The sequence below is a fragment of the Nelumbo nucifera genome, chromosome 8 (assembly GCF_055504915.1).
Source record: "Nelumbo nucifera cultivar China Antique chromosome 8, China Antique-T2T, whole genome shotgun sequence".
Classification (NCBI taxonomy): domain Eukaryota; kingdom Viridiplantae; phylum Streptophyta; class Magnoliopsida; order Proteales; family Nelumbonaceae; genus Nelumbo; species Nelumbo nucifera.
This window is the reverse complement of record NC_142656.1, coordinates 34,845,626-34,917,714: the sequence shown is the minus strand read 5'-3', so window position 1 is coordinate 34,917,714 and position 72,089 is coordinate 34,845,626. Positions and strand designations below refer to the sequence as shown.

Here is a 72,089-nt window from a genome sequence, read left to right as displayed (position 1 = left end):
CCAACCTGTTTCAAGGGTGCATGGATAGCAAAGAATGAGAAAAATTCAGATATGAAATGCAGTTGATATGATGTGAGGACTGAACTGATATAGAGCATACTATGAATTCTGGGTGGACTGAATTCTTGGCTTTATCCATTTGTACCCAATCTAAATTAGCTGAGGATGTGTGTTTGGATTGAATAATTGTGATGCCTCAAATATTCAATAAAAAAGCAGCAGTGCATTCTACTAGCATTCAGATCTATAGCAGAGCTGCTACAGTACAACAGTTAGCAGACCTAATTTTAGGTCAGGTTTGTGCTATAGTACAACAGTTAGCAGCCGAAAAGATTTAGTTGTGTTTTAACCCTTTATTATTTTTTTTCTTTCATTACAAAAAGAAAAAAAAATATAGAAATGAAAAGAAAAAAAAAAGAATCATATAAACAAAAGAAGGGAAAGTGAGAACTCAATAGTTCAGATCTGAGTTCCTCTGAACTCAAACTTGAGCTGATGAAAATTTGAGGAGAATTAGGGGTCATCACCACCCCAATTCACCCTAGGATACATCTGCTATCCCCCAAGAATAATTGGTTAGCCATGGGTGATGAAATTCAGATCTGAACTGTGGTTGAGAACAGAGCAGGATGCAGGGTAGCAAGAAAACAAACCTGAATTCGAAAGTGTATGGAATGAATGTTTTGTCTTATATATTCTTGTAAGCTATAGATAATTTTGGCTTATGGGCATTTATATGGATTCATAAGAAGTCTGAACCAAGATATTGAATGGATTAATTGTGAACTGAACTGCTTTCAATAGCAGTAGCATATATAGGTCAATATCAGACCTGATTTCAGGTCATAAGAATTCTTCAAGATTTTGAAGCCATACACTTGCATAGCATACAAACTTGAACCCAAATCTGACTCAGGACTAGTTACAACTCATTTTAGGTTCTCTGAATATACCTTAAGAATTCAGCTCTGATAGCAACCTACAGTTTAGCAGATCTGAGTGGGATGTATGCAGCCGTGTGTACTACATTCCAATAAGTGTATATCAAGGGCTGCATTGATGGAGCCATGTTTCTTGTCTTGATATTTGATTGTTCCATCCTTAGTTTCAGTTTTAATGTAGCTTATGTAGATCTAATTTCTCTTATTCTTTTGGTTCTATTATCTCCAAAAAGAAAAAAAATTTATAAATCTCAGAATGAGTTGAGATCTGAATTGCATTCAGCAATCGGACCTACACTCATCCAAAAAAGATTTTGGTTGCCTTGCTGTTTTCTGTTTTAGCTTTTTTCCATTCTAAAAAGAATATATATATATATATATATATAGAAAAAGAAAAGAAAAAGAAAAAAATGAATGAAACAATGGCATTTGAAAATCTGAACTCAGACTTGGGTTCAAATCTAAATTCCGCTGATTGCAGGTTTCCATTCTGCTAGGTTCAGATTTGAGTTCATCTGAACTTTGACCTGAACCTACTCAATTCTGACTGATATTTTGATACATTAGACTTGTCTCATGGCTGAAAATGTAACAAAGAATGAAAGAAATTTTGATGTGAACTCAGACTTAGGGCTCAATTTTGATGTGAATTTGGCACCCAATTCACAATGTGATATATCAGATTTGCTTCAAGGATCAAAGGGAAGCAAGGAATGAAAAATATTTGAAAGACTGATATGAGAGCTTTTAGATCTGAAACTCATATTTGAATTCAGATAGGAGCTCAGCCAGTTGCAGGTCTGAATACATTTGGGTTCAGAGATGAACTCGGACCTGAACCCACTCTATTCTGATGAACTCAGGTCTGAATACATCTGGTTACAGTTTATTTCAAGTCCTCTTAATATATTTTAAGATTTCAGCTCAAATCTGATATCAACCCTACAGTATAACAGATCTGATCCTAACCCTAAAGTTCTTGATTTCAGTTTTGTTTTAGATCTGTCTACAGTAGATTTCAGAATTGCTGATTGCTTGGCCTTTTGTATTCTTAGGTAATATATCAGTCTATACCTTGTAAATTTCTGCTAGATTAGGATTACAGATTGGTTAAATTATTTACATTGTTTTGAATTGTGTATAGTAGTCTTTTTATTGCTTGGCTTAGATTATTATTAGTTAGAATAAAGCTTCTGATCTCTTCTTCTAGTTTGCAAGTGATTTCTAGTAGAAGAAGCTTCCCACTGACAATATATTACAAAATTTAAGAACGATTTTCAGGGAAGTCCTCTGAACACCTCCTATTACTTGATGATGCTTTTGCTGGTTTTATTGTTACTCCCTAACACTAGGAACATTGAGAATAATGTTCATCTTAAGTGTGGGGGAGTGAGCCTGAGGCTAGGGTGTGGGGCTAAAACCATGCACCTCATTCACCCCAATACACATATGCAGGCAATGACATAACCAAGAAGACTGGTACCCCTTAAGATTCATTGCTATTTATTTGGTGAATTTTAAGAAGGAATTCAACGAGTTGAGGGAGACCGATGTATTTGTTAAGTTTTTATTCCTGTGAATGACCCTATTTAATATATGCATGAGAGGACCAAGCACATTGAAGTGGACAAATACTTCATAAGGGATAAATTAGAAAATAGGGAAATTTGCATCCCTTATGTCAACTCCAAGGAACAACTTGCTGATGTCTTTACAAAAGGATTTCCATACTCACGACACAATGAGTTGTGTGACAAGATGGGCATGATAGATATATACAACCCAACTTGAGGGGGAGTGTTGTGAAACTTATTTATTGGTTTGTTGTTAGTATGTTAGTATGTTTTCAGCCTAGTCAACATAGGTGCTGTCAGCTAGTTTTCTTTTTTTTTTTGTTATTTGTTCTTTATTATGAATTGCCACCAGGGGCGTTCTTATAATTATTGATCTTATTATTTTAAGAGAATATAAATAACAAGCTTGTAGTCGGCCAGCCCTTGTCTTTGGTTCTCAATTGAACCTCTTTCTCTCTTCTCTTCTCTTCTCCCTCTCATTTCTTTTTCTCTCTCTTAGGAAAGAACACATAGATCAACTTGAGACTTTCCAAAACCCGAAATACCCTCCTTTGACACAATCCACAAGACAAATAAGAACATTGAAATTAATATCAATGTTTGATCAGACATCATCCCAAACTTGGAAAAATATAACTAAACTACAAAGATCCACCATTCACCACACCAACTTCCTTTCTAACGGCCCCAATCTATATGATATTCAAATTCCAACTCCTCTAAAATCAAATCCAACATATCCATCACCTTAAAATCCTTAGGAAACAATAAAACAACAAATCCCAATATGAATTTTTGATAACCAACCGCAAAAACATCAAGATCCCATTCTGATGGCCCTGAATGATTACTAAGATCGACTGTATCTTTCTTAGACCAAAACCATCACTTGACTCCTCACCCTAATCCGTGACTACCTACCAAATTGTAGCTCAAAATTCTACTATTTGACCCCCCATCAATTTTAGATCCTATTTTAGCAAATCTTATTAATTAGAGCTTACCATTTGTCATCCCAACTTCATAACCAATTAAACCTTACTATTTTATTCGGAGACCAAAAAAACCCTAGCATGTCAAATTTCACGACCAAACACCTCCATTTGACCATTGAAAAAGTAGGATTCCATTGTGGGTCCTTCTTTGATAGAAAAACCATAAGCTAAAATCGTGAAAAATAAATAAGTCAATCTACACCTCTGATCAAAGATCTATCACTTCCATTAGATTCAAGATGTTCAAAAGTGATAATCCACTAAATCTCATTGATCTAAACTTGTCAGCCATAGATCTTAATCATCCTGACCCTATTTGACCAATTAGATATCGCCACTGTGTTCAGAACCCAAAAAACCTTAGCATGTCAAATTTCACATCCTTATTCATCCATTTGACCATTAAACTAGAAAGATACCATTTCGACATATCAGAATGAATCACTACATAGAAGTCCCAACCTAGGACCTCAAGAGGGTAAGGGTTGATGGCAACCCCTTACTTGACCCATTAGGACACCTGGACTAATGAAATTCAGTCTAATGGACCCAAACACCCCAAAACCCAAAGGTACCCCCACTTAAAGCTAGGAAAAGACAAAACCATATTTAAAAAAGTTCATCAAATTTACATTTTCTTCCACTAACAACCTTAAATATGAATTTCTGGGACAAGCACAAGTTCCAGAAGAAACAATTTTGAAGCTGTGCTCAATATCCCATTTGATTCTTGCTGAAGAATCACAAGTTCTTGGTGAAGAACTACCTGCTGATCTTGCCTCATTCTAAGTTGTGTCATCTTCAGTGGATGGAGGATTTGATACACTCTTTGGGCATGAACACCTACGTTAGGAGGAGCTTTTTGCGTGGATGCCTTATCAGGTACATTCCTCCCTTATCTTGGTTCCAGATTTGGTCCAATTTTGTTACAAGAACGAAACTTGAAAATGGAATTTTCTAAATTGGGAATAGGATTCTCGGATGGGAGTAAATAAATTTTTGAAAATTTGCCCAACCTTCCTGTAGGGTTCGGCCATCCATATGATGGATCTCCCTTCCCTTCGATAGGGCTGATTACATAATGGACTTTATCTCACATAAGTCTATTATCCTTGAGTTTTCATAGAGTGATTGAATCTAAGAATCATTTAGGTGTAAACCTTGGGCCCATATTGAGCCCATACTGATTGGCTTAGGGGTCCACTGTCCAAGGTAGTGAATTCATGCTAACCTCTTAAGAGGTGGGGCCAAACCTTCATGTACTTGTGTGAGACCTTTGTGGGGTCCCATGCCATACAACATTAGGCCCAAAGTAGCCATGCAACACCTATGGACATAAGCCTTTGAAAAAGTTGGGCAACAGACCCATTACTAAAAAGATTTGTTAAGTTGTTGTCATGTGATTTGGGATGAAACTGGGCATGGTTCTGGGTATGGAGCACTTATCCTCTTAAGAGGATGAAGCTTATCTCTTAAAAGAGTGTAGATTCAAATCTGATTTGGATAATCTCGTAATTAGATTATGAGAGTGTTTTATATAAAGGGTTAATAGGAAGAGGGAAAATAGAATTTGTCCTCTTCACTCTCTTGCTCTCTCCTTTTATCTCTTCTCTCCATAAACCCTATCATGACCTAACCATTGCAAGAATTGATTTTTATTAGTTTTTCCTCTGAGTTTTTGCAAGAAAAACATTGGGGAAATCAGGATCACATATCCCATTCGATCCAAGCAAGTTGGATATCTGTTATGCTAAAGACATTGTTGTTCAAGTGGCTTTTCCTGTACATTGTGCCATTTTTAGTTGGAGGCTGGTTTTGGGACTGACATTGGGCATGAATATTCACTTTGGGAGCTGCAATTTATGGTCTCCGTATCAAGTACAATCAACTTGATTGAAAATTTAGATTTCAAATCTGGTTCAGTTCAGTGCAAGATCTATCCAAAAATTTAGATTTCAAAGTTACTAGAAAATCGGTTTCCGAGTTGAGATAGAAAAAAATTGAAATTTCACCTAGCCATCTAGCATGGTTCGGCCATTTGTAAAATGGATTCTAACCCTTCCAACAATAACCTACCATTGATCTTCTACTATGAAGATCCATTGCAAAGTCATAATCAACATAACCAACGATGTCTGTCAAGGATTCTACTATGTTAAATACGATGGAATGATCCTTTGATATAGCTAGGTATTGTAAAATCCACTTATGGCACTCCAATGCTCTTTTCCTGGATTACTCATGAATCTTCTCACTATACTAATCACATAAGAGATGTCTAGCCTGGTACACATCATCGCATGCATCAAACATTCTATCATATTTGCATATGGTACACCTGCCATATAATCCACCTTTGCTTCAGTGCTTGGACCCAATTGCGAAGAGAGATTAAAACGAGCTACTAGTGGTGTCTTCATAGACTTCGCTTAAGACATACCAAACTTTTCTAGTATCCTCTCAATATATTTCTTTTGGTGTACCTACAACTTTCTAGCTCTCCTGTTTCTAACAATTTCCATGCCCGATATTTTCTTCACTAGTCTCAAGTCCTCCATATCAAAATCTCTACTTAATATTTTGACATTGTAACGTTCAAACTTATTCTTTACATCACTTAACATATCATCCACATATAAAGTTAAACTCACAAATGAACTATTAGAAAGTGATTTAAAATAAACACAAGTATCATATTTGCACTTGGCATAGCCATGCGTGATCATAAACCCAATCCATCAAATTGTTTGTACCATTGTCTAGGAGATTGCTTCAAGCCATACAATGATCTCTTCAACCTGCAAACATAATCTTCCTTTTTAGGTTCTTGAAACCCTTCTAGTTGTTGCATGTAAATCTCCTCTTCTAGCTCACCTTGCAAAAATTCTATCTTCATGTCCAAATTGTTCCAGCTCCATATCTAATAATGTTATAATACCAAACAGTGCTCTAATGGATATGTGCTTTATCACTTGCAAAAAAATCTCATTATAATCAACCCCTTCTTTCTATGAATATCCACCCGAGCCTTGACATATCTTTCTTTTTCTAATCTCCCACTTGCATCCAATCACCTTCTTGCCCTTTGACAACTTCACAAGTTCCCATGTCTGATTCCGGTGCAATGATAACATCTGCTTTGACATTGCCAATAGCCACTTGTCCTTGTCCTTATTGTGCATGGCATCCTTGATGGAGAATAGATCCCCACTACTAGTTACTAAAGCAAATGAATCCATGTCTTCAAAACCTTACCTTTGTGGTGCTTTGTAGGTTCTCTTCTCTCTTCCTTCGGCGATCCTATATGGCTCAGACTGGGGTTCTTCATGTCTATTAGCTTCATCTTCTGTTTCTTGTGAAGTATTGTCTAGCTACATCTAGACACTGTGCTTCTGCCTTGGATCTATAGTATGTTCATCTCTTTCATTGTCCTTTAGCACAGATTTCACATCAAATACCACATCTTTGCTGATGATCTTCTTCTTTGTGATAGGATCCCAAAGTACATAGCCTTTCACATGCCTCCCATATCCAAGGAAAATGCAACTCTTTGACTTGGCATCTAAATTGGATCTTTCATCACCTGACACATAAACATAACAGTGACAACTAAATATTTTTAGCATAGAATAATCAACTGATTTACTTGTCCAAACCTCTCCAGGTACTTGGTAGTCAATCCTAGAAGAAGAAGAGCGGTTGATCATGAAACAAGCAGTGTTAGTTGCCTCTGCCTAGAACTACTTTGGTAGGCCGACATTCAACCTCATGCATCAAGCTCTCTCTAATAGAGTCCTATTCATTCTTTTTGCAACACCATTCTATTTTGGTATCTTCTTTACTGTAAAGTGATGAACAACTCCATGATCCTCATAGTACTTCACAAATTCTGAATTTGTATACTCAGTACCTTATCAGATCTCAAATATTTTAGCCTTTTCCCGGTTTGGTTTTTAATCTCAGCTTTCCACCTTTTAAATATTCCAAATAACTCTAATTTTTGCTTCATAAAATAAACCCAAACTTTTCTATAACAATCATCAATAAAGCTAACAAAATACTTAGCACCTCCATTAGACTGAATTGATACTAGCCCCCAGACGTCAGTATGTACATAATCTAGCATGCATGTTCTTGCTTGTATGTGATGCTGCTTGGAAACTTACTCTTCTTTGTTTGCCAAAAACACAATATTTGCAGAACTCCATCTCACATGCTTCCACTCCACTCAACAAGTTTCTCCTGTGAAGTTCCTTCATCCCTTTCTGACCAAGGTGGCCTAATCTCATATGCCATAGCTTGGTGTTATCGCCCTGCAACTCTACTTCCTCTTATATTGCAATCCACTTTAAACTGTAGTTCCTTTTAGTTTATACAAATTTCCAAGTATTTCATCTTTCATGATTGTCATGGCCCCTTTGGATATTTTCAAAACCCCATCCTTGATGTGATAGTTGCAACCAACATTGTCGAGAGCAGCCAAGGATGTCAAATTCATTCTCAATTTTGCCACGTGTCTAACATTGCTCAAGGTTTTGATAGCTCCATAGGACATCTTGATTTTCACAAGCAACCTCATTTCCCATTAGAATGGTTCCAACATTACAAACCTTGTAGCTGTCAAAACATTTCTTTGCTTGGGCACATATGGTACGAACAACCGTAATCAAGTATCCAAGTATCTTTATCAGATAGAAGATCGCTATCATCATCATCATCACTATCTCTGGACCGATTTTTAGCAATGCTCATTGACTCTGTGGAAAGCTTTTGGTTCTTGGCATCTTCTAAATGTTGTTTTAATTCTTTGCAATACCTTCGGATGTGACCTTTCTGATGACAGTAGTGGCAGTCCACCTCTTTTCTGGATTTAGATTGCGGACGTCCTCTTTGCTTGTCCCCGTCTCGACCTCTTGATCTATTACGACCACGACCCTTTTTCTTTATGGACTTTTCTTCCTTTGCAACTCCTCCTTGATAGATTTCCCTGAAAGCAAAGCACCAGTAATTTCTTCAACATCAAGAGTGTCCTTACCACACACTAGGGTGGTCACGAGATTGTCATAAGAGGGAGGAAGATATGCTAGAAGTAAGATTGCCTTCTCTTCTTCATCAAACTTCACCCCGAGATTGTCATAAGAGGGAGGAAGATATGCTGGGTGATCAACATATTGAAGCTGTTAAAGTGCTCCGATAAATCTGAATCTTCCCTCAGTTGGAGACTATAGAGTTAGAGTTGTTTCTTCACGTACAACTTGTTTGTCAATTTTTTTGCCATATACAAACTTCGTAGCTTTTTCTAGATGTCATAGGTCTTCTCCTCATTGATGATGATGGTGCGCGATTTGGTTGCTCCTAGCTAAATGGTAGCTTGGACGTCGGTCGTTTAGTTGGCCGGTCGAATTGCAAGACAGGAAAGCTTAGAGAACCTGAGGTGGCTCACCCAGTGTGGTCGCTCCGATGCTTAAGTTAGGATCCGATTGTGCGAGCTGATAATTCTCGAATGCAAGAGTTCTAGTAAGTAGTAAATCGCGCGTACCTGGGTTACAGGGGTGGGTGCCCTTATATAAGTGAGCTGCCGTGGGTCTCACGAAACCACCTCTGAGATCCTCGACCCACACTGTTAGGAGTCCATTCTGCTCCAGGAGGTGGATATCATGCTAGCCGATAAGGCTTATCAAGTCCGTCCGATCCAGGCAGTAAGAGGATAAGGCCTACAGTCGTGTGGTGTGATCTCAGAGAGCTCGGAGACAGCTGGCATGCTTCTAGAAGTCTGCTATGTGTCACCTTAGTAGGTTGGCCGTTCCAAACTCCTCAGACTTCGGTCCTGGCCGAGGTCACCGAGGCGTCCGAGGTGGCCTGGCCTTTTGAGGTGGAAGGAAATGTTGAGTCACTTATCCATTCATCAGGTTGCATCCATGTGTCCGCTATTTACTAGGTCCTGCTAAATCACCCCTCATCAATTGCCCCCCACTCCTCGTGCCAGGGGTCCTGACCTAGTGTGGGGAGTTCATGACGAGGTAGGGTAGATTTGGCTCGGTATTTTGCTTGGTTCGATGTCCAATCCTGTGGTCAGACCATAATGGCCCAGTTGGCTCGACTGCTAAACCAGGTCGCATATTGGAGACACACGAATGCCACACAGACTACAAACTCTATAGACATAAAAGCGCACACTCAATTGATTACGGCCTCGATAGCTATGCAAATGGTTTTTACAAGAGCCATTGGATCACGTTGAGCTGAGTTGTCAAAGATCGACTACTATGGTTATAATAGGGGCCTTGGGGTCCCATTCGCCTCATCCTGTTTCGGATTTTGCGATTTGGAGCTTCCGTGCTAGATTCCAAGTCAGTGGCTTTTGTTTTGTTCTCGAAGTCATTTCTTCTTCTCCCTTAGGTAAGTTGCTTTTCCTTTTGTTTGAGTTTGCTTATTCACTTTCATTATGTCTAGCAGTAGCATGGGTAGCCTGCTCGACATGAGCAGTGAGTCCGGAGGGGCCGAGCCCGACCAAGGTGGCCATGTCCACCTGTAGCCCGAAATCTAGCCCAACCAAAGAGGGTACCTCGGTTCAGGAGTGAAAATCTTCTAGTAAAAAGGCTTCGACCTCTCACCGTGTTCATCCTTCTCAGGGGTCCAGATCACTTCAGTCCTATTAGTGAAGGGGTATTTCGGTCTTTGTACCTGTTGAGATTGCTGAGTTGTTCTATTATGTTAGTTCGAGTGCCTCTTACTTAAATAAGGGCACTGATGCCTTTTCCTATCACATTAATAATATAATAACAGGTCTGACCGAAAGTAGGGTTAAATTTTTCTCTAATTCGAACTAGACCTTTTCTCTCTTTCTTCCTCTTTCTTCCCTCTTCTTGCTTGCTTGCCTTACTTGACTGTTAATGGACAAACATACTTCTAGGGCAGGCTGAACTTAAACATGGTATCAGATCCAAATTAAACAAATCGGACTTGCCTAGAATTCTGTCTTCTGCGCATTCAACCTAGGTTTTTTTTCTTGATTTCTCAACCGTCGATTGGAGATTGGGAAAAGGGTTGAGAAGGAGTGATCTCCCTCTTCCCTTGAGGTGTCTATTCCTCCGGTTGTGTCATGTGTAGGGCTGGTACGTGTGGTTCTGTGGGTGTTTTCTTTCTTCGTGTGGTTGTCCTTCAGGCGATGAGGTAAGGAGTTTCTTTTATGCAAAATCTCTATTATGAAGCACATAAGAGGTATGGTACAGATCGTATGGAGGGGTTTCAGATTGTAGTGTGCTAGGGTTTATGCTGGTTTGTGTGTGATTCGAAGGGAAGTGGTGTTCACATAGTGGTGAAACTTCAGGTAGCTGTTGAGTAGGATATGTGGTGTTACAAGTGCAACTTTCCGCATTTATCATTGCTGAAATCTCTGTGCAGAATTTGGTGAAGTGTCTGTGTGCAGTGTGCAGTGTGCTGTGTGTAGTGTGCAGAATTCGGTGATAAAAGAATTCAGCAATGGGAGATAGCAGTGATAGTAAACCTAATGTGATGATATCTACTGACTACCTGAATGTCCAAATGACCTCCATTAAACTGAATGGGGAGAATTTTGTCCCTTGGGCTAAGTCTATAGAGGTTTTTCTAAAGGAAAAGAAGAAGGTGAAGCACATAAGAGAGGAGAAACCCCCCACTGATTCTCATGAGTACAAAGACTAGGAACAAGAAGATGTACAGATCATCACGTGGTTATGGAATAGTATGGAACCCAGAATTAGTGTGAACTTCATGTTTCTTGACACGACCAAAGAGGTGTGGGATCATGCTAAGAAATTGTATTTTGGCCAGGACAATACAACCAGGGTATATCAACTATATAAGGAATACTTCAATCTACAACAGGGCAATTAGAGTCTTGAGGAGTACTATGCCAGTATGAGAAACATCCGTAATGAGTTGAATGTCTATCACCCTCTCACTCCTGATGTCAAGATTCAACAACAATAGAGGGAGCATCTTGATGTGACACGGTTTCTGGTGGGGCTGAAATCCAAGTATGAACCAGTACGAGCCCTAATACTAGGAGGATCAGCCCTTCCATCTTTAGAGGAGGTGTTTGCTCGACTTCGGAGGACTTCCATTGGATATATGGAAAACCCTAATGTCTCGAATAGATCAGCATTTGTAGTGTTGATAGGTCGAGGTGTTAGAAGTGGGGCTCAAGGAGCCCAGTCTGGCCATGGTGGCAGTAGTGGCTCAGTATATGGTCGGAGTGGTAGTGGTGGATCTACACATACCCGTGGTGGTGGTCGTACTGGAGGCAGAGATTCAGGGGGAGCTCGTGGTAGAGGACGTGGCTCGGGTCCACGGAGGTGTAATCATTGTGGTTTGGATGGACATACTATTAATTACTACTATGACTTGCATGGTCCACTCTCGACCTGGGCCAATCATGCCATGACTAGTGACACTAGTTCCAGTTTTAGACAGGAGAACCGTTCAGCTGATCAGATGCCCCCTACCTCTTCAGATGGTCCAGGCAAGGAGATGGTGAGTGTTCCTCGTGATGAGTATGAAATGTTTGTTCATTCCACATCGCAGCAGAACACAACTACTTTTGCACACTCAGGTATAACTTGTTTGGCATCCACACCCAACCCCTGGATTATTGACTCTGGAGCCTCTGATCACATGACTGGAACTCCTGGTGTGTTTTCTTCTCTCACTCATTGCTCAACATCACAATCTGTTACACTTGCTAATGACTCCACATCATCTATTTGTGGTGTTGGTAATATTGAACTGGACCCTGTACCCTATCCCCAGTTTTGTATGTACCTAAGCTTCCATTTAATCTTATGTCTGTTAGTAAGCTGACCAAGTCACTTAATTGCTCCATTACATTTTATTCCTCTATGTGTGTTTTCCAGGATCTCAAGACGGGGATGAAGACTGGTGGAGGGCATGAAGCTGGTGGACTGTATTATCTTGATGGTGGTGGAAGAATGTCAACAACCCTTCAATCATCTATCTCTCCTCTCCAGTGGCATTGTAGATTTGGTCATCATTCGTTGATAGTGTTAAAGTCTTTGGTTGCTTTGTTGAGTCAACTTTCTATTCTAGATTGTGAGTTGTGTCAATTTGGGAAACACCATCGTGTTCCCTTTAGCTCTAGGGTTGATAATCGTACATTGAGTCTTTTTTCTTTTATTCACTCAGATGTTTGGGGTCCTTATAAAGTGATGTCATATAATGGATACAAATATTTTGTTGTTTTTGTTGATGACTTTTCAAGGATGACGTGGCTCTATTTAATGAAGGAAAGAAGTGAATTATTTACCATCTTATAGAAATTTTATGCTGAGATTCGCAATCAATTTGGCGTTCACATTAAAATTTTTCGTTATGATAATGGCCATGAATATTTGTCTTCATCTTTTCATGAATACTTGGACCAACATGGAATTATACACCAAACTTCATGTCCTTACACCCCACAACAAAATGGGGTGGCTGAGAGAAAGAACCTGCATCTTTTAGAAATGACACACTCCCTCATGCACCACATGAATGTTCCCAAACCCTTTTGGAGTGATGCGATGCTCACCTCTTGTTTCTTAATTAATCGGATGCCCACGTCTATCCTTGATTGTTGTTCTCCATTTAATGTCTTGTTTCCCACCATGTCTTCGTTTCCGCTTTCTCCTTGGGTATTTGGGTGTGTCTGCTTTGTCCATAATCTGGGTCCCGGGAACGACAAGTTAGATGCACGATCCCTTAAGTGCATATTCCTTGGCTATTCCCGAACTCAGAAAGGGTACAGGTGTTACCATCTCAGTTCTCGTCATTCCTTGGTATGTGCTGATGTTACCTTCTTTGATTCTACTTCATTCTTCGTGGGGTCCGGTGATGCTTCTTCCTCCACATCACCTCCTCCTCTTCCCCTTCCTGTGGCTGATCCTCTTCCTCTTGTTCCAGCCGTGCCTACGTTCTTGCCTCCGGTGCCATTGTCCATTGACCGTCCATCTATTCGTCACGTGTATACACATCGCCCACATGTACCGACTGCAACTCCTTCGGCTTCATCACCGTCGACAGATCTAGCTCTAGACCCACCACTAGCCTCTGACCTTGATCTTCCTATTGCCTTACGGAAAGGTAAATGCACTTCTATCCTTCATCCTATTTCCAATTATGTTTCACTTACTCACCTTTCCGCCTCCCATCGCCAGTTCATCTCTTTGTTATCCTCGGTGGTTGTCCCTAAGGATGTCCAGGAAGCCCTTACTTCTCTAGAGTGGTGCCGTGCTATGGAAGAAAAGCTCTCTACTCTCCATCATAATCACACTTGGGACCTCACCGCTCTTCCTCCTGGGAAACAGGCTGTCGGTTGTAAGTGGGTTTATACCATTAGGTACTTGCCTGATGGTCGTGTTGAGCGCCTGAAGGTGCAGTTGGTAGCAAAAGGGTACTTCCAAACCTATGGTATTGACTACGCAGAGACCTTCTTCCCAGTTGCTAAGATAGGGTTAGCTCGCATTATCATCTCTCTTGCAGCTATGTATGATTGGCCCCTATATCAGCTGGATATCGAAAATGTATTTTTGCATGGTGATTTGCTCGAGGAGGTCTACATGGAGCAACCACTAGGGTTTGTTGCTTAGGGGGAGGATGGTAAGGTATGCAGACTTAAGAAGGCTATATATGGACTTAAATAGTCCCCTCGAGCATGGTTTGGTAGGTTCAGTGAGGTGGTCAAGAAGTTTGGTATGAAATAGTGCCAAGTTAATCATTCTGTCTTCAGTCATGACTCTCCGATAGGAAAAATACTACTGGTGGTGTTTGTAGATGATATCGTTGTTATTGGGAATGATAAAATGGGCATTGACAGGTTGAAGGCCTTTCTATAGGAACACTTTCAGACAAAGGACCTTGGCAAATTGAAGTACTTCTTGGGCATAGAGGTAGCAAGATCTAAAAATGGTATTAATCTGTGTCAGAGGAAATATGTGCTTGATTTGCTGGAAGAAACAGGTTTGTTAGGTACAAAACCATTTGTGACACCTATGGAAACAAATACGAGGCTGAGCAATGATATGGGTGAAGTATTTGAAGACCCTAGCAGATACCGACGACTTGTAGGCAAACCAAACTATCTAATCATTACTCGGCCAGATATTTCATTTGCGGTTGGTGTGGTGAGTCAGTTCATGCAGAAACGTTTGGTCCCTCGTTGGAATGCAGTGCTAAGGATTGTGAGGTATTTGAAAGGAGCTCCTAGCCGTGGTTTTCTATATAAAAGTGGCGGAAAACTGGAAATAGAAGGATATACCGATGTTGACTGAGCCAGTTCTATGTCTGATAGGCGGTCTACCACAGGCTATTGCACTTTTCTAGGGGGTAACCTAGTGACGTGGAAAAGTAAGAAGCAAACAGTTTTGGCAAGAAGCAGTGCAGAAGCAGAATATAGGGCTATGGCACATACTGCTTGTGAATTAGTGTGGCTAAGGAACCTTCTACAGGAGATAGGGTATGACATTAGTACTCCAATGAAGCTCTATTGTGACAATTTGGCTGCAATTCATATCTCTTCTAATCCGGTGTTTCATGAAAGAACCAAGCACATTGAGGTTGACTGTTATTTTGTGAGAGAGAAGGTGCTGAATGGAGTGATAGAGACTGCATATGTTAATACGGGAAACCAGTGGGCAGACTTGTTTACAAAAGGTTTGAGTCGGGGGAGAGTGGACTACATAAGTAACAAGCTAGGATTATATGATATATATTCACCAGCTTGAGGGGGAGTGTTAGTGAAGGGGTATTTCGGTCTTTGTACCTGTTGAGATTGCTGAGTTGTTCTATTATGTTAGTTCGAGTGCCTCTTACTTAAATAAGGGCACTGATGTCTTTTCCTAATTCGAACTAGACCTTTTCTCTCTTTCTTCCTCTTTCTTCCTTCTTCTTGCTTGCTTGCTTGCTTTACTTGACTGCTAACGGACAAACAGACTTCTAGGGCAGGCCGAACTTAAACAAGTCCCTTTACCATGACGCTTGAGAGGGTTGAGACGTTGGTCACCCATTTTCAGCTCCTCGATCACCATGGCTACAATATCCCCTTAGAGAACTATCCCTGGGAGCATGATGATGATGAGATCACTGTCTTCGAGGAATAGTTGATCGTTGGGCTCTGGTTTCCTCTCCATCCCTTTGTTGTCAAGGTCCTACATTTCTTTGGTGTCAATATAGATCAGCTCCACACGAACTCAATTCGCACTATGGTTGGCACCATCTCCTTGTTCCATGACCGCAACCTCCCATTAGACATAGAAACTTTCACCTCACTCTGCTCAATCAAGAAAAACCCAATTGGCCTTCCAGGGGATGAGAGATTTAGTTATTATATCTCATACCGCCGTGGGTACAAATTGCTCCACAACTACCCTTCCAAAGTGCTGGCCTGGAAGACTAGATACTTTACTGTGATCGCTAAAGGGGGGTCACCCTTCCAAACTTAGTGGAGAACCGCCATTAGTGACCCTAGAGATCGCCTCAGTAGGAAGATGAAAAAGAGGATGCGGAACTTAGTCAAACTCAACTTGGACTTGGATAATTATCTAACTGAGGACAAGCTTGTTGCAGCCAGGCTGAGTCCTCCGGGTAGGTCACCAATTCGATGTGCACACACTTAGATTTTTTACCTTATCTTTTTATCACTTCGGCTGACTTGGTACTTGTTTTTCATAGGAATTATGTCGAGTATTCCTATTACCAACTTCTTTGCAGGCATGAAGAAGAGGAAGAAGAGAAAGACAACCCAAGGTGATTCTTCCCATGAGCCCGCCATTGAGCCCGCCTCTCCCACAACAACTGTAGACCCCCCTGTCATCGACTTGGTCGAGGAGGACCAAGGAAAGGAATCTCCGCCTCACCAACCTAAGGCAGTCCGAGAACTCGCACCTCAGGTTGCTACTCCCAGAGTTGGCTCTTCTAGTGAAGGCTCCGAGGTGGTCCCGAGTGTCGTCCTGAATGCCTAGACCAGTCTTCTCAAGAGTAGGAATGTGGTCTTCTCCAAGGAGGTCAGTAAGTATGTCGGGCTGCCTGTCACTCAACTTATGGCAAAAGTTGCTAGTAGCTACATGGTGGTATGTTTCCATCTCGTGTACTTCTCTTTAGCTTGTTTCTTCTTTCAGTACTTAGAAAAATTTATACTCTCTTTTTCAGGTGAACTCCATGATCCACTCACTTGCCCAACAATTCAAACATCATCTGAATAGGGCACTGGCTGCCGAGGTGAAGGTTGAACATCACGTGGCTCAAATTACAGAAACCCTAGGGCACTGGCTGCCGAGGTGAAGGTTGAACACCACGTGGCTCAAATTACAGAAACCCAGATGCGCATGATGAGGGCTGTTGATACTATTCATAAGCTCGAGGGTGAGGTGCACATGATGAAGGGGCTGAATGAGCAGTTGATGAAGGAAGCCGAGGACTTGAAGAGGGAAGTCAAGGAGTTGAAAACTGTTGCCGCTGAGCACGAGGCCATCCTCACCCAAGGTATTAAGGATGTCGGGGATGTTGTTGTTGCTGCCTACAAGAGCTCACTGGAGTACTTTCGGATGAGGGAGGACGTTGGCTTGAATGCCTATCAGAAGGGTTTCAAACTGTACAGGTGGTTGACCATGCACTAGTTCCCTGAGCTCAACCTTGGAGCCATCACAATAGTCAGAGTCACCATTAAAATGGCCTTAGACATTGATCAAGACCCAGACTTCGAGGAGGAGAATGATGATGACGTCAATGGGATAGCAGCGGAGAAGGACTCAGATGTTGTTGTTGATGAGGTTGCGAAGACCGATGAGGTTACTATAGCTAAAGACGCCCTGGAGACCAATCCGACCGGGGATTTTATTGGAAATGCTGATGGGGGCGAGGAGCCCCATGAAGATTGAACTTTTCTGCCTCTTTTCTTTGGACCCCCCTATATATAGTGTAGGCCAAGCCTTCGAGCTTGGTTCACTAGACTTTTCTCTTCTTCCTTTTCTTCTTCCTTTTTTGCTGAATATACAAGACATTTTTTTAGAAATGTAATGGAGAAGTTTATTGTTACTTCGTACAATAATTTAACTTGCAAAATTTTTCTATTTTTCTAAGCATGGGTTACCCCAAGGTGCCGAGCTAATAAACTAGGCACAATATGGAATGACCCGAAGTTAATGTGAGCCGAGGTAGACAAACATAGTAGGGTATGTGCCCGACCTGCCTGTGCACCGATGACGATGATGAGGCTTTAGTTGAACTTGCCTGTGTTGCCCATGCTTAGGAAGCGACTGAGTCTTATTTGTATTTGGCGTCGAGGTTGCTATTGGCTCGACACTGTGGCCCTTAGGCTTTAGGAGCAACTCATAGTCCACTCTTTATTGTATTATTTGATTGACGTGCGACTTGACCAAGAATCTTCTCTTCCCAGTTGCTGGTGGAAACGGATTGATGATATCTATTCCCCACTATGCAAACGACCACGAGCTAGTCAGATACTTCAGATCGATGGTAGGTTGATGAAGGATGTTGGTGTGCCTCTGGCAGTTGTCGCACTTCTAAACGAGCTCCAGTGCATCTGCTTTCATCGTAGGCTAGTAGTATCCTTGCCTTAGCGCTTTTTGGGCGAGCGCTCTGCCCCCTAGGTGTCCTCCACAAAGGCCTTCATGGATTTTGTGTAGTACCTGGCTTGCTTCTGAAGGTCATAAGCACCGCAAGTAAGGGAGCCTGAAGGAGCTCCTATACAACCACCCGTCGATGAGGACATACCGGTTTGACTGATGCTCTACCCTTCGAGCTGTGTTACGCTCTACCGGTAGGGTCCCGTGGAGTAGATAGTGAACAAGTGGGTCGACCCAACTCAGTTCTGCTTGCAACACAGGAGCAACCTCTTCTACCCCCCGAGAATGTTGGGTCAAGGTAGGTCTTCTATGTACATCATCCTCATGGTGTTGTCACTTGCACTTTCTAATTTTGAAAGTGTGTCAGCCTCGGTGTTCTCTAACCTCGGTACTTGCTGGATGAATCAAGAGTGGAAGCCGGGCAGAAGTTTCCTCACCTTGGCCAAGTAAGCCATCATGGCAGGTTCTTGAGCCTCGTACTCACCATTCACCTGGTTCACAACCAGCTAGGAATCGCTACACACCACGACATGCTTCGCTCCGACCTCTTTTTCCAAGTTCGGCTCAACTGTTAGCGCCTCATACTCCACTTCATTGTTTCAATGCCTTGAATCCAAACCGAAGAGCGTACTCCTATTTCACCTCGCTTTGCCTGTACAGTATGAGTCTAGCTCTGCTTCATCACTAATTAGACGAGCTGTCAATGTGGAGGATCCAGGTCTCCTCATCCCAGGTCGGGGTTTCCTTGATCGGAACTGGTGTCGCACTGGTTGATACCTCTGACGTGTTGGTGGGCTTAGCCGCTTCAGCAGTCGATGCGCTGAACGTGCATTCTGTGACGACATCTACCAAGACTGGAGCTTTAATGGCTAGACGTGGATCAAATCAGACGTCTTATTCGCTCAGCTCAATGGCCCACTTCATTAATCTGCTTGAGTCCTCGGGCTTCTGTAGGACGTGCCTCAATGGTCTGTTAGTGAGGATAACGATTGTATGAGCTTGGAAGTAGGGGCATAGCATCCGAGCTTCAATCAATAGGGCATAGGCCAACTTCTTGATGTCAGGGTACCTTGTCTCAATTACCTGCAAAAATTTACTTATATAGTAGATGGGGCTTTGGACCCGGTCTACTTCTCAGATTAGTACCGAGTTAACCATCTTGTCACTTGTAGAGAGGTATAGTCTAAGCTCGTCTTTAGGTTCAGGTTGGGTTAAAACCGGTGGCGTACTTAGGCATTTTTTCAACTCATCAAATACGAGTTGGCACTCTTTGGGCCATTCAAAGTCCTCATTCTTTTTAATTCCTTAAAGAAGGGTAGGCATTGACTTGCCGATTTAGACATAAACTGGTTTAAGGCGGCTACCCGACCAGTTAGTCTTTGTACTTCCTTTATGTTTCGGGCTGGTCTCATATCTAGTATGACCTTTATTTTTTTTAGGTTGGCCTCGATGGCACACCGGTTCACTATGTAGCTAAGGAACTTTGCTGACATGACCCCGAAGATGCACTTGTTCGGGTTGAGTTTCATGTTATAATTTCTTAAAATTTGAAAAACAGAGTCTAAATCATTAATTAAAGAAGGAGAAAACTAGGTCTTCACAACCATGTCGTTAACATAACACTCAATTTTATTTCCTATTAAAGGTTCAAAAATATTATTTACAAGGAGCTGGAAGGTTGCTCCAGCGTTTTGTTAGATAGTATATGCCCTTTGCTCCAATCAGATTGATGTACCTTTTGACATTTATTGTAAATGTATAAAGTACATATTTGATTCATGTTATATTGGTGTGTTTCTGTGTAATACCCTTAAACTGGACACTAATGAGACTTGTATTAGTTTAGAATCTTCATAGCCATTGGATAGACTTGGGGAGGTTTATCCTGCCAAGGCTGACACTAATGTGTTGCCAAGAATGTTGGGGTTGCTGATCTCAAGCTACCAGGGTAAGACCCAAAGCACATGTTGTGTGGGTTTCCTTGACACTTTGAACTGGACCAATTTCCAGTTATGCCCAGGACCTTGGAGACAGATGGGAAAAATTGGAGAGTTACACCCAACCCCTAGACTCGATTATGGTACTACTCTAGGTGTCGGATTAGGCTGTCTTTGATATGCCAATTAGTGAGATCCTTAACCCGATCAAAACACGGGTATGTTGGGGCAGTCCGAGAATTCATCTGAGTGGGTGATCATAGTGACAGAATCAACCCCTTTGTTAGATAAAGTGAATGATCGGAGAATGCACTCTCTTTGATGGAAACCTAAACTGCTGTCAGTTGATTTCAAACTTGTTGAGATTTGTTTTGCAAAATATATTTATATAGAGATATAATATATATTATGGTTTCACAAAAATGTTTGCAAAAGGTTTTAATTCCTAGGATCCATGTGAGTAGAGAGTGCAACATTATACCTTGTAGCCGAGGGAGAGGTCCTCTCTTATCGGGCAGTGTTTAATCATTATGTGTTGAGAAGTTAAGTGTAAGACCATTGAGGATTACACCTGATGGGATAATTTTGCATCTTCCAATAGTCCTTGGGCCTTCATAAGGTGACTAGACCTAAGGACCATTTAGTGTAAATGTTGGGCTCATTAAGAGCCCATACTGATGGATTAAGGGGTTCATTATGTTCTGCAGTGAATTTGGTTAGGCTTTGCGACAAAGGCTGGGTTGAACCCATGTGGCTGATGTGTAGATCAATGCTAGGGTCCCACACCATACAAAGAGAGCCAAACTAGCCAGCATTTAAAGGGTAAAGTGAGTAGTATGACTTAATAGGCCTAAGGCGCATTTTGAACTAGTCTTAAGTGATTTAATTAAATGGGCAAATTTAGGTTTATAACCTGATTAGGATTATCAATTGGATAAGATAAGTCCTATCCAACTTGAGAGTCTAGATCGAAATATTAGATTTGGATCAAGAAACTCATTCCTAATTGGATTTGGAAGCTGATCCAGAGAAGGCTATAAATAAGGGGGCAAATTCTACTGAGAGATCACTTCTTCTCTGCAATGTTTTTCTACCTCTGCTCTTGCTGCCCTGCCTAGTTCAACCTCCACCTCTTGGAGTGATCAAGAACTGTTATTGATATTGTTTCTTGGTGAGAAAACAATCTGAAGTCGTGCTCACACAACCCTACATGATTCTTGCTGAAGAACACTTCTTGCTGATCTTGCCTCAACATTCGCTGTGTCATCTTCAGTGGAGGCGGATTTGGTAACCTCATTAGGCGTGAACACCTATGTTGGGAGCTTTACATTGATTCCGTATCAGGTACTACCCTCTTGCTCTTTTTGTTTCAAATCTGGTCCGGTTTGTTCAAGAATGAACCTTGAAAAATGCAGTTTTTCTATTCCAGGGAATAGGATTCCCGAATGGGAGAAAGAAATTTTTGAAATTTCGCCCAGCCACCCTGCATGGTTCGGCTATCCATATGGTGGATCTCCCATTCCTTCACGTTTTTCAATCCAAAGGGCATTACTTTATAACAGTATAGCCTGAGTTCAATTACAAAGGTAGTCTTGTCCTGGTCAGCTAGGTCCATCCTAATCTGGTTGAAGCCAGAGTATGCGTCCATGAAGCTCAGCAACTTGTGCCCCTAGGTCATGTCTACCAGGCGATCTATTCTAGGAAGGGGGAAACTATATCATTCGGGTAGGTTCTATTGAGGTAGGTGTAGTTGACGAATGTGCGCCACTTGCCGTTGGCTTTCTTCATGAGCATAGGTTTGGCTACCCAGCTCGGGTACTGGACCTCTTTAACGAAGTCTGCTACGAGGAGCTTCCTAATCTCCTCATCTACTACCCTCCATTGCTCTGGGACGAGGTTCCTTTTCCTTTGTCTAACTGTCCTGATTAAAGGATCTACACTTAACTTGTGAGTTAAAATGCTAGGGTCAATGTCGAGCATTTTTGGTACCGACCGAGCAAAAACATCTAGATTACTTAATAAAAATCTTACCAGTTGCGACCGAAGTAGTTCATTTAGGCAAGCACCGATCTGGAGGGTCTTCAACATCAGAGACCGGGACTTGGACTGTCTCCTCCATTGGTGCAGCTCGCTCCTTGGTGTGCTCGGGGGCGGTTCTAGCATGATGTCATTCGCCAATTTCGCTTTGCCCTTCAACGCGGCTACATAGCACTTCCGTGACTCTAGCTGGTCGCCCTGTACTATCCTCACTCCGTAGCTCGTCGGGAACATCATCGTGAGGTAATAGGTTGACACTACCACACATAGGGCATGCAAGATGGGCCGACTTAGGATTGCATTGTAGGGGATGGAGTCGGGACCACCAAGAACGTATGCTTGAAGCGGACCGTGTTGGGCCTCACTCCTGCTATAACCAGAACCGTGATTTTGCTTAGGGTCTTCACCATGTCTCCGTTGAGCCTGACTAGGGGGGTATTTGTTGGCTGCAAATCTTTCATCTCCTGTTGTAGCTTGTCAAATGGCTCCAAAAACAATATGTCCGCGGAGCTGTCGGAGTCTACCAGTATCTGCTTCACCTCGAAGTCATTGATCACCATTTTGACCACAAAAGCGTCGTCATGCGGGTACTGGATCCTGCGAGTGTCATCCTCGGTGAAGTAGATCACCTCTTCCACCCGAGGGCGCTTCAGTGGGTTTTCTTCTTTGTGTGCAAGCGCCCAAACTGATGCTTTGCCTGATGCCATGCTGCACCCTGTAACGATTGATCCACCAGTGATCATGTTGATCACCCCACAGATCGGCCTGTCTTGCCGAGGTGGCTGTTGATCATTCCACCTGCTTGGTTCGTTGCTTCCTTGTCTTCATGCTTGATAAAGTGCTTTAGGTACCCTCGGCGGATCAGCTCCTCGATTTCGTCTTTTAAGTTACAACAACCTTTAGTGCTATGCCCAACATCATAGTTGAAATGGCAGTATAAGTTGGGGTTCTGGTTGTCGGGTCTCCTCGCATCCTAGGCGGCCACTTAACATAGCCAATGTCTTTTATTGACCTCAAAATTTTACCCCACTTCGCATTTAGAATGGTGTAGCTGGACCTTTTGATGTGAGGGGTTCTAGATCGCCGACCTGAGCTAGAGTCCCGAGGTGGTGACTTCTTCGGCCACTTGCTTCACCAGCTGTGTGGGGACTTGCTCTTCCATTGTCGGTGCTCACTGTTGTTGGTCCCTTCTCTCTCTTCCTCTTCTCACCCTAGTGTAGCTCTAACTGGGACCTAAGGGCTTTCTCTGCCCTAATGAATTTGTCAGCGTCATCGAGGAACTTCTCCATGGCCTTTGGAGGGTTCAACCCGATATGCAAATGGAAGTCGACATGGCGAACTCCCTTCTGGGCCACAGTGAGCTGCACGACGCAATCGAGGTTGGGTATCTACAAACTCTCTGCATTAAATCTCTTGATGTAGCTCCTGATAGACTCATTTTCCCGTTGGACCACGTTTAGAAGGCTCATCACGGACTTCGTCATTTCTTACTTATGATAAAGTGAGTGGTGAAAAGGTCCACAAATTGTGCCCAACTCTTGATCGATCACAGAGGTAAGTTCTTGTACCATGACTTGGTCGTGTCTCTAAATGTTGTCGAGAAGGCCATGCACAGGATTGCTTCGTCTACTACAACAAGTAATATCAAGGATTGAAAGTTATCGACATGGTCATTGGGTCAGTGTTCCCATCATACGTCTCCAGGGCGGGTGTCTTAAAGCCTTTCGACCGTGGGGTCAAAAAGATTTCTAGTGCGAGGGGAAAGGCCGGCTCATCAAAATAGGAGCTGGTTGTGCGGCCACCGAGCTCACTTCTTCCCTCCCCTTCTCAGTCACTACTGCTAGAATACTACTTTTGAAGGGAAGGGAGATCCATCATATGGATGGCCGAACCATGCAGGGTGGCTAGGCAAATTTTCAAAAATTTATTTTCTCCCTTCTGGGAATCGTATTCTAGTTTTAGAAAAACTGAATTTTTCAAAGACAGGACCATATTTGAAACCAAAAGAATGGGAGAGGAATACTTGATATGGAATCCACACATGTAGTTCCCAAAGTAGGTGTTCATGCCCAAAGAGGGTACCAATACCTGCCTCCACTGAAGATGGCGCAGATTGAGATGAAACAGGTTCAACAATTCAGTCCTTCAACAAGAACTGCAATCGTTCAGCAAGGATCAAGCAAGGGATGGTGAGCACGAATTAAATCTTATTTTTCTTTCAAAAATCAGAATCAAGATCCAATCTTGATCAGTTCAAGAAACTGAAGATCGAATAAGGTAGGGCAGCAAGAACAGAGGGAGAGAACTGAGTGCAAAAAAGGGTGAAACTAAAGCAATTCGTCCCCTATATTTATAAGCCTTAAGGATCAGCTTCTCCTAATCTAATTAGGAGTTTCCTAATCCAAATCTTTATTTGGATCTGGATTCCTTAAGTGATAAGGCTTATCCCCTTATCTTATCTGCTGATCCAAACCTAGATCCTACCCATATTCGCTCCATGTCACATGACAAATTAAGTAGTAGTGTGACACCCTGATTAATCATATTAATCTTGGGCCCTAGGCCCATTAAGTAACTGGGCTCACCTCACCTTTTAATTGCTGGCTAACTCAGCTCTCTTTGTATGGCATGAAACCCTAACATTGATCTTCACAAAAGCCATATGAGTTCAGCCTAGCCTTTGTTACAAGGCCTATCCGAATTCACTTTTGAACACAGTGAACCCCTGAGTCCATCAGTATGGGCTCTTAATGGGTCCAATGTTTTCACTAAGTGGTCATTGAGTCTAGCAACCTTATGAAGGCCCAAGGACTATGGTCTTAAGTGAGATTAGCCCATCAGATATTATAGCCCTAAATGGTCTTACGCTTAACCTCTCAACCCATAATGATCAAACACTACCCGACAAGAGAGGACCCCTCCCTCGGCTACAAGGTATAGTGTTGCACTCTCTGATTGGATGGATCCCGGAAATTAAAACCTTTTGCAAACCTTTTTCATAAAATATAATATATGTAAATTTTCATATAAATATATATTTTGCAAAACAAATATCAAACACGGTTGAAATCGACTGCCGGCAGTTTTGGTTTCCATTAGAGAGAGCATAGTCATGATCATTCATTTTGTCCAACAAAGGGGCTGATCTTGTCACTATGATCATGCACTCGAGTGAATTCTCAGATTGCCCCAACATACCCAGGTTTTGACCCCCACTAAGGATGTCACTGATTGACATATCAAAGATAGCCCAATCCACCACCCAGTGTAGTACCATAATTGAGTCTAGGGGTTAGGTGTAACTTTCCAGTTTTGCACACCAGTCTCCAAGGTCTAAGGCATAACTGGAAAATGGTCCGGGTTCAGTGTTTTAAGTAAACACACACTACATGTGCTTCGGGTCTCACCCTGGCAACTGAGACAAGCTACCCCAACCGACTTGATAGCACATTAGTGTCAGCCTTGGTAGGATTAACCTCCCCAGGTCTATCCAATGGTTGAGAAAAATCTAAACTAACACGAGTCTCATAAGTGTCTAGTTTAAGGGTAATCACACAGAAACATACCAGATATAACATGAATCAATTATGTACTTTTATTCATTTAGAATAAATGTTTAATGTACATCAATCTATTTAAGGGCATATATTGTTTAACAACTTTTCGCTGAGGTGTGGCGTGCTTTGCGACGACGTCACTTCTTTGCTACTTCTTGGTTAGTACTGTTAAATTCAGTTTGGGCCTGAGTCTCAACCCTAGTATTCTCGTGATCTTGAACACTGTCACGAGGAGGGAGCTGGTCTTTGTTGCTGACATTCTCACAAGGATGATGCTGGCTGTTGCGGTGTTAGAGGGGTCTCGAACTGAGTCTGCGCCTCTTACCCCAGGTTGTTGGTTACTGACCTGATGTTCGTCATTGCGGTGTTTCTATTGATTAGTCTTGCTCTAGTGGCTGTTTTGGGGCTGATTTCTCTGGTCCACCACCTAGTGAGGTGGTGGTGTGTGCCGACTTGTTTTTGGGTCCTAAGGTGGTGTTTGGCCGTGAGGAGGGGTTGGGATCCAAGATGGCCCTATACCAGGGGAGGAGACCGGTGCTCGTTCTGCTAGTTCTATGTCTGGTTCTGACTATACTAGAGAGGGGGAACTGTTGCTGGTAGTACTGCTGGTACTAATAGTGCTAAAATAGCTGGATCTGCTACATTTGGATCGACCTGATTTGCACACTTTGCATCAGTTTTTGGGTCCTGAGGTGGTGTCTGGCCGCGAGGAGGGGTTGGGATCCAAGATGGCCCTATACCAGGGGAGGAGACCGGTGCTCGTTCTGCTAGTTCTATGTCTGGTTCTGACTATACTAGAGAGGGGGAACTGTTGCTGGTAGTACTGCTGGTACTAATAGTGCTAAAATAGCTGGATCTGCTACATTTGGATCGACATGATTTGCACACTTTGCATCAGCTCATGGAACTATTGTTCTTCGACCCCAGGAGAAACCACGAAAGGCTCTGTGACTAGGAAGGCGGCACTCACATGAGGCAGAGGTGCGTTAATCGGTTGGGTGTTGAAGGTCTGGCTGTGGACTGTTTGTACCCCCGGAATGGTGAGGTGGATGGTGAACTAGCCAATCGTCACTGAGGGGGTCTCAGGGTTTAGTGCAAGCTGGTCGTGCCCCCCAGTAATGGTCGCGTTGACGGTCTTTCCAATATTGCTTGAAGATGCCATTGATTAAATGTTGCAGAGAAGGTAAACAAAGTAAGGACTTAGCTTTTCGTAGCATTTTCCACAGACGATGCCAATTGATGGTGCACAATCTGGTTGCTCCTAGCTGAATGGCAGCTCGGACGTCGGTCGCTTAGTTGGCTGGTTGAATTGCAAGACAGGAAAGCTTAGAGAACCCGGGTTGGTTGACCCGGCGTGGTCACTCCGATGTTTAAGATGATATCTGATTGTGCAAGCTGGTAAGTCTCGAATGCAAGAGTGCTAGTAAGCAGTAAATTGTATGTACCTGGGTTACAGGGACTGGTGCCCTTATATAAGTGAGCTGCTGTGGGTCTCATGAAACCACCTCCGAGATCCTCAGCCCATGCTGTTAAGAGTCCATCCGATTCGGGCGGGATGAGGATAAGACCTATAGTCGTGCGGTATGATCCCGAAGAGCTCGGAGGCAACTGGCATGCTTCTAGAATTTTGCTATGTGTCACCTCGGCAGGTTGGCTGTCTTGTGCTACTCGGACCTTAGTCCTGGCCAAGGTGGCCCGACCTTCTGAGTTGGTAGGAAATGCTGAATCGCTTATCCAGTCATTAGGTCGCATTCATGTGTCCGTGTTTTTTAGGTCTGGCCGAATCACCCTTCATTAGATGACATTATGAATCACCTCATCTGACAGATTAAGGTGAATCATGCTAGCGGTCTTCGCATCCATCTCTTCCCACACATCATTGGTGATCCATTTAGGCTTCTCATTATAAAGAGCCTTTGGAACTCATTGTTGGATCAATAGATCCTTCATCCTCCTTTGCCATAGAGAAAAATTATTCTTTCCATTAAATTTTTCAATCTCATACTTTGTCGTCGCCATCTTCGCTTGCTCCAAGCGATCTCCGTGAACATGACTTTGATACCACTTGTTAGGATTGGTCGTAGATCACAAGCACACTTACAAACACAATTAAAATCAATAGAAGAACAGAGACGAAGATTTTACGTGATTTGGCCCATGTCCTACATCCACGGGAAAGGAGGAGAGGAGTTTTTCTCATTATCAGCCAAGGAAAGTAACAAGGGAGAGTGTTTTTTTTTTTTTTTTTTTTTTTTTATACCAAGAACCCAAAGTTTCAGCCCTTAAACCCGTACACTCATGCCCCCCTATTTCCTTATGAGGCCCGATTTACTTTTCATCAATAAGAAAGATAGGTGGAGAGGCCACTGCCTCTTGGACTCTTTTCATTCTCTGCTGCACAGTTCTTTGGAACCACCAGAACAGCATTTAATCACAAATCGTTAGTCATGGTGTTGAGAGTAGAGGTGGCAATTTTTCACCCAACCCACCCAGTATCAAATCCGCCCAACTCACCCATTTTTTTGGCGGGTTGTGTGATCAACCTGTCACCCAATCCACCCATTTAAATGGGTTGAGTTGGGTTGGGTTGTGGATAACCATTGGGTTATCCATTACAGACATTAATATTAATTTTTTAGCTTTTTTTTTTATTTTCTGCATTTGAATTAAATAATTTGTAATTAGTGCATTAATTTTCTATTAATTATTGACTAAATTTAGTTTTATCTTGAATCAACACACTTCACCCAAGTCCGGACCAGTTCAACACGGTCTGACCCGATCCAACATATACCGATCTGGGTTGAATCGAATCTGAAATAGACCTCGGACGGGATGGCTCGGTACTGCTTGCTTTACCTATTTGGGTCGTCCGATCCAACCATTATTCACATAGCCCGGCTCAACCCAGTACAAACTGATCCAAGTCAACCTGAATCCGAAACGAGTCAGACTGGGTGGGGTCTGAACCCTAAACCACCCCGCTTGCTTTGCCCAATTGGTTCGGCCCCAAATCCATGCACTAACCTGATACGAGCCGACCCAAGTCAACCCACCATTTGGCTGAACTGGTCCAGTCTGGTCCGACCAGATTGAACCGGCCCGACTGAGGTCTAGCCCGACCAAACTGAATCGGTCCGGTTCGGTCGGGGTTTTGGTCCGGCCGGATTGAACTGGCCTGATCGGGTTTTGTCTGACTGAACTGAACCGGTTCGGGCAGGGTCTAGTTCGACCGGACTGATTCGGATCTAAATGGTTCAACCACTCTTGAACTTGATGTGATTACCTCGGAGACAATCCAATTAGATAGTTCAAGTTGGTCTGACCGGTTTGAACCTGTGGTTCGTCAAATCCGAAACTCGAACATAGCTTGTATAAAAGTAACATGCATGTAATGTGACTTGAACCTTCACTATTTATGTAAATAACAACTATTATTACCACTAAGCTATGACTAACTTATTTGTTAAAAAGGAGTTAGTTTTTTTGTTTTAAGTAAATAAATATAAGATTAATGGGTTTAGGCAGGTTGGATTGGGTTAAAACGGGTTTGGGTTGAACCCAACCCATTTAATTTTATATAACTGGATCATTAACGGGTTGGCGGGTTAAATGGGTTGGGTTGAAACTCAAACCAAACCAAACCTAACCCAACCAGCCCAATTGCCACCACTAGTTGAGAGACGAAGATATCCATTGGAGAGCAATGTCTCTATACAAGGTGACTCAAATAGACTACCTCAATTGGAAGATATTAACCTGCATTTCTAAAGAATAAGTTTTAGTTTTTTTTTGGGGTAAATTTCTAATACCTCCCCTAAAGTTTTTCGTTGTTGCTGAAACCTCCCACAGAGTTTGGTAATTGCAATCACCTCACCTAAACTTTCTGGCATAGTTGCATGTAGATCCCTTTAAAATCTTTTAAAAAGAAGCATGAAAATGTCCAAAATAACCATGCAACTACTTTTGACCAAAATGTTTACTTTTCAAATTTTCTCCTCATATAAATTGCTAGCCCAAACCTTTCCAATCTCTTTTCTGAAATTGATTTATTTCCAAATTTGCCCTTCATATCAATCATATAAAGGCAAATCTACAACTTTAAGTTCACTATTTTTTTTGTTATTTATAAAATCTGTATTGTTTTTATTGTATATACCAGCCTCAATGGTAATTGCATGGGTCTTCAGGACATTTTCATATCTCTTTTTAGTAGATTCTAAGAAAAGGGTTTACTTGCAATTGTATCAAAAAGTTCAGGGAGGTGATTACAATTATCAAACTTTAGGAGATGTTTCATATGGGCAAAATTTTGTTATAAGCATATTGGCAAAAGTTTGCACCTGAATGTTTAATCTCTTTAAATTCATATGGGCAATGCTTATTACACCATTTCCAAAAATATATTCATTTGATGCGCTATTAATTTATCACTATTTCCCTTACAAACATTCTTTGTTGCCTTGTTGGAAAAACTTTTTGTCAAAATATCCATTGTGTTGTTTACAAATTGTTAGGACACCCCTACCATTGTCACTGTCAATTAGATGGGGTGTTTGAAACAGAAAACCATGGTTTTTGATCTGCTGTTGACCCAAACAGTTGGACCATTTGGTCAGGGAACCATCAAGGCAATTGGTTCCGTTTTACCCTAAACCCAGTCTCTGGCAAAAAACCATTGAATTGGTCAATGATTCATTGACCCAGGTGGTCAAATCGTCAACCCATTTGACTCATTTAACGATTTTTGGCCATTTTTTTATTTTAATTTTTAAATTTTTTGTTAGAACAGGCCATTTATTCGTACCAGACAGTCGAACTGTCGACTCGAAAACTAATGGATAGAACAGTTCCAATTCCGATTCCGGGTCATTTTTTAAAACATTACAGGAAACTACTAGGGGGTTGGGCGGGGTCTTCATGATGGCCCACCAATCAATATAACTGTTATTATATTTTGAGTAAAATAATGAGCACAAGACCTGGCGGGTAGCTTGGCTTACAAATGCATAATAAAGAATTGGGAAGAGAAAAAATATTAAGGGTAAAAGTATTAATGAGCACAAGGTCACCCATCCTAAATATTATCTCTTTCAAGCACGCTTTACATCAATCAACATAACTTTAAACCTTCAACTAACTGATCTAATCAGCCCCTGCAAAACAAAAAATCTCATACATTTTAAGAAAAAAATTCTACACTTATTAGCCCCTACAAAGAAGGGGCCACTCTGCTAGTATTATGTACAGAAAATATATTAATATTGACACTAGGATTGGATTAGATTAGATTGGTCCGATTTCCATTTTATTGCGAAATGTATTCCATTGGAATTCCGTAATTTGGATTGGACTTTTGGCATTCTTACCGGATTGGATCAGATTCAATCCAAATCCAGTCCATTGAGCAGCACAATATGTTATATTATTTGGCCACAAAATTTATAGAAGCGTTAACAGACTTTTAAAATTTGTATAGGGTGGTGATGAAAAAGAAATTCTGGTAATTATACAGCTCATGGTTTTTAAAACCGAACTGGTGACCAAACCAATCAGGGGTCCGGTTATCGGTTCGAACAGTTCGACCGTTCAACCCGAACAGTTGGCCCGTTCTGATAAAAAAAATAAAAAATTTAAAAATTTGAAAAATGGTCAAAACTGTTCGAACGGTTTAAATGGTTTGAATGGTTCGAACGATTAACCGACCACCGGTTCAGCGGTTTACTGACCAAAATCAACGGTTTTAAGGAAAAAAACAAATTTGGTAAAAAATGGAACCGATCAGATAACCAAATTCCTAATTTATCCAGTCCAACCGTCTGATCCAGTCCGATTTTGAAAACCATGATACAGCTCAAAACATACTATTAACAAATTAGAAACGGAGAAATGAATAAGGAACATATATGGGGAAATATGTCATATTGGGATTTAAGATAACTTCTGGGTCATATGCAGCCACATGCATGTACGATATAGACATGACAATGAAGAAAACAGGGGCCTATCTCCTTGTTTCTCAACCTGAGTTTCTTGTCTAATTTTTCTTGCATTGTTGAAACATCTCAATCAAGTCTAACCTAGTGTTGGTTACAAGATTATTACCACACTGAAACACTATGACAAGGATTCAGCTTTTACAAATTACGTCACTCAACACTGTAACTAACATGTAAAGGACTTGATTTTCGTCAGAAGTTAGTCTAGCTAACTTCAAACTAAGACCGCGTATGTGAAACTGACAGTGTGAGGTGTAAGTTTGGAAGATTGGATCATGTTCAAGCTCATGCATCTTGGAGCCAAATCTTCATTTCATCATATATACGATGCTGTGTTTTGTTGGATAGAGAATATGTACGAATTCCCCGTCTCCGACCCTAATTTTGAAATTAATCCTTCCTTTCGATAATTTTCGAAATTTGTTAAATAATAATATAAATTAAAAAATTATTTTACTTAAAATAAAGATATATAAATAATATCTTAAATATATTTTGATATATAATATAAATAATATCATATACAATAATATATATTTATTGTGAATAATGTTTAATATATATAATCATGGTCGGGGCAGGGTGGTTGGGACTTCATTCCCCATCTTCAACCACAACCCCAATTGGGGATCCCTATTAATTCCCATCCCCGCCCCGTCACAGAAATCCCCATCCCTGACCCCATCGGGTTGGGATGGTTGGGTACTCAGTCGGGATGGGGAAAATTGCCATCCCTAAGAATATGAACAAGCAAAAGACAAATTGAGGGAAAGTTCTTAAGGCTGCGTTTGGAAGAGGTATAAAACGTGATCAGTGTAAAAATACACTAGTGATGTTTTACACTAAACCGTATATATAATGACCGTTACATTTTGAAAATCGATGTAAAAAAATGTAAAGTTTTACATTGATAAAATCAATGTAGTTTTAACATCGATTATCGATGTGAAACTTTAAAAGTGATGGGGTTTTACATCTATTATTGACGTAAAACTACATTCCATCCAAATGCACACAAAACTGAATTGGAGTGTAGTTTTACGTCGATAACAATTACACTCTTTTACCAAACACATATAAAAGTGAACCGATGTAAATTTTACATCAAGATCTATTTTCATTTAAATAATGGACCCTAGACAATTGAAAGTTTTTCTTGTCAATTCAAAGTCCATTTTGATTCCATTACCATTAATTTAATTTTGAAAATTTGGAAAGTAAGCTGGATTCTTGGGATGAAAACCCTTTAAGAACTTTCCCTCTACTTTTTATGAAACCAAAAGCAATCATAATGTAGTCCCAATAAATAAGATGCCATTCGCCGACCCATTTTAGGAAGATCTTATGACAGCCTAGATGGCCAAAAAATGTATTGACTCTTTATTTGGGGTCTTGTTTTTAAAGATTAAGATAATTTGGTAAGTATCTTAATCTACCGTTGTGTCAACACAATTTTTTTTTTTTTGTATTTGATTAATACAAAATATGGAGATAACTTACCAAATAAATTTGTAAAAAAAAGTACAAGACATGAAACTCTTTTTTATTTTGCTTGATGACCTAAGCAACCTCTGATTAATGGTTGAATTTGGTGAAGATGAGGGCCATTTGTGTGTTTCTTGTACTTCTCAAAATGCTAATGTAGATTTTTTTAATTTAGTGTTTTTGAAGAGTTAGATGTAGATTTTTTTCACTCTAGGCTTTGCACATGATCAATTGAAAAGAATACTTCTCTAAGAAGGACCTTTTGCAGTGGCTTCATCTTCTTGGAAGAGATTGAATCCAAGTGTAAAGTATATAACTAAGAAGATGTTTTTTTTTTTTTTCTTCTTTCTTGAACTTGAAGTAGTTGAAGTTTCCAAGAGCTTGCGATTGCTTATAATTCTCAAGTAAGTTAATGAGTGGTTCTCAAATCTGCAAATGTGATTGTGAAGTATAGAGCCTTTCTTACTAGGCACAGTTATTTATAGCCTAGGGTTAGAGCTACTACCCAAGGTTCAAAATTTCAATATGACATGTCCGATGCAAGGTATATTGTATCATATCTTCGAGGTTAAGATACTGATAAAATCAGATGGCACATTCTTTTTGTACTATATCTTATGCATATTGTACCAAAACATGCATGTATCGGGCTTATTAAAGACATATTGGGCGATATGCTACAAATACAATAGTTATTGACCAATATACTACGAAAAAAGATATGAGGTAGAAAATAAAAACAAATATGGTGGAAAATCTTTCTCTTGAAAAAAGCCTTCTCTCCTCCCCTCCGACCCAAACCACTCCAAAAATCTAAGAGGCATTCTCAAATTGCTGGATCAGGAAAAAATAAATAAAAAATAAAAAAACACATCAAATTTGAAGATTTGGGAAATTTTTTTAAGCTTTGGAAACTATTGCGAAAATAGGTCAGTCTTTTCAGTTTTTTTTTCATTTAATGTTATGAGTTGTTGTTTCTTTCTTGTTTGAATGCTTGAAAGTGGTTTAACCATAGTTGATCTACATTTTTCATGTTAAAAAGCACACCTTTTTTCATTATATGAGTAGATCTATGGATTTTTACGAGGAAAATTAGAAAATAATATAAAATAACAAAAAAATTGAAAAATGTTTCTTTTTTTGATTTGCATGTAAGGACTTAATATGTTAGAAACCTATGGCTGATCTACCATATCCATGTAACATTTCAAATTTTTTATATAATATTTATTTTTTTGAACATTATTTTTTAATTTTTGGAATTAAATAATAAATATTAATTATTTATTTTTTCTTGTGATTTTTCTCTTAGAATTGAATATATTGTAGAACTATGACTGATCGATCGTATGCATAGTTCATTTGATATTTATCCTTCAATTATTGTTCCTTTATTATTTTATAATTTTTAGAATTAAAAAATAAATAATAACTATTACATTTTTTGATATACCCATAAGGACTGAATTTATTGTAAATTTATGCCTGATCTACCATTTATTCTTCAATTATTAATGTATTTTGATTATTTTGTAATTTTAAGAATTAAAAAATAAATAATAATTATTACATTTTTATGATATACCCATAAGAACCGAACTTATTGTAAATATATGGCTGATCTATCATAGAAATAGATCATTCATATTTATTCTTCTTTTACTAATGTATTTTAATTATTTTATAATTTATAGAAGCAAAAAATAAAAATAGTTATTACATTTTTTATGATATACCCATAAGGACTAAATATATTGTAAATATATGGCTGATCTATCATATAAATAGATCATTTAATATTTATTCTTCAATTATTATTTTTTTAATAATTTTATAATGTTTAGAATTAAAAATAAATAATAATTATTACATTTTATTATGATATACTCATAATGACTAAATGTATGGCTGATCCATAGATCATTTGATATTTATTCTTAAATTATTATTTTTTGATTATTTTATAATTTTTAGAATTGAAAATAGATAATAATTATTTAAATAATCAATAATAATTATTTATATTTTCACTTAGAAGTTGTGGTATTGATAAATGATAATGTATACTATATGGTTGGAATGTTGGACTGGATATTTATCCAATTAGACTTTTCCCATCCCTTAAAACTTAAAATTTAAGAAATATAATTTGTAAATTATTATTAAGCAAGGGTTCTTTTAATGAAAATTCGGAAACTAGTTATAAATTTATATAAAAAATAAATAAATATATTCTATGATATAATCATATGAATGTTATGATTGTAAAATTTTATAACTTCTATTTAATTAAAAATGGAAATTGATATATCCATACATTAAATACAATTTTATATCAATAATTAATTTTAGAATATTTATTTATTTTATAGAAAATAAAAATGTTTTTAAATAACTATTTCAATGCCAATTTTTTTTCTTGTGAGTTGTGAATGAATTATGGATTTGAAGTATTAATGAATTATAAATTTATAAACGTTTGTGGATATGAAATTGATAATTTGTGAACTATGATTATGAATGAATATGATAATTTGTTATCATTTGAATATGAATATGATAATTTTAAATAATGGTTGTTGAAAAGTTTATGAATGAATGTGACAATTTATGTTGAATAAATATGATTATGAGATGTTTTCTAATTTATTTTTATGGTTTACATGAATTATGGTAGTTAAAATAATTGGATCACTTAGAAGCATTGGTCTCTTCATATCTTGGATATTCTAAGGCCATGTTTGGGAGTGATTATGCTAAAAATAGAAATTCATGCAATGAGTCATAATTGTTAATGTAATAGAAATTCATGCAAAAAAGAAGAAGAATCCTAAGTAACCAATTAATTATTTGAACAAAGGAATTAGAGCTAAAAGAAGTAAAGCTATGCATTTAAACAAAAGGAAGAAACAAAATGAATATGTGATTATGCAAGGGACAAAGAATAGGTAAGAGGATAGGATGTTGAGTCAACCTATGGAGGCATACAATACTTGAATGATAAAATGTTGGAACAATAATGTAAATAAGGTAGAATGGAACTTATCGATGAACGCTTTCCAAACTAGACTTTGAATGTTGTAGAACTGTGAAGATGAAACTGGGATTTGCAGTGAAAGGGAGGGTTGAGTCATGCTACTTGGGCACTCTCCTTAAAACCACATTTGCCCCCTATGATTGAAAATCAGTCACCAAAATAAAATAGCCCACAGGCCACTAGTAGACGTACACTCACTTACCGAACCTTTGCGAAGCACAACAGATAATGCTTAGGAAAGAAACAAACAAACAACTGTGAAGCATGCACATAAACGCACATGCACCTGCGCTCGGCTCAGCTCGACTCGACACGCACATGTGTGAAAAGCACCCCCAACCCCCTTACATTAGGGAGGGAAAAGGAGAGAAATCCTAGTAATATACTCAAAGCCGACTCTTTTCCCAAGCAATGTGGGACAAGAGTCTCCTACATACACTAGGAGGGAAAGGGAGAAAAAACAAAACCAAACAAAGGAGGGAAAGATGAGATTCTTAAAATTTTGAATCTCCCTCCAACAGTTCCCCACAAGATTCAAAATTACAAGAATATTGAACACCTTAGTATCGCATTGAGAGAAGTATGATGTAACTAGGTAATTTGCCAACCAACTCAACTCACCTTTCCTTAGTTGTTCTTTTTGTTTTGAAACATTTCAACCTTGTTTCCATCTTGGAATCATGAGTGTTTTAGAGAGTTAGCCCTTAGAGCTCTTATAGAAGCGGTCACACTTCGCACTCACTTAGGTTGGTTATTTAGCGTACACCGCACACACCATTCTTAACTGATTAAGTGTCTTACAGTTACCATCCTCATTTTGCAGTGAGCACTATCTTACTTCGGTATCTATAATGGGGTACAATTTGGTAGTGCTTTCCCAAGTCATCTCTTCTTATAAATGAGAGACCATTTCGTAATGAAATCATCATTCAATCACTCTATTCTGCTGCCTTACCACTTCCATTTACCCTAACCTCCAAACCTACCTCCCGCATCCAGTCTTCCTTCGTCTTTAAAGGAGACCACCGGGCATAGCCTGGCCACCACACTTACATGGAGAGAATAAAGTTTCCTTGTTGTTTATGGACTTTAATCCTTAGGACTGCATCAGCCTCACCCATGTCTTTAGTGTCAAATTTGGAGATTAAAAATTGTTTTGCTTCCTTTACTACTTCTAGACTTGTACCCATTATTAGTATATCATCAACATATAGGCAGATCATGACTCTTTTATCATCTAAAAACTTGCTATAGACGCATCTGTCATAATCATTTCTACTATATCCATTCGTTATTAACATATTATCAAACTTTTCATGCATTGTTTGGGAGCTTGTTTTAAACCATACAAAGATTTGATTAGTTTACAAACTTTGTTCTCTTGTCTTGGCACTATAATACCTTCAGGTTTCCTAATGTATATTTCTTCCTCTAATTCCTCATTTAAGAAAGCTATTTTTACATCCATTTGATGGACTACTAATTTGTAAATTGATGCTATAGCAAACAAGACTTTAATGGTAGTTAACCTTGTAACTAGAGAATATGTGTGAAAGAAATACACTTTTCTTTTGTCTGAAGCCTTTAGCAAATAATCTAGCTTTGAATTTATCTATGGTGCCATTTACAAGTTCCCAAGTGTAATTAGTGACTAAAGAGTCTTTCACTTTTTATGGCTTCTTTCCAGAATACTAAACAGGGGAGGTTACTATTGGAATGGTTAGAATCCATCATATGGATGGCCGAACTATGTTAGATGGTTGGGCGAAATTTTAAAAATTTCCTAATCATTTTGGGAATCCAATTCCTTACGTTTTGAAAAACTACATTTTTTCGGGTCGGTCTTGCGCTGAACTGGACCAGATTTTAAACCAATCAAAGAGGGAGATGTATACCTGATGTGGATATCATAAATACAAATCCCAATGTGGAATTTCATGCTCAAATTAGTTCTAAAACCAACCTCCACTAAAGATGGCACAATGTGTAGGTGAAGCTAATCAGCAACACTGTTTTTAGCAAAACTACAACCTAATTGCTTGGATTGAACTAGGGAAGGTGTGTCTAAAGTACCCCTAAATTTTTCTTGCAAAAATCAGTAGAACACTGATCTCTATTAGTCCTTGAAAGCCTAGGTCGTGATAGGGTTTCTTGGAAGACAAAAGAGAAAAAGAAAGAATAAGAAATAGTGGTGTTCTAGTCTAGTTCACCATCTTCTTCTTTTATCTCTTTATGGAGCATTTCTCCTAATAAAATTAGGAGATTATCCAAATCTAATTTGGATATGGACTCTATTAAGAGATAAGCCTTATCCTCTCAAGTGGATGGGTGCTCCATACCCATTTCCAAACCTAGATTTGACTCAGAGCACATGACTACTTAAGTTGCCATGTGACAGATTATTTAATCTTATTAATTATGGGCCAACTTAAGCCTGATTTGTATGGCGTGGTACCCCATAATGACCATGGATAAATTCACATGGGTTCAGCCCAGCCCATGTGAAAAGGCTTTGCCGAATTCACTACTAAACACAGTGAACCCCTGATCACATCACTATGGGCTCAATATGGGCCCAACATTTACATTTAAATGATCATTGAATTCAGCCATCCTATGAAGAGTCAAGGATAATGGACTTAAGTAAGATAAAGCCCATCAGATAATTAGTCTTAATGGTCACTTACACTTAATCTCTCGGCCCATAATGATCACAACATTACCCAACAGGGAAGGACCTCTCATCTGGCTACAAGGTATAGTGTCGCACTCTCTACTAAGATGGATCTTGGGAATTAAAACATTTTGCAAACATTTGTCATAAACACATAATATATATATATATATATATATATATATATATATATATTTATATTGCAAAACCAAATCTCAAACATAGTTGAAATCCATTGTCGATAGTTTAGGTTTCCATTAGAAAGAGTGTAATCCCTATCATTCACTTTATCCAACAAATGGGTTGATCCTATTATTAGACATTGTATGCCCTTAGCTCCAATCAGATTGATGTACTTATTGTCATTTATTGTAAATGAATAAAGTGCATAATTGATTCATGTAATTGTGGTGTGTTTCTGTGTAATACCCTTAAACTGGACACTTACGAGACTCGTGCCAATTTAGAATTTTCACAGCTGTTGGATAGATCTGGGGACATTTATCCTACCAAGGCTGACACTAATGTGCCACCAAGTGGGTTGGGGTGGCTTGTCTCAACTGCCAGGGTGAAACCTGAGGTACATGCATTGTGGATTTTCTTGAAACCTTGAACCGGACCAAATTCCAGTATTACCCTAGACCTTGAAGATAGATGGGCAAAATTGGAATGTTACACCTGACCCCTAGACTCGATTATGGTACTGCACTAGGTGTCAGATTGGGTTGTCTTTGATATGCCAATCAATGAGATCCTTGACTGAGTCAAAACCTGGGTATGTTGGCGCAATCCGAGAATTCACCAGAGTGGGTGATAATAGTGACGGGATTAGCCCCTTTGTTGGACAAAGTGAATGATCAAGCAATGCACTCTCTCTGATGGAAACCTAAATTGTTGGCAGTTGATTTCAAACTTGTTGAAATTTGTTTTGCAAAATATATTTATATGGAGATATACTTATATGTTATGGTTTCACAAAATGTTTGCAAAAAGGTTTTAATTCCCAGGATCCATGTGAGTAGAGAGTGAAACACTATACTTTGTAGCCGAGGGAGATGTCCTCTCTTGTCGGGCAGTGTATGATCATTAAGGGCTGAGAGGTTAAGTGTAAGATCATTGAGTGTAATACCTGATGAGCTAATCTTGCATCTGCCCACAGTCCTTGGGCTTCACAAGATGGCTAGACCCAATGACCATTTAGTGTAAATGTTGGGCCCATTAAGAGCCCATGGTGTTGGACTCAGGGGTTTACTGTGACCTACAGTGAATTCGGCCAAGCCTTGTAACAAAGGCTGGGATGAACCCATGTGGCTGATGTGTTGATCAATGCTAGGGTCCCACGCCATACATAGGGAACCAAACTAGCCAGCATATAATGGGTTAAGTGAGCAATATGACTTAATGGGCTTAAGGCCCATTTCAAACTAGGCTTAAGTGGTTTAATTAAAATGGGCCATTTTGGGTTTATAATCTGATTGGGATTAACAGTTGGATAAGATAGGTCTTATCAACTTGAGAGTCTAGATCTAAATACAAGATTTAGATTATGAATTATCATTCTTAATCAGATTTGGAAGTTGATCCTGAAAGGAGTATAAATAGGGGGCGAATTCCATAGAGAGAACACATTCCTTTTTGTAGTCTTTTCTTTCCCTCAGCTCTTGATGCCATCCCAGTTCGATCTCCACCTCCTGGAGTGATCAAGAACTATTCTTGATATTGTTTCTTGGTGAAGAAACAATATGAAGTCGTGCTCACACCACTCTACTCGATTCTTGGTGAAGAATCCTAGGTTCTTGTTGATCTTGCCTCAACATACGCTGTGTCATCTTCGGTGGAGGCGGATTTGGTATCTTCTTTAGGTGTAAACACCTACATTGGGAGTTCCTTTTGATTCCGTATCAGGTATATCCCTCTCCCTCTTTTGGTTTCAGATCTGGTTAGGTTTTATTTCAAGAACAAACCTTGAAAATGTAGTTTTCTAAGTTAGGAAATACAATTCTAGGATGGGAGAGTGTTAGACAGTGTATGCCCTTAGCTCCAATCAGATTGATGTACATTATGACATTTATTGTAAATGAATAAAGTAGATATTTGATTCATGTTATTGTGGTGTATTTCTGTGTAATACCCTTAAACTACACACTTAATGAGACTCGTGTTAGTTTAGAATGTTCACAGCCGTTGGATAAGTCTGGGGAGATTTATCCTACTAAGGCTGACACTGATGTGCTGCCAATTGTTGAGGTGGCCTGTCTCAGCTGCCAGGGTGAGACCCAAGGTACATGTTGTGTAGGTTTATTTGAAACCTTGAATCGGACCAGATTTCCAGTATTGCCTTGGACCTTGGTGATTAGTGGGCAAAACTGGAAAGTTACACCTGACCCCTAGACTCGATTATGATACTGCACTAGGTGTCGGATTGGGCTGTCTTTGATATGCCAATCAGTGAGATCCTTAGCGGGGGTCAAAACTTGGGTATGTTGGGATAGTCTGAGAATTCATCTGAGTGGGTGATCATAGTGACAGGATCAGCCCCTTTTTTGGACAAAGGTAATGATCTGGGATGCACTCTCTCTGATGGAAACCAAGACTACCGGCAGCCGATTTCAATCGTTGAAATTTGTTTTGCAAAATATATTTTATATACGGATATAAATATATATATATTATGGTTTCAAAAAGTTTGCAAAAGGTTTTAATTCCCGGGATCCATGTGAGTAGAGAGTGCAGCACTGTTCCTTGCAGCCAAGGGAGAGGTCCTCTCTTGTCGGGCAGTGTATAATCATTATGGGCTGAGAGGTTAAGTGTAAGGCCATTGAGGGTAATACTTGATGGGCTAATCTTGCATCTGCCCACAATCCCTGGGCTTTTATAAGGTGGTTTGGCCCAGGGACCACTTAGTGTAAGTGTTGGGCCCATTAGGAGCCCATGTGATGGGCTCAGGGGGTGCACTGTCCATAACAGTGTATTCGGCCAAGCCTTGTAACAGAGGCTGGGCTGAACCCATGTAGTTGATGTGTAGATCAATGTTTGAGTCCTACACCATACAAAGAAGCCCAACTGGGTAGCAGTTTGGAAGCATACTGAGCAGTAAGACTTCGTGGGCCTAAAGCCCATTTCGAACTGGGCTGATTTGATCAATTAAATAAAGGGGCAAATCTGAGATTAGATTAGCAGATAGAATAGGGTCTTAATCCTATCCACTCAGAGAGTCCAGATCTGAATACAAATTCAGATTTGGAAACCTCCTAATGAGATTAGGAGAGGGCTGATCTAATCTGCAGATAAGATAAGGGTCTATCCTTATCACTTAAAGGGAACTAAGATCCAAATATGATTTGGATCAGCAACTCCTAATGGGATTAGGAGCTGATCCCTTTAAGGTTATAAAAGGAGGAGGGGGCAACAGCCTCTTAGAAGATCACATCCTCACTCTCAGAGCAAGAGTTACAGAAGAGAGAACATAGCATCACTGTGCTATTTTCTATCTGTCGCCTCCTTCCTGCCGCCGCTGCCACACTGCCAGTTCGATCTCCTCTTTTAAGCAGGAATGATCAAGATTGGATCTTGATATCAGCCTTTGGAGAAAGGCTGATCTGAAGTTGTGCTCACAGCCTCCAGCGAATTCTTGTAAAGGGTTCGGTTCGTTGGATGAACACTGCTGATTCTGCTCCGACATTCAATGTGTCATATTCAGTGGGAGCGGTCTTTGGAGTCTTTCTTTGGGCATGAACACCTTCGTTGGGAGATATTGTTTCTCCGTATCAGGTATATCTCTCTCCTGCTCCTGGTTTTAGATCTGGTTCGATTTAGGGTTCAAGATTGATCATTGAAAATGCAGATTTTTTAAAACAGGGAATGTGATTCCCTGATGAGGGGAGAGAAAATTTTTGAAATTTTGCCCAACCTTCCTACAAGGTTTTGCCATCCATATGATGGATCTCTCATCCCTTTAGAGAGAAAGAAAATTTTTGAAATTTCGCCTAACCTCCCTACAAGTTTTGGCCATCCATATGATGGATCTCCCTACACTGAGATGAATTCTCAAACTACCCCAACATGCCCAGGTTTTGACCTTCAATGGATCTCATTGATTGGCAGTACCATAATCAAGTTTAGGGGTTATGTGTAACTTTTCAATTTTTCCCATCAATCTCCAAGGTCAAGGGCATAATTGGAAAATGGTCCGAATTTAGTGTTTCAACCAAACACAAATTGCATGTGCTTTGGGTCTAACCGTAACAACTGAGACAAGATACCCCAACTTATTTGGTAGCACATTAGTGTTAGCCTTGGCAGGATAAACTCCCCAAGTCTATTCAATGGCTGAGAACTTTTAAACTAACACCAATCTTATAAATGTCTAGTTTAAGGGGTAATTTCACAGAAACATACAAATATCAACATGGAACAATAATGCACTTTTCTTCATTTACAATAAATGTATATGCACATCAATTTGATTGGAGCTAAGGGCATACACTGTCTAACAATTACAACTTCCCGATAGGTTACTGGGTCTTTGTCTACAAAAAATATGAACATTCCATTACCTAAGTTTGTTTCTTTCTTTTGTCTTTTACTTCTGCTTAAGTCTGGTTTTGATTACTAAAATCGATGTTTCCTTGACTAAGTGAAGTACTAATTCTTTGAGCATTTAACTCTTGTTCTTAGTTTATGTAATGAACTTGGGGAGGTTCCATAGAAAATTTTCTTAAAGAATTCTATATTTCGGGACTAAATTATTATGTTGTACTCTACAACATTATCAATAGTTTCAATACAAGGAACTGATAAGCTACACTGTGTTGCGTATATCCAATGAACACACAGTCACATGTTTTTGGTCTCAATTTCTTTCTTTTAGGTTCAGGTATTCCAACCTTTGCTAAATCAGTCAAAGACAAAATGATTCAATGTAGCACGCATATACATGCACACGTGCCCTCGCCTTGTCCCATCTTGGCCCGACTTGGCTCGATGCACATGTGTGAAAAGCACCCCAACCCCCCCTCACATTCATGTAGAGATATTGGACCCATAGGGAGAGCAATCCTAGTAATATACTCAAAGCCAACTCTTTTTTGAACCAATGTGGGACAAGAGTCTCCTACATGCACTAGGAGGGAAAGAGAGAAAAAACAAAACCAAACAAAGGAGAGAGAGATGAGATTCTTGAAATTTTGAATCTCTCTCCAACATGAAATGGCTAAGAGACTAAAACTAATGGCTGAACAAATGAATGACTAATGAATAATCAAAATAGAATAATGAAACCAAAATGTAATATGAAGTTCTACGACTAAACAAATGAAGTTGTGAAAATGAGTAACTAAATCGAATAAATGGAATTTGAGTCAAAATATAAGTAGGTTGTCAAAGTAACTAATGATAAAGTAACGATCCTTTATTTGTCTATAGTCAATCAAATTAAGTGCCCCACACCAAAGGGAATACATCTCTTAATTTGAAAGATAACAAAAATTATGCTTCTAACATTATTGTGGGGTGATATTTTGGGTGTTATGATTGGTTGAAAATGGTTTAAGATTTTGGTCTTAGGATGGGTGGGTAAATGGTATTGGATTTGGGTGATATTGGTATTGTCAAATTCAATATTTCAAACTTTACGTATCTATTTTTTAGATTTCTGACTTGATGTGAAATAAGGTTCAGCATCAAAATGATCATGATTGGACAATCATAATCGATTCCGGCTTTGGGTTTTAAGATAAGGGGGTAAATGGCATTGTATCTTGGTATCGTCGGACTTGGAATTTTGGGCTTTACGTGCCTGTATTGATGGATTTCTGACTTGATGTAAGATAAGGTTCAGGATCAGAATGATCCTAATCGGACGATTGGAATCGGTTTTAATTTTGGATCTTAAGATGGAGTAAACGGTATTAAATTTGGTAATCTTGGTGTCGTCGAATTCAAAATTTGGGATCTACATACTTGTTCTTCTGGATTTTTGACTTGACTTGGTATATGGTTCATGATCAAAATGATCTTGATTGGACAATTGGAATTGGTTATAGTTTCGGGTCCTAAGATGAAGGGGAAAACGGTGTTGAATTTTTACAATCTAGGTATTGTTGGATTTGGAATGTTGGGCTTTATGTACTTGTGTTTCCAGATTTTTTATGTGACATTCCAAACCGAGTGACAGGATTGATTATGGCTTTAGGTCTTACAACAGAGGAGGAAACAATGGTGGATTTGGGTAACTTGATATCGTTAGATTCAAAATTTTAGGTTAGATTTTGAATTCGTTGTCTTACTCTTTATTTGACATTAACTGTACTGACAAGACATCAAGGGGAATTTGGTTTGCTTTGAAAAAGAAATATACCATTGAAGATATAAGCGTAAAGAAGTATGTTGTTGTGAATTTTTTGGACTTTAAGGTGGTTGATGAAAAATACGTAATGGATGAAGGGCATGATGCACAAACTTTTGGAAGAAGGGATGCACATTGATGAACCATGTGAGTTGGTGGTGGACACAGTGGCTACCAACATATATGTTGTAATAGCAGCATTCTTTTCGTCTTATGAATGTACAAATGAAGGAGAAGCAATATTTATGGTTAACTCCAAAACTTCTATTGTTGTTGGAAGGGGAAAAGTGATGCATGAGAAAATACTTCAACTAAATGATGTCCTGCATGTCCTATATTTTAGGAGAAACTTAATTTCTAGTTCTTTACTTAATAAAGTTGGTCTTAAGCTTGTTTTTGAGTTTGGTAAGTTAATTTGTCTCATAATGGGGACTTTGTTGGAAAGGCTATAATTATAATGCACTCTTTATTTTGAATGTTGTTAGTGAATCAACGAAAGCTAGAAGTTCTTTTACTTATATTGTTGAATCTATTGATTATGGCATGGTAGATTAGGAAATGTAAATATTTTTTTTATTAAAAGAATGGAGAAACTTGGATTAATATCCAATTTGGTAAATACTAACTTTGAAAATTTTGAAACTTGTGTGGAAACAAAACATTATAAAAAACCTTTCAAATCAGTTGAAAGGGAATTTAAATTATTGGAATTAATCCATACTGATTTAGGTGATTTAGAAACACAATGAGTAGCAGAGGAAACCATTATTACATTACCTTTTAGATGACTACACTAGGTATACTAGAGTCTATTTGTATAGAACAAAAATGAAGCAATGAAAACATTCATTAAATACAAAACAAAAGTTGAAAATAAATTAAACTAGAAAATAAAGAGAATAATATCATATAAAGGTAGGAAATGTTAAATGCAATGCTTATAAGTTTAGACTACTTTCTAACATGTGAAGGGAAGCTATTCTATTTGCTTATCATATACTAGATAGAGTTCCCTCCAAAAAAAAACACCTTTTGAATTCTGAAAAGGACAAACACCTAATCTAAAATATTTGAAAGTTTGGGGTGTCTAGCTAAAGTAGATCTTCCTAATCCTAAGAGAGGAAAGTAGGATTGAAAACTAGTAATTATTTTTTTATTATGTTGACATTATGCAGTATATAGGTTCTTAGTTTTATCAACAGAAAATAATACACTAAAACTAAACATTATAGTTGAATCTAGATATGCATGATTTTTTGAGAATGTGTTTCCAATGAAAACTAAAAACTATAGAAAGAAAAAGAGAAATTGGCTAAACTAGTGAGAAAACTAATAAGACAAATGAGAAGGGTGATGAACATAAACTTAAAAGGAGCAAGAGGCCTAAAAAAGTAATAAACTTAGGAGATGATTTTGTTACTTATTTAGTAGAGGATGATCCTAAAATTTATCAAGAAGCTATAACATCTATAGATTCATCATTTTGGAGATAAGCTATTGATAGTGAGATAGAGTAAATTATGGCTAACCATACTTGGGAATTTGTAGACTTCACTCTAGGAATTAAAATTTTTTATTGTGTGTGAGTGTTTAGGAAAAAACTAAAACCCAATGAAACCATAGACAAGTTCAAGGAAATGTTAATAGCAAATGGGTATAAACAAAAAGAATGTGTAGAATATTTTGACACTTACTCTCAAGTAACTAAAATAACAACTATTAGGGTCTTAATTATCTTAGCTTTTATATATAAATTATTCATATATTACATGGATGTAAAAACCAATTTCCTTAATGTGGGTTACAAGAAGAAATAAATATAGATCAACACAAAGGATTTAGACCTCTAGGGCAAGAACATAAAATTTGCAAACTAATTAAGTCATTATATGAACTTAACAAACTCATAAATAGTGGAATGAAAAATTCAACATTGTTCTAATAATTAATGAGTTTGTAGTAAGTGAGGTAGATAGTTGTATATATATCAAATTCAATGAAAAAATAGGAATTATAATATACTTATATATAGATGACATCTTAATTTTGAGTATGGAGTTACAAGTGATTAAGAACACAAAGAAATTACTCTCATCTAACTATGACATGAAAGATATGGGAAAAGCAAATGTAATCCTAAGAATAAAAATAACTTCTGATGGTTTGGTATTGACACAATCTCATTATAATGAAAGAAAATGTTAGAGAAATGTAATCAATCTGATTGTGTGCCTATGAGAACACTTTATGATCCTAGTGTTAAATTTAAGAAAAATAATGACGGTTCTATTTATCAACGTGAGTGTGCCAGAATAATTGATACTGTATATGTCTGGATATTGCATTTATTGTTGACAAGTTAAATAGAAATCTACATTCATAATCTTGGATATCAACATTGGAATGCTTTAATTAGAATTTTGAGGTAGTTAAAAGGTACTATAGAGTATAGACCTAGGACTACATTTTAATAGATATCCAACTGTGTAAGAATGTCATTGTAATGAAAATTGGATCTTAGATTCAGATGAAACCAAATCCATTAGTGGGAATATATTTAACTTAGGCGATAGAGCCATATCATGGAAGTCCACCAAACAAATTTGTATTGCATAGTCAATAATGGAATTTGAGTTCATTGCTTTAGAATAAGTGGTGTGGAGGCCTAGTGGCTTCATACATAATTTATTGACCGACTTGTCTTTGTTGACAAAACCAGTCCCTTCTATTTCTTTGTATTGTAACAACCAAGCAACAATTGCAAGAGCAAAAAATAATAGCTACAATGGGAAGAGCTGACATATTTGGCGAAGACACAACATAGTAAAAGAATACTAGGTGATGGTGTGGTGGGACTTGAATTTGTTAGGCCAGGAAAAAATTTAGTAGAACCTTTGATTAAGGGGTTGATTAAAAAGTTAGTCTTAGATACATCGAGGGAGATGGGTTTAAAGCCTATAAGTTAAACGAGTAGTGGGCAACCCGACCTCTATGGTTGGAGATCCCACGAAGTAAGTTCAATGGGTGATAATCATTCTAAGTTGGTGAAGCACTATTACAATACATTTTGATAGTGCTCATTCCTATAGTATAGTTAGTGCTAACTGCAACGTAAGGAGGTTGGGTATTTTACTCTTAATGAGCTCACTTATATGAGTGTGGAGGTAGGGCTACCTCCTGTGGGAATACAAACATTGTTTTTTTTAAAGCTCTTATGAAAATATAGGTAAGGGTGCATGGCCGAAATGTACCAAATCGTTAGAACCAATTGTTATAGAGGTTGAAATGTGTTTTGTAAGTGCATCTAGATTATGGTCAAAGAACTTGGTGAAGGGATGAGATATCCATCGTATGGACGCCTGAATCTTGCGGAATAGAATGGGCGAATTTCAAAAAGTTCTCTCCATCCTACTAAGAATCGTATTCCCTATTTTAGAAAAATCATATTTTTCAAGGATCAATCTTGAACTAAGAACTGAACCATATCTGAACAAAAGCAGTAGGAGAGGGATATACCTGATACGGAGAAATAGTATCTCCCAATGGAGGTGTTCACGCCCAAGGAAGGAACCAAAGACTGCTCCCACAGAAGATGGCACAGTGCAGGATGGAGCAGAATCAGCAGCGTTCTTCAAAAGAACCAGATCCTTCGCAAGAATCAGTTGGACGGCACGTGAGCATTACTTCCAATCAGCCCTTTCACAAAGGACTAATATCAAGATCCAATCTTGATCACTCCTACTGACAAGAGGAGATCGAACTGGCAGTTATGGCGGTGGCAGGAAGGAGGCGGCAAGAAAGAATTTTCGCAGAGGTGCTGATTTCTTTCTTCTGTGATTTCAACTTTGAAGAGAATGTGAATATGAATATCTTCTAAAGGCTGTCGCCCCCTCCTCCTTTTATAAACATAACAGCTCCTAAGTGATAAGGGTAAACCCTTATCTTATCTGCAAATTAGATCAGCCCTCTCCTAATCCCATTAGGATGTTTCCAGATTTGAATCTATATTCAGATTTGGACTCTCTGAGTGGATAGGGTAAGACCCTATCCTATATGCTAATCTAATCTCAGAATTCGCCCCTCATTTCACTGATCAAATCAGCCCAGTTCGAAATGGGCTTTAGGCCCAATTAGGTTATGTGCTCACTTAGCCTTCCAAACTGCTGCCCAGTTGGGCTTCCTTGTATGGCGTGGGACCCAAATATTGATCTACACATCAGCCATATGGGTTCAGCCCAGCCTTTGTTACAAGGCCTGGCCGAATACACTGTTATGGACAGTGCACCCCCTAAAACCCATCACATGGGCTCTATGGGCCCAACACTTACCCTAAGTGGTCCCTAAGCTAAGCCACCTTGTAACACCCAGGGACTGTGGGTAGATGCAAGGTTATCCCATTAGGTATTACCTACAATGGTCTTACACTTAATCTCTCAGCCCATAATGATCAAACACTGCCCGATAAGAGAGGACCTCTCCCTCAGTTGCAAGGAATAGTGTTGCACTCTCTGCTCACATTGATCCCGGGAATTAAAACCTTTTTGCAAACGTTTGGAAACCATAATATATATATGTATACCTGTATATAAATATATTTTGCAAAACAAATCTCAACAATTGAAATTGGCTGCCGGCAGTCTTGGTTTCCATCAGAGAGTGCATCCTCGATCATTACCTTTGTCCGACAAAGGGGCTGATCCTGTTACTATGATCACCCACTCAGATGAATTCTTAGACTGTCCCAACATACCCAGGTTTTGACCCCCGCTAAGGATCTCACAGATTGGCATATCAAAGACAGCCCAATTCAACACCTTGTGCAGTATCATAATCGAGTCTAGGGGTCAAGTGTAACTTTCCAGTTTTGCCCATCAATCTCCAAGGTCCAGGGCAATACAGGAAATCTGATCCGGTTCAAAGGTTCAATTAATCTTACATTGCATGTGCCTTGGGTCTCACCCTAGCGGCTGAGACAGGCCACCCTAGCGGCTGAGACAGGCCACCCTAGCGGCTGAGACAGGCCACCCCAATATTTGGCAGCACACCAATGTCAGCATTGGCAGGATAAATCTCCCTAGACTTATCCAACGGCTGTGAACATTCTAAACTAACACGGGTCTCATAAATGTCCAGTTTAAGGGTATTACACAAAAATACACCACAGGAACATGAATCAAATATGTACTTTATTCATTTACTATAAATTCATAATGTACATCATTCTGATTGGAGCTAAGGGCATACAACTGCCTAACATTTGGTTCAAGGCTTAGTTTCACCAAATATTAGTATCACATGCCTTATATGAACTAAGTGTACTTCAAGTTCACAAGATATCACCACTAGTTCTTTTTTCTTCTCGATGTATACCCAGTCCGTATTGTTTTAATTTGAATCATGTGGGGGATTGCTAGTATTTTTTCTTAAATTTTGTGTGATATAAATTAAAATGTATCTTCATTTCTATTTTCTTTTTGTTTTATCTATTAATGGAGTGTCTTGAATCCTACAAGATTAAGAAGAGGACTCCTAGGTTTATCTATTGTTTTATGCACTTGGTTTATATCTTATAGGGCTTATAAAGAGAGTGCACTTCGATCATCACACACACACACATTGGGCTGAGCCAAGTTGGGCTAGACTCTTGTTATTCTTATTTTTATTATTTATTTTTTAAGGTGTTAACATTTTTAATTAAGAATCCATTTTCTAACATTTCTTTTTTGTAACCGCCACACTCTCCTAGTTGTGCGAGAACTCCCAAGATTAGTGGGAAACGTTTTGTTTTGGCAATAAGTATTTCAATTGCCAAGGTAATTGTAACTTGGTATCTCGCTCTTGCTCTTACTATTCTTCGATTTCTTCCTCTCTACAATATTGGTTTTCTCTGTTGTTGGGTTTTGGGCATCTGTAATACATTGGTTCGTTGTTTTGGGCTGTTAGTGCACCAATGTTGTGAGTTGTTGTATCCTAGAGGCCAATCATTAGAAACCTTCTACACCAATGAAAATATTCTAATGGCCTGTTTGTTTGCTGCAACTAGGATGAGAAAATGGGAATATTCCCATTAGATACTTATTTTCGTTTGTTTGTTTTATGAAACAGACTGAGAAATCATGGGACCTGGGACCTCCCAAAACATGGAATGTGGGGTCGCGCTAAAATGGTGCAACCCCCATGAGAAAGGAAATGAATGAGAAAATATATCGTAACCTGTCATAAGTGTCTTGTCTTTCTTCCACAATACAAGCTTCCACATCCTCCTGGTTAGAACGTTGATCACTTCTTTGGCCTAACTGTTAAAGGTAAGATGAGAACAACATTCTACTTGTGATATGGATTCATTGAAGCCCTCTTTTTTGTATTTTCGATTTGATATTTTTTCTCTCAATCCAATGTTTTATCCCCTTTTGACAGATATTCAGCCATTTTCATTGTTGTTTCTGGCAATGATTCTTTTGGGACAACACCCATTGGTTTAGGCATATTTTTATGCTCAGTTTTTCTTTGTTTTTTGTTGTCGTTTTAGGGCACTAGCAATATTTGGTCACCCTTGTTCTGAACGCCATTGATTCCGATGGTATCGTAGATGCGGTTTCCTTCTAAAATGAGACAATTGTTAAATATGTAGTAAGAAAAATAGTCCATGACTGAGGCCAAGCACATTGTCTTAACTGAGGCTACCTAATAAATAGTATGGATGAAGAAATTCGTCCTATAATTTGGAATCCTACCATATCACCCATGCCATTGTTGTATGACAACACTGGATTTATGAGAGAGATTGTTGGTAGAGGGGACATCCAGATTCAGAAGGTAGCATCAGTGGAGAATGTGGCAGACCCATTGACTAAGCCATAGACACAAATTGTTTGAAAAACACGTGGCAGACCCATTTACTGAGGCTTGTACCCTATTGAACCTAAGTGCAAGTGGGAGTTGTTAGATAGTGTATGCCCTTAGATTCAATCAAATAGATGTACAAATACATTTATTGTAAATGAACAAAAGTACATTATTGTTTTATGTTGATATTGGTATGTTTCTATTAAACTACCCTTTAAACTGGATACTTATGAGACTCATGTTAGTTTAGAATGTTCTCAACCGTTGGATAGAATTGGGGAGTTTATCTTGCCAAGGCTAACACTGATGTGCTATCAAAGAAGTTAGGGCAACTTGTCTCACCTACTAGGGTTAGAACCAAAGCATACATAGTGCGTGTTTGGTTGAAACACTGAACCCAGACCATTTTTCAATTATGCCCTGGACCTTGGAGATTGATGGGTAAAACTGGAAAGTTATACATAACCCCTAGACTTGATTATGGTACTGCACTAGGTGTCAGATTGAACTTTCTTTGATATGCCAATTAGTAAGATCCATTAAGGTTCAAAACCTAGGTATGTTGGGGCAGTGTGAGAATTCATCTGAGCGGGTGATCATAGTGATAGGATCGATCCCTTTGTCGGACAAGGTGAATGGTAGGGCTTACACTCTCTCTAATAGAAACCTAAATTGTCAGTAGTGGATTTCAACTGTGTATGAGATTTGGTTTTGCAAAATATATTTATATGATATATGTTATGTTTTATGAAAAATATTTGCAAAATGTTTTAATTCATGGGATCCATCCGAGCAGAGAGTGTGACATTGCACCTTGTAGGCAGGGGAGAGGTCATTCCTTGTTGGGCAGTGTTTGATCATTATGGACCGAGAGGTTAAGTGTAAGAGACCATTAAGGGATGATTAGCTTATGGGTTTTATCTTACTTAAGTCTATTACCCTTGAGTTTTCATAGGATGACTGAATTCAAGGATTATTTATGTGTAAATGTTGGGCCCATTTTGAGCCCATGGTGATGTGTTTAGTGGTTCATTGCGTTTAATAGTGAATTCGGCCAGGCCTTTTCACAATGGCTGGGCCAAACCCATGTGGACTTATGTGAGGTCATTGTGTGGTCCTATGCCATACAAATTAGGCCTAAGATGGCCATGCGAACACCGTTGTGTCGTGAGCTTTATAGCTGATGGGCCTAAAGCCCATAATTAATTTGATTAATTATACTGTCACATAACAACTTAAGTTGTCATGTGACATGGGGCGAATCTGGGTATGGAGCACCTAATCTTATAAGATTTGAATTATCTCCTAATTAGATTAGGAGATAACTCCATAAGAGATTATAAAAGATGAGGGGGCGGACCAATCCAAGACAACTTTATATTTTTGTAGTTTTTGGTCCTCTTTCCCTTTTGTCTCCCAGTTTTTTTCTAGTTTGACCTTAGCTTATTTGGGACTGATAGAGATTAGTTTTCTTCTGATTTTTGCAAGAACAATTCAGAAAAATTCCGTACTCACCTCCCTAGTTCAATCCAAGCAGTTGGATTGCAGTTTTGCTAAAAACTACATTGTTGAACTGACTTCAGGGATACAATGCGCCATTTTCAGTTGAGGTTGGTTTTAGGACTGATTTGGGCGTGAACTTCCACCAAAAGGATTAAAAAATTTTTGAAATTTGGCCCAACAATCTAGTATGGTTCGACCATCCATATGATGGATTCTAACCCTTCCTTCATTGTGATCAACATTTTTCTATTTTAGTAAAAGATGAAAACCAAGAAAAAAATTAACAAATAATAATATATTTATAAATCAATACTTTAGATAAATCAAAAGGTAGGAGCATGTAGGAAGGGTTTATCACCTTCAAAGTTGCAAAGGATACAAGGGAGAAGCAAGATGTGGAGTTGTTCTCACTGCCTCCTATCTTCACCCCAATGAGAAAACATATAAAAATAAAAAATGTAGAAAGAATAATTAGGACCTGTTTTAACATCTAAGGAAAGAGAAACATATCTCATGGGAAAATAGATCCGAGGGAAGAAAACTCTTACCTTGACACGTTTTAACGGGAAGGTTTGAACCTAGAAAAAGGCATAAACACCTTGACGCATTTTAATGGGAACGTTTGAACTCAGAAAAAGACATAAACATGTTAGATTTACAAGCAAAAGAGTAGATCTGTAAAACATCTACCTCTATACCGCTGGAAACAATGGCTTGTAGCTGATGAGCGACCATGTCTTCCCAATGGCATGAGGAGATCGATGATGCCAAAAACGTGAAGATAATCGCCTTTATTCGGTGGTCGTGGATCTGGTCTTATCTTGGCCGGATATCATCGGAAATGTTGTCGGAGACTTGACTGCTATAGACGCAGGGAGATAGTGAGAGAAAGTCTTGATATTTTTTCTCACAAATTTCTCTTCATCATTTCAGCATGACCCCACATCCTTGGTTTTGAGAATCAACATCCCACGTTTTCCCATCCCATCTCAGTGAACAAACACATAAAAATAAGATTGGGAATCTAATGGAAATATTCCCATTTTTCCATCCTAATCGCAGCAACCAAACGTACCATAGGTGAAAGATTTTAGGCATAAAAAAACTGAAATCTTCATTTAAAAGCTTCCTTATTTTTGACATAAAGGCCCCCTAAGTGTACTGAAGATCCTAGACTCTAAAATATTCTCATATTGGAGTTCGAACCACTTTTCTTTCTGGTGTTAATGGATCAACAGCTCAAGTATTCGGACCAGAAAAGTTGAGCAATTTTGCTTTAAAGCTAAAAGATCCATCCAGTCACGCAAGAATAGGCTAAAATTAGTGAAGCTAGAAAAAAACAAGTTAGCTGGTATATATGCTGGCCACACTTCCTCATTACTCAAGTAAAAAATCAAAATTCGTTCACGAGCATATAGAAGCCAGATTTTATTGATAAATTAATTGCAATAGATTGATGTTAAGTTCACGGGATCAAGAAAAAGATTGACAAGATGCAAAGTCCATAGTTTTCATTTAAAACCACTTTTTAGTTGGTAGAGCTCCACCTGAAGATTTTAAAAATGAAAGAAAAAAAAAAAAAACAATCTGATATGATATCATGTGAGAACTATCAAATAGTAAATTGTCAACCTATGGCCTTGTTTGGGCGCCTTGTTAGATATGACTTATAATAGTGCTGTAAATAGGTAAGGTCTGGTGTTCAGATAAACCTAGACACCACCCAAACTCAAATAGGATAGGAATGGTAATGGGGCGGTTGTAGTAGTGAAGGTTAAAGCTGTGATTTTATCTTTTCCTTGTATCTTGTACATATTTTTTCTCTTCTTTTATAATCCATTTTTATTGATTTACTCTCTTTGTAATAAGGCTTGACCTATTTTTGCTTCAAATTTTAACTTATTTTGTTTGATTGCAGTACAAATGAAGTAAATTAAGACATGAAACGGAATAAAGTAAAACCCAAAATAAAATTAAAAACAAATTTGCATTTTTTTAATTTGCACTCTCATGCATTTGTACCAGTGCAAATAAAATTGCACTACAACCAAACTCAACCTTAAGGATAGAATACTCTTTACTGATTGTCTTTCTATTTTATTTTATTTAATATAAATACTCTTTCTTTGGTGTTGTCGACTCTTTGGACACATCACAAATCTGTTTATCTCCCTCTTGTTCGAATTGCACTGATATGGTATCAAAGCATCTCGTGCCTGGTTTTAGAGATTCAAATTTGTTATTACTAATATTGGTTTCACCCAAAGTTGCTTCAACACTCACTCTTCATCTCACAACATCCTTAGCTATCACTCTCTTGTTGCTATAGGTTGATGATATTTTTATAACTGGAAGAAATCAAGATGGTATTCATCATATGAAGCAATTTCTCAGTCAATCTTTGAAGATGAAGAATCTTGGTCTTATAACATACTTTCTAGTCTTTGTTAATCAGTCAATAGAAGTATACTATGCTAATTTAGTTAAGTTTACTTCAGAGTGTTAGGAATTGGGGTCACTAAAACTTGGAGGAGAATCTCTGAGGAGTATCTGAAAACATTGTCTTTAGAATACTATTTGCCCCCACTCAAATTTATCGAGTTTGTTGTTGGGTTACAAGCAAATCCATTCCCAGGATACAACAGAGCCTTGAGCGAGAATATGCAACTAGCAAAGTTGAAGAGTCTTCAAAGAAATATTCTATGAGACAGTAGTTGACCAGAATGAGAGAGACAAAGTGATTTTCGAAGATTGTGTGTTCAATTGCTTGATTCACGCTCCTTAAATAATTTCTGAATAGTCATGGAGTAGAGGAAAATGTTGGTTCAAAAAGGCTCCTTGAATAGTCATAATTTTAAAATTATGACTGTTAAAAGGTAGCTAACAGTTAGTAATTGTTAACTTTGAATAGCGCTTCTTGATCACACCTGATCGAATCGTGGCCGTTGAAATATCAACGGTTAGCTTTGCACCAAAAGTCAAAGTCATCCTTCGTGAACTACGTGAAGTGCGAGAAAAGTGCGACTCTAAAGTGCCTCATTGCACCACACACATGCGTGCACACATGTGCACGCGTGTTGCATGGTAGCAAGCCTCCATACTCTCCTCTTTATTTCTAAGGATTGTAAATGAGCTCCGATTTAAAAATAGGACAAGTTAAAAACTGGTTTTAGTAAGAAAAACACTATTTTTCAAGACATGTGTGCATGTGTGTTTTTCATGTAATTGATCAATCAAATGCCATTGAATTTAATCTCTAATGAGGTTGAAATCCAACAATCCTCTACTTTGATTAATCAATTACATAGGTCTCTCTCGATCCAAACTATTATGACATAGTTATGCATTAAAAAATGTGTTTTATAACTTAAACCTTTTATTAGTACAGATATCTCAAAGCCTTGTCAAAGTTATTCATGGAAAGACCTTAAACCAATTATTCTCAAGATAGATTGGAGATATCCATACACATAAAAATGACCAATTTCTACAAGAGTTTCAAAATTTTGTTTAGTATTATTATGGCCATGTGCTTCTTTCTTGGTTCCATGAACAATCCTAAGAGCAAACCCAAGCTCTCGTGAGAAGCAACACCACTTCTATATTCACGTATATTTACGTAGGTGAAGTTCCATTATGTGTTCCATTATTTGATACATTTCAGAATTTCATTAAGAGTTTATCTCAACCTCTCATGATAACGGACAACACCGTTTGTTGCGATGGAAAGTTTCTCAATGTCAGTGCTAACAGTCATATTATTGTAACTTGTTGTTACTCATAAAATCCAATACTGATGTTTTTCAGTTTAAGTCAGGTTACCATTACAGGCGACTAAGTTAAAAACTGGTTTTAGTAATTTTTCAATGTAGGACAAGTTAAAAACTGATTTTAGTAAGAGAAAAAACTATTTTTCAAGACATGTAATTGATCAATGAAACCCCATTAGATTTAATCTCTAATGAGATTGAAATCCAACACAGAGACCCTGAATTGGTTGATACTCCTTCAGAGATAATCTCTAATCAGATTGTCAACCAATTTGTTTCCTTTTCTCAATAGCCACATATGACAATTATGCATTGTATTATTCGTTATATATGTTAAGGGGACTCTCTTATTTCTAGGTGACTCCCTTATTTCTTGAAAATTAAAGAAACAATTGACAGTTTCTAAGTTTTCTACTAAAATAAAATAGAGTACCAAGCTATGTCCTTAGCTTGTAGGAAATCATCTGGCTCATCAAGTCCCTTATGCAAGACCTTTACATTGATCAGATATCTCATGTCCCTCTATTGGTTGACAATCATAGTGCCATCATAATAGCTTTTAGTCCAGTTTTAAACGAGTGGACGAAGTATATTGAAATGGACTGTCATGGGATTCCTTAATGCAGGTTCCATCTTACTTTCTATATTTCCTCTAACCTTTAGCTAGTAGACATTTCCACAAAGACCAAGACAAAAGCTAGACATACTTTTTTTATGGGAAAACGGATGCTAATACCCTTGCATCAGTTTAAGGGGGAGTATTGAAATAATGAAGGTTAAAGTTGTAATTTTATCTTCTCTTGTGTCTTGTGTCTTGTGCATATTATTTTTGTTCTTTTATTATGTATCTTTAAGGGTAAAATTGTCCTTTTATTTTATTTAATATAAATACTGTTTCCTCAGTGTCGTAAACTCTTTTTAGACACACCACAAATCAATTCATCTTCCTTTTGATCAAATTGCAACTACAATAGGTGTTACCATTCATACCCAATCCATGCAGAGACGGGTTCCCTATTGGAGACCCAAATACCCATAATTGGGACACGTAATCGAGACCCTTTTGACACACATGGTTAGGGTCTATAGGTCTTCCAACCCAACTATAATCGGGAAAAATGATGCAGACCCAGACCCGGGTTGGTTTAGTTCGGGTCTTTAGGTCTGCCAACCCCTGTGGCAGCCCCAGCAGCCAAAATGGCTTTTGGTATGCGCCTTATAAATGTTGACTTAAATCAAATTTATCCTTGAAATAAGTGTGTTAATTATATATGAAATAACCTACAATATTTATTATTTTAATTAAGCTTCTTTTGGTGTACTGTAATATCGAAAGATAATTTGAAATTAGTTTTTAAATTTTAATTTTTTTTCTTCAACAATTTAAATAATCAAACCAAATGGTTGGACCGTTCAACCCGTGAGCAAGTGACCAAAATGGTTTTACATCTGGTCGAATCCTGACAATATTGCCTTTTAGAGAAAGTTAAATTGGTATTGGGTGATACTCCTATTCGTGATGACTATTGAGTTGTAGTGATGGTTGTCCCTCAAATTTGAATTCGTCAGCTGCCCAGCTGAGATATGGAACTTTGTCAAATATCAAATCCTAAATAGGGAAAAGACCAAAGAGGGAACGAAAGCCTTTTTGTAGGAAATCTCTCTATTATGCTGAATAGAGAAGTTGAACTTTCATCTTCTTGTGTATTGAAGGGTAATGTGTATTTTGAATTCAGATATCTTGGTTTGTTGGTTTGGCCAAAGTTTATTCTCAAAAGGAAAATGAGACAATTGTAAACTTGAAACTATCTGTCTTTTTTTTTCTTCCAAAATATCGTATTGGTCAGTATCCTGAAACAAAGCCTTCTTATTATTATCATTGTTAAATGTAGAATTTAATTCAATGAGAAACCTTTCACATGAGGGGCACCTTTTTGTCAATTTGGAATTACTTAACATGATTACATCCATACACCACCAATCTACTATTTAAATGTGCCCCCTCATGTGGTGGGTCCTACAATGAATTAAGACACTTTGTCTCAACTTAGGACATTTCAGCCATGTAGGGAGCTGATGTGGCCAATTTGGAGCCTAGGATGGGTTGCCTGTTCACTTCCGAGTTCATGTCAATCCAACACTTCTCAGAGAGAGAGAGAGGACTTTGTGCAGATCAGCAGGGTGCATGTGAGGTCCACTGACAATACCATAGAGATCCTGTGGCTCCACAGTTGATCCCATATCTCCTATCTTAGAGAGATGACAACTGACCATCTCAACTATTAGGTCATCAGTGCCAATCAGGTGATTGATATAGGCATTTCTTGGAAAAAGCTCCTAAGTCAAGCCTATTTTTGGTTAGATAGAAAATAATAGAGAAAATAGGATTGGGACTTGAGAGGAATTTCCTATTTTCTGTTTCTCTCTTACTTTCTGCCAAACCAAACACAGCCTAAATGACAGGACCTGATCATCTATCTATACATGGGCCAATGGTCAAGGAGCAGCTCATTATAACTCTTATAGGATGGCATTCCTTATTGAAAATCTATCTCTATAGATGGATATAACTGTTATCTGCAAAATATTTACAAGGAAGTAGAAGAGCTAGGACATGAGTTGAAGTAGTGGGAAATGATTTAAGTGCCCATAACATGACATTAAACTGAAACAGGATTTATGTAGTCAGTGCATGTATATATAGTTCTGGTTCCCGTCTAAATCAAACCGATTATGGGAATAGTCCATTCTGATTCCAATTCCAATTCCCATTCCAATTTGAACAGAGCTTAATGTTTAATGGCAGAAAATAGAGTATGAAATGAAACAACTTTTGAAAGAAACATTGAAACATGCAACATTCAATAAAGCAGTGCTGTGTTGGGATCGTTTTGCAGGTGAATGGAAACCATCAAATCTGGCCCCAAATGGCATAGAAAATGGTCTTTTTTGTACACCCAAATGACCAATCGATGTATTAAGATATTCTTAAGACAGATCAAGCACCAATATTATATAGTAAATTTTCAAACATTCAGAGTAAAAATTCCCCAGAAAACCCCATTTTCTTTCCTCTTTTTCTCTGTACAGTACAAATTTTATTGTTCTGTCCTTCACCATAGAATTCAAGACCTAGTCATATGATTGGTTTGGAGAACTGGTAGAAAAGGAGGAGGAGGAGGAGGAAGAGGGGGAGGAGGAGAACTCTACTGAACCATAGTAGATAAGCTCTTCAATCATCTCTTCAACATACTCATCATCCACCCTCTTTTGCTCTTCTGATTCCAGTACATCCTTGGCTGTTGGTTTGGACTGTTGTTGCAGAGCTGCAGAACATCTTTGTAGCTTAGCTCTCAGGCTAGATGAAAGAACCTGTGAGTTGTTGGAAGCATCATATGGAAAATTAGTCTTGGCTCTAGGCCCACATATCAACCAAGCTGCTTCATCATATGCTCTAGCTGCATCTTCAGCAGTCTCAAATGTCCCCAGCCAGATCCTCGTCTTCCTATAAACCAACATAACATGAAATAAAACTGTGTCAATTCAACTATGCAACAATTCAATAACCAGAATAGTCGCAGATGTTAAGCAGATTAAGGGTTTACAGTAATGGGTGCCGAATTTCAGAGACCCAAGATCCCCAGTGCCTCTGTCTGACTCCTCTGAATCTTTGTTGCCTTGCCATGACTATATACCTGTGCTTCTATTTGTTGAGACTGAAACAGGGGAAGGAAGCAGATTATGAAGCTGGGGATCTTGGTCCTTTTATAGTGAGAGTGGGGTTCCATTTCATTCACTTTTCAGAGTACAATGACAAAACTTGTATTATTTTTCTGAAAAATTCGACACCCTTCAAATATAAATGTTATATAACCAAATTAACTGTACAAACAAGCCAAAATTAGGTATTAGTAAGATTTGGTTCCTAGGTTTAAGCCACTATTAATCTAAATCAACTGTGATAAGGGATATATATTTCAAGTGTTACAGACAAGCATGGACTTTTGTACATCTTTCCCTGAACATTCATCACAGGCCTTCTGATTAATTCTCTGGGCCATCTATTGTGGGGCCATCAATCAATTTTGCACTGATATAGTCTACTTGTTCCACCAATATTTGGATGTTCAGGTCAATATATGTGCACAGATTGGACGGTTACCTAAATCAGTTAACAACATTTGATTTGTATAGGACTTTCACATGAGCAGCCTACTCATGTGAAGAGAGACTCCCTGTGGTTCCATGTGGGCATTTGATTCTTTCTGTGGGGACAGATCTGCTCTTCTGTTTTAGCATGTAAATTATGTAATTTATGTATTAGAAGGGTTCATATAATATTTTCCTTTTTCTTGTTTTTAATTGTGGGCTTTGTGGGCCATTGTCATATGAGCTAACATACTTTCAGCAGGGAAAGAATCGGCAATATGATAATTTTTCTTTGCTTAGGATACTTAGACTTCTGTGTCAAGCAACACTTTCAGCTTTATTGCATCACCAAAATAAATTTTAATATTAATAGTTGCAGATTTAATTGATTTAAACTTTTGGAAGATACTATTAGGGTATTTTTGGTTTGACAGAAAGTTGAGGGAAAGTTTTTAAGTCTGTTTGATAAGAAGATAAATTTGTCAGTGAAAAACTAACCCAATTTCATAATTTATATAGACCATTTTACACTCTACATATTTATATAATTGTATTTACGCTTATTTGCATCATTTCCAAACGCAGCCTATAAAATTTTGTGAAATCCCTTCCCTCAACTTTCTATTTCTCTCTTATTTTCTATGAAACCAAATAAAGTATTAGAAAATAGAGTGGTCACTGTTTTTCATTTTCTCTACTCCCTGTTCTCCTTTAGCAAAACCCTTGTCCTCCTAAGCAGGATGCCTCATCCCCAGAACAGAGAACCCCTTCTTCAGTAAGAGCAATAGAGTAGATATTTTAATATTAATGTTTTTGACACAACTTGCCTTCCATGCCATGACTTATAAGTAAAAGTTTACAATGTCTATTAACTAATAGTATTCTAAGGGAATTTTTCAGAATTATCAAATTGCATTTGGTTCTTTCTTTCTAGAAAAAGATCATAGAAATATATAATAGAAACAGTGTAATTAAAAGGTTGTAAATTCTCTCTACTTTTTCCCTTCAAACAAAGAGAAGACAGTATTTACGTCCCCATTGCTTCAACTGTCATCACATTCTTGATTTGCTTGGAATTAATGAAAAATGATAATTAAATGGATTGATGATCCAAAACAATGAATAATATAAAGGAAATTAGCTTCAATGGGATAAGCATAAGCAAGCAAGAGAAATCCACAAAAGAAAAGTAGCCAAAGAGAAACGGTGAATGAGAAGGATTTGATAAGATCAAGTGTTGGGACCAATTTTCTAGTTCATGTTTTATACAAACCACTGTGGAGTGTGGATGGTCAAACTTGTAAACCAGGAGTGGGCTCCATGATTGGTTGGGCTAGCTTTGCTTAAAACCGTCATTGGACTATCCTAGACTATGAAGGCTATATCCAACAATTCCTCCTTGGTATATATTGAAGATAAAAATTAAGCTTCACCATATTCTCTCAACTATGTGAATTTTGAAGGATAGAGGGGCTACCAATCAAGTATGGGTCGATACATATAGTGCCAATGGCTTATCAATACACCCCTCTAGGGGTTGTAACAGGTCAGCCACCGGTTTAGAGGGTAGTTGGGCCTTAAATCAACCCCTTTAAACCAGTTTTGAAAAATAAATAAATAACTTAAAAAAAAAACTGTACCAAGGAAGTAGTGTGTTGTGGATAGATGTGGGCAGAGTTATTGTATGCTTGAGTCCGGATCTCCTGCCTATAATAATTCTGTCCGCATCTGTCCACATAACATTGCAGTCACACATGGGAAACATTTCATCTTCCTACATATTAGTATTATGCACGGAAGTAGTGTGTTGTGGATAGATGTGGGCAGAGTTATTGTAGGCAGGAGATCCAGAGTCTGTTTGGAAAGTCTTTCTTGGGGTAGCTTTTGGCTTTGCGAGATAGGCCCCACTCAGATGTGATGGGATCTCCTGAAATCAAAAAATCTACATACACTCGGCAATTGCAGGGATCCAGCTTTGCATCGAGAACATCCCCTTTGAATTAAACATACATGTAGGGGAGATATTTCCAATGTGTGGTAGGATTTCATGTAAATAGAGATTTTGCTTGCAAGACAGATTTGGACTCCTGCCAAACAAATTATAAGCAATGTTTGATGAAAACCGGAAAAACCCAAATTTACCCATCCTTTAACTGAATTGGAATCTCCTCCCAACAATATTGGAACCCACCATGTATGAGACGGGTGGATACAAATCATGTCTGGAACGTGTTGAACTTCTTTTTGTTGAGAAGAGATTTGGACTCTCTTTAATTAACCAAAAAAAACAGCTTTTCATTGAAGCTTCTCCAAAATAACACAGTGAAAGCAGTTCAATCAAAGCTTCAGTTCAGCCTCCCAAACAGGCCATTGTTTGTGCAATAGTTTGTGAAACAATGACAACTCAAAGTTTCAGTTACATGTAATGAGACCTTATACTAGTAACACAGGCAGTTCTTTACGAGTGTGTTCTTATTTTGGATTTTGAGAGGGGCAAGGATTTTAAAACCGAACTGGACAACGACTGGTCAGGGGTTCAGTTCCTACGCTGAACAGTTCGATTGTTTGAACCGAATGAGTGGGCCCGTTCTAACAAAAATTTAAAAAATTAAAAAATTGTCAAAATTGTTGGACGGTTTGAACATTTTGAGCAGTTCAACCGCCTGGGCCAGTGGTTTGCTGACCAAATCAATAGAACAATTTTTGGCGAAATAACAGTTCTAGGGTAAAACAGAACTGTCACCTTACCGGTCCCCAGTTTTTTTGGCTCGACCGTCCAATCTGGTCCAGTTTTGAAAACCATGGAGAGGGGGAAAAGTTGGTCAATAGGATTTTGGTTCCCATTAACCAAGAATCCTATGTTCTTTTTTCAGATTTTATATGGGGAACAAGGAATATTTATTTTTCTTGGGTATCACTCACCTGGGTAAGTGATACCCATCTCCTAGGTGGGTAAATAAGCTTTCCCTAGAGAGAAAGCTGTCAACACTTGAATGGGACAAAAATACCCCTTTTAATAATAGATTTTTATGATTAAAATGATCATTGCCTTATTTATATAAGAAATAAAAAAAACATAATAAATATTTCCCAAAAAAAAATTATCCACTTAACCACATTTACCTGAATAAATAATTTACCGAAAAGCGAATGAAGCCTATGAGTTTTACGTTTCAAATTTTCTGGTGATTGGTGTTAGATTGGCAAGTCACTTTGATATTGTTGTTGCTTCACTCGGTGCATCAAAGGAGTTGGTTTGCATCTTACCTGTTTACCAAACTTTGGTTTTGTATCTTGTGGATGCGTTATTACATTTGTTACTTGATTTGTTCGACGTTTGTTTATTTCTTACATGGTTTTTCTCCACTGCCAGTAGTTTAGGTTTTCATCAGAGAGAGTGCATTTCCCCGATCATTCACTTTGTCCGACAAAGGGGCTGATCTTATCACTATGATCACCCATTCAGGGGATTTCTCGGACTGTCCCAACATACCTAGGTTTTGACCCCCTCTAAGGAGCTCACTGATTAACACATCAAAGACAGCACAATCCGACACTTAGTGTAGTATCATAATCGAGTCTAGGGGTCAGGTGTAACATTCCAGTTTTTACCATTTGTCTCCAAAGTCCAAGGCAATACTGGAATTTGGTCCAGTTCAGGGTTTCAAGAAAACTCACACTGCATGCACCTCAAGTCTCACACTGGCAGCTGAGACAAGTCACCCCAACCATCTTGGTGGTATATCAGTGTCAACCTTGGTAGGATAAATCTCCCCAGATCTATCCCACGGTTGTGAAGATTATAAACTAACATGAGTCTCATATGTGTCCAATTTAAGGGTATTACACAGAAACATACCACAATGACATGAATCAATTATGTTCTTTATTCATTTACAATAAATGTCAAAAGATACATCAATCTGATTGGAGCTAAGGGCATAACTGTCTAACAGCTCCCACTTGCACTTAGGTCCAATCAGATACAAGCCGGACTCCCATACTTTCCACATGTTTCTCAAACACATTTTGTGTAAGTGGCTTAGTCAATGAGTCTGCCACATTCTCCGTTGATGCTACATTTTAACATCAATCTCCCGTAGATCCAGTGTTGTCACACAACAGTGGAATGGGTGATGTGCTGAATTCTAAATTCTAGAATGAACACCTTCATTCATTAGGCAATCTCACTTACGGCAATGTGCTTGGCTTGGGTTATGGATTGTTATTCTTACTACACAGGACCCAATCATGAAGATGTAACAAGATATAGACATTCTATCATCTGGGTCTGACCGGAAGTCGGTATCAGTATACCCAACGATCTATAGTGAACTACCATCAAATACCAGACAAAACTCCTTTTGTTGTTCAAATGTATTTCAGTATGTTTTTCACAACTGTTCAGTGCTTCCACCTTGGGTTAGATTGGTATCTACTTACCATACTCACTGCTTGGGCAATGTCAGGATGAGTGCACAGCATGGCATACATGATGCTCCCTACGGCTGAGGTATAGGGAATCTCTTTCATGCCCTTAATCTCCTCGGGAGTCTTGAGAGACATACCCTTGGAGAGAGTGACTTCGTGCCTGAAAGTAACATTTCCTTTTTAGAGTTCTCCATACTGTATCTCTTAACAATTTTCTCAATGTAAATAGACTGGGATAATCCTATTTTCCTCTTGGATCTATCTTTATAGAGTTGAAGTCCCAAAATATAGGTGGCTTCTCCAAGATCTTTCATGGAGAATTGCTGTGAAAGCCACACTTTCACCGTAGTTAACATTCTTACTTCATTCCCAATGAGTAGAATGCCATCTACATACAAAACCAAGAACGTAACCTTATCCCCACTGGTTTTCCTATAAATACAAGGTTCATCTGGATTTTGCTCAAAGTCAAACTATTTGACTGTAGAGTCAAACTATTTGACTGTAGAGTCAAACCGGATGTTCCAACTCCTAGAATCCTGTTTCAGTCCATATATGAATCAGTTAAATTTGCATACCATGTGTTCCTGACCTACAACAATGAATCCTTGAGGTTGTTGCATATAGATATTTTCAGTAAGATCTCCATTCAGGAACGCGATTTTGACATCAATTTGCCAAATCTCGTAGTTATGGCATGCTGCTACAGCTATCAAGATCCTAATAGACTTCAGCATAGCCACCAGTGAAAAGGTCTCCTCATAGTCGATTCCCTCTTTCTGAGTGTATCCTTTCGCCACAAGACGAGCTTTATAGATCTCAATGTTACCATCTAGGCCCTTCTTCCTCTTGTAAGTCCACTTGCAACCAATTCCTTTCACCCCAGAGGGTGGGTCCATGAGAGTCTAGACCTTGTTGGTCTCCATCGATTCCATCTCGGCTTTCGTGGCATCTACCCACTTCAGGGAATCTATGTCCAACATAGCTTTTGCATAAGTTGTGGGATCCTCCTCACTTGTCGTGGCTTCCACCAAGTAACTTTCTTGGTTATAGCCGTAACTAATTGGAAACCTGGATACCCAAGTAGACATTTTATGTTGAGTATCTGGAGCTTGTGGGACATCTCCCACTACTCCTAGGCTCTCCTCATCAAGATCAACTTCTTGCTGAAGATTCTCCAGGACATAATCTTCTTCTAAGAAACAGGCATTTCGACTACAAAACACCTTTTGTTCATTCGGATCATAGAATAGGTAACCTATAGAGCCTTTGGGGTAACCTACAAATGGGCAATGACTGGTCTTAGATTCCAATTTGTCAGCACTAATTCTTTTAACATGTGCGGACAACCCCAAATCTTTAAGTGTCTTATACTTGGTTTCTTCCCGGTTCATAGTTTATAGGGAGTCTTCGGAACAGATTTGGTTGGAACTCGGTTCAGCACGTAAATCGTAGCTTCCAATGTGTATCCCCAAAAGGATGTAGGTAATTCTGAGTGAATAAGAAGTGATCGGGCCATATCCAATAGGGTCCGGTTCCTCATCTCCGACACACTGTTTAACTGTGATGTAGCGGGAGGGGCTAATTGTGATACTATCCCATTGTCCTTTAAGTAGTCCATGAATTCGTAAGAGAGATACTCACCACCCCGATCTGATAGGGCTTTAATTTCTCTCCTTAACTGTTTCTCGACTTCTTGTCTTAACTCCTTGAACTTTTCAAAGGATTCAGACTTATGTCTCATTAGGTACATGTAACCATACCAAGAATAATCATCGGTAAAGGTTATGAAATAAACGTGTTGATTACGTGTCCTAAAATTTAGGGGACCACATACATCAGTATGTATCAGGTCAAGTATGCCTATAGATCTTTCAAGCTTACTGGTAAATGGTCGTTTCGTCATCTTACCCTAAAGGCAAGGTTCATAGGTTAGAAGATCTTTTACACTTAGAAAATTCAAATGACCATCCTTTACCAACCTTGTGATACGATTTATGTTAATGTCGCCAAGTCAATAATGCCACAGGCACGTGGGACTAACTGTTTCACGGATTCTTTTCTTGGGGATTATTTTCGACATAGTTTCGGTAATGTTGGTTTCCAGAGAGAGATGGAGAATATAGAGACCATTCTCAAGTTCCCCATATGCTAGGAATTTGTTATTCCATTCAATAGTAATCACTTTACTAAACAAAATAGAATAACCATCCATGCACAACTTTGAGACAAAAATCAAATTTCTTCTTAAATTAGGTACGAAAAGATAATCTTTCAGTACAATAATCCCTTCTCTGAAAACTAATTCTATAGTGCCTATGGTCATAGCTGCAATAGTTGCAAAAGTCCCCAAGGAAAGTGTCACTTCTCCACCACTCAGTCTTCTTCTTATCTTGAACCCCTGCAGTGAGTTACACGCATGAGTTGAAGCCCTGGAGTCAATACACCAGGAAGTAGAAGGGACCAACAGATTGGTCTCTATGATGAAAGAATCGAACATACCTTGTTTCTTAGTCTCCAGGTATTGTGGACAATTCCTCTTCCAGTGGCTGATCTGCTTGCAAAAGTGACAGGCATCCGATGCCTTGTCTTTCTTCTGCTTTTTGGTTTTGCTACCCTTCTTCTTAGCCTTCCTTATAGCCTTCCACTTTTCCTTGCCCAATTTGCCACCTTCAACAAGCATGGCTATCGACTTATCCTTCTTAATCAATTCTTCAGCCCTCTAACATATTGCTGAGCTCCTGAAGGCTAACATTTAGCTTATTCATGTTGTAATTCATGATAAACTAATTGAAGGACAGAGGCATGGAATTGAGGACAACATCAATTTTGGTGTCATGATCTAGCCTTGACCCGAGAGCCTCTAGTTCATTGACATAACCCATCATCTTTAGACAATGGTCATGAACCTGTTGGTTCTCGGTCATCTGTGCGGTCATAAACAATTTTAAGACCTTTTGTCAAGTAGAACGGTTATGTTCTTCATACATAGTCTTCAAACTATCCAATATATCCGTGGACACTTCGATCCTATCGAATTGTCGTTGTATCGGATTGTCTAAAGGGACTATAATATAACACCAGACAAGAGAATTTTTCTCTTCCCGTTCTTGATACTCTCTCCTTCGGGCCTCAGAAGCCCTGTCACCCGGACGATCCAAAGCAGGGTTCTTAGAAATTTTGTCCAATTTCTCGAACATCAGAACCAGCATAAGGTTTCGGAACCAGTCAGCATAATTAGGGCCCTTGAGTTTGTTATCATCCAACAACTTGGTGAAGTTTTCGTTTGCCATTTCTGGTAAAGGCAAAGAAAATTTATAAGTTCACAACCTAAATTGGTTCATGTCATCACATAGAAAAGGGCTTTTAATCTATGTTCCATTTCCATTTTGGGCATCTCTGAGATTCCCTCCAATCTTAGTGATAGAGATAGTTGTCTCTGGAAATGTGGGAAACCACATGGGGTGCATGGAGCCAACTGTTTCAGCTGCAAAACCCCACCACCATCTATGAAGGATCTCATCCACTCATCTTATGAGCTTTCCCTTTGGCCTCTGTCAGACAAGGTTCATAGCCATTTTAGGTTAAACCTTTCTGCCCATAAGTGTTCACCCATCATGTTCGCGAACGCCAATGTACCATGAGAAAGTTTTCTATTTTAGGATAAACCCCTCCCACATCGGTCTATGATGCCCATATCATCTCATGAAGCAATTCAGCCAACTGCATTAGCAGATGGATAGCCCAATTTTATGGTGCATCTCCACCCACCAATACAACCAACCTTCATACTAATGATGGAAGGCCTTTAGAGAATTCATCATATGAAATTCCCTTTCACATGCACTTATATTTATTGGAGGGATTAGGTTAAACCAAAGTGGCTCCCACTGACTTTCATAAAGCTAGATTCAAAGTGGGCCCAAAACGGCTTGGGTTCCGGAGTGTTCCTCTTTGGGAGAAACTGAAGCGGGCCCCACTGAGAAGGGAGATCATCCAATGATCTTAAGGGCACCATTGCAATGATGTGCATTCAGCCATGGTGTTCGATAGAGCCACTATCGGATTAACATGGGCCAAGTACTTATGGCCCATGTACATAGCACATCACATGCATGAAATCCATAATTGATCCAATCAATTAAATAACTGTAAAACCCATAATTAAAATTTAAAACCTTTTCAATCCATTAAAGTCCATAGTATTATCAAATAATATTATCTAGGTATATGGGTTGAACTGTAAAGAGCAGTTCTGCCCATATAGCATTTATGCTGAAATAGGCTAAAGCAGTTTTAACAAATCAAAATTGGGTTTTACATATGTAGGCCGAATTGCATCTTGCAATTAACCATCAACACCTCAGCCCATGAAGGAAATTTTGGAGCTGAGAACAGCCCCCATCGAACCACAGATTTGGTCCAACCAGTTTGGTCCAATATGGTTCGAATGGGTCTAGGGTTTGATGTTTAATTCAAGATACAATCCAAGAAACATGATCTAAAAATAAAGATACATGACAATCAAGAATCAGTAAACAATAGCAAGATGGTTGTTCGCAGGGCTACAACCCTGCAAAACAAAAGTTAGTTCACAGTTTGCAGTTTCCAAAACTGCAAATCGTAGATTGTCGAACCCAAATCTTCAAAATTTTCTCCTTCATGCTTCTAGCAGTTTCTTTCGATGGAAAAAAAAAGAAAAAACCTAATTTCTCTATAAATTACATCAGAATCAAATTACTATACATTCTGTCTAGAAAATAAAAAAAAATAATTACAGACCAAGAATGAATAGAAAACGCAGATGCATAGATTTCTTGCGCTGCAGAAAGATTTTGATGTCCTCCATAAATAGAACCATTCTAAATATATAACAGAATAATGAAGATTTATTTTCAGATCATTTGCCTAAAACTAGGAACTGATTTCCCAAAAAAATGCTAATTGCGGAAATCGGGTAGAACGCCTTCTACCCATTTGTGCAGATCCAGATCTGATCTAATTCGGTTCAAGACTTGAACTTGGCTCTGATACCACTGAAGGGATGAGAGATCCATCATATGGTTGGCCAAACTCTTCAGGAAGGTTGAGCGAAATTTCAAAAATTTCTCTCTCCTATCTGGGAATCACATTCTCAGTGAAGGTGTTCATGCCCAAGGAGGAAACCAAAACCCGCTTCCACTGAAGATGACATAGTGCATGATGAAGCAAAATCAACAGGATGGCTCTTTAGCAAGAATCGAACATGGGCTAGTGAGCAAGACTTAAGATTGTTTCTTCAACCAAGAAACAATATCAAGAACCTTTTCTTGATCAATTCCACAAGTGGAGATTGAATTGGGTAGGGATGGCAAGAATACGAGAAAATTTTGTAGATTGTTGTGTGTTAAAATTGAGGTATTCGCCCCCTATTTGTAGTCTTCTTTGGATCAGCCTCCTAATCTAATTAGGAAAGAGTCTCTTGATCCAAATCTGATATATGGATCTAGACTCTTGAATGGATAAGACTTATCTTATCCTTCAGCAAATCCTAATCAGATTATAAATCATATCTTGTCCCTTTTAATTAACTAAATTAAGCCCAATTTGAATTGGGCTTTAGGCCCATTAAGCTTATGTGCTCACTTACTCCTTAACCTGCCACCCAGTTGGCTCTCTTTGTATGGCATGGGACCCTTACATCGACCTACACATCAGCCACATGGGTTCAGCCCAGCCTTTGTTACAAGGTCTGGCCAAATTCACTGTAGGAGACAGTGAACCCCTGAGTCCATCACCATGGGCTCTTAATGGGCCCAACATTTACACTAAATGTTTCTTGGATCCAGCCACCTTATGAAAACCCAAGAACTGTGGGCAAATGCAAGATTAGCCCATCAGGTATTACTCTCAATGGTCTTACACTTAACCTCTCAACCCTTAATGATCAAACACTGTCCGACAAGAGAGAACCTCTCCCTCGGCTGCAAGGTACAGTGTTGCACTCTCTACTCACATGGATCTTGGGAATTAAAACCTTTTTTAAACAATTTGTGAAACCATAATATATAAGTATATCTGTATATAAATATATTTTGCAAAACCAAATTTCAAACACATTTGAAATTCATTGCCGACAGTTTAGGTTTCTATAAGAGAGAGTGCATTTCCCCGATCATTCACTTTATCTGACAAAGGGGCTGATTCT

General features: G+C 38.7%; 1 protein-coding gene across 1 annotated transcript; it reads right to left on the bottom strand.

Annotated features, from left to right (window-relative positions):
- Positions 1 to 60,368: 60,368 nt before the first annotated feature.
- LOC104603203 (ethylene-responsive transcription factor ERF003-like) lies at positions 60,369 to 61,105 on the bottom strand. Its single transcript, XM_010267180.2, has 2 exons — positions 60,928 to 61,105; positions 60,369 to 60,827 (listed from the first exon to the last, which is right to left on the bottom strand). Exons 1-2 carry the CDS (start codon positions 61,005 to 61,007, stop codon positions 60,455 to 60,457), a joined length of 453 nt encoding a protein of 150 aa, XP_010265482.1. The 5' UTR covers positions 61,008 to 61,105; the 3' UTR covers positions 60,369 to 60,454.
- Positions 61,106 to 72,089: the final 10,984 nt, after the last annotated feature.

Bases quoted from the DNA above. Each gene is read 5' to 3' on its own strand.
- LOC104603203 (XM_010267180.2), bottom strand. From the start codon at position 61,007: ATGGCAAGGCAACAAAGATTCAGAGGAGTCAGACAGAGGCACTGGGGA. The intron at 60,828-60,927 runs GTAAACCCTTAA...GTTGGTTTATAG, and splicing joins GAAATTCGGCACCCATTACT to GAAGACGAGGATCTGGCTGG.